The 72,089-nt window shown below is 42.1% G+C and overlaps 3 protein-coding genes and 1 long non-coding RNA gene across 16 annotated transcripts in view; 3 read left to right on the top strand and 1 right to left on the bottom strand.

The window, feature by feature from the left end:
• Window positions 1-2,739, top strand: part of LOC125721067 (uncharacterized) — a 9,270-nt gene extending 6,531 nt beyond the window's left edge. For 7 of the 8 annotated variants that reach the window (XR_007385677.1, XR_007385675.1, XR_007385678.1 and 4 more), the window contains one exon: window positions 166-1,226. This is a non-coding gene — a long non-coding RNA (uncharacterized LOC125721067). Of the gene's footprint in view, window positions 1-165; window positions 1,460-1,590 lie in introns of those variants that run through there. The other variant, XR_007385674.1, reaches the window with a different exon arrangement.
• A 12,250-nt stretch (window positions 2,740-14,989) lies between these two features.
• crnkl1 (crooked neck pre-mRNA splicing factor 1) lies at window positions 14,990-22,169 on the bottom strand. Its single transcript, XM_048997000.1, has 14 exons — window positions 22,000-22,169; window positions 21,569-21,721; window positions 21,266-21,357; window positions 21,018-21,176; window positions 20,619-20,785; window positions 20,277-20,455; window positions 19,698-19,868; window positions 19,404-19,595; window positions 19,174-19,233; window positions 18,750-18,830; window positions 18,392-18,631; window positions 18,201-18,302; window positions 16,046-16,294; window positions 14,990-15,761 (listed from the first exon to the last, which is right to left on the bottom strand). The coding sequence occupies exons 1-14, from the start codon at window positions 22,045-22,047 to the stop codon at window positions 15,354-15,356; spliced, it is 2,301 nt and encodes a 766-aa protein (XP_048852957.1). The 5' UTR covers window positions 22,048-22,169; the 3' UTR covers window positions 14,990-15,353.
• Window positions 22,170-22,184: 15 nt separating this feature from the next.
• cfap61 (cilia and flagella associated protein 61) lies at window positions 22,185-53,428 on the top strand. 6 transcript variants are annotated; one of them, XM_048996995.1, is made up of 25 exons: window positions 22,185-22,273; window positions 22,587-22,738; window positions 24,553-24,703; window positions 24,882-24,919; window positions 28,193-28,260; window positions 28,419-28,539; window positions 29,620-29,752; window positions 30,059-30,253; window positions 30,701-30,798; window positions 31,475-31,514; window positions 31,914-32,053; window positions 32,424-32,550; window positions 33,027-33,104; window positions 33,385-33,591; window positions 34,135-34,269; window positions 38,077-38,204; window positions 40,599-40,691; window positions 41,834-42,002; window positions 43,781-43,958; window positions 47,156-47,448; window positions 47,930-48,257; window positions 48,905-48,996; window positions 49,299-49,504; window positions 52,544-52,640; window positions 52,878-53,428. In XM_048996995.1, exons 2-25 carry the CDS (start codon window positions 22,596-22,598, stop codon window positions 53,079-53,081), a joined length of 3,462 nt encoding a protein of 1,153 aa, XP_048852952.1. In that variant the 5' UTR covers window positions 22,185-22,273; window positions 22,587-22,595; the 3' UTR covers window positions 53,082-53,428. The 6 variants fall into 6 exon arrangements, with proteins under 6 accessions (XP_048852952.1, XP_048852951.1, XP_048852950.1 ...); XM_048996994.1 differs by having other exon boundaries at window positions 24,843-24,919; XM_048996993.1 differs by having other exon boundaries at window positions 24,816-24,919; window positions 41,840-42,002.
• Window positions 53,429-56,126: 2,698 nt separating this feature from the next.
• Window positions 56,127-58,640, top strand: LOC125721058 (insulinoma-associated protein 1a-like). The gene has a single exon (XM_048997001.1). The coding sequence runs from the start codon at window positions 56,330-56,332 to the stop codon at window positions 57,701-57,703; it is 1,374 nt and encodes a 457-aa protein (XP_048852958.1). The 5' UTR covers window positions 56,127-56,329; the 3' UTR covers window positions 57,704-58,640.
• The last annotated feature ends 13,449 nt before the right edge of the window (window positions 58,641-72,089 follow it).

Raw genomic sequence — 72,089 nt, 5'->3', positions numbered from 1 at the left:
ACTCATCACAGTCCAGTGAACAGCTTCGACAGGTGAAATAGGTAGCATATGTTGATGACGGTACCCTAGGTATTTGTATTTCTAAAATATACAGGTTATACAGTGACACATGTCTCTGCACATTTTCAATATGGATATTGATATTCTCCATTTGTCTTTTTTTAGGACGTGGATTTTCTTCAAAAGAAGTGAATTTCAGACTGGAAAGTGATGCTTTAATCATATAAATCAAAGAAGAAGGCTTAACATCTTAGCTGCTGTTTATACACTCGGTACTTTGTCATTTTTTATTGTGTACTCTTAATAAATTGGACCCTGTATTCATTTTCTAAAATCCCTTTTAAATGTTTTATGGTATTTTCACATTAACTATTACACTTAAGATCATTTGTCTCTATTACGGGCTGACCCATGCCTAACCCTGAATAATTGCTTTTGAGCTCGAGATGGCACAAAAGTTGCACTTTCAGCTCTTTACTCTCCATAGAAACATTGATAACCAATGAAAATACTTGTTTTCATGCTTTCCATACATATTTTGCCTATTACAATGTTATTTAGGACTTTAGGAATAATGTCATTGTATACATTTTATTTTTTATGCACAGCTGGGAAAAATGAAATTCTGAAATGCACAGCAGAATTAAACATGACATGCAGGATAAAATATTATATATATACACGCATACACACACATACATATACATATACATATATACTACATGGACAGAAGTAGGCGGACACATATATACACAAAACGCACATACACATACATACAGTGACCTCTGCTGAATTCTTAAGTTGACCCATTAATAAGGAAATGAGAAGTCTGTAATTTCACTGGTATGTTTATTGAACCAGCAAAAGATAGATTATTAACAAAACAAGCAAGAAAAAGTCATTATGTAACAGTTACAAACTATAAAAATAATTATTTCCCTCATTGTATATACTACATGGAGAGAAGAAGGCGGACACATGTACAGTATATATACAAACGCACATAAACATGCAAAAATACTAGATGGACAGAAGGCGGCGGACACATATTTTGTCCTGCCCTCTCGTCGACCACGCCCCCTCGTTAACCTCATGTGGAGTCTCCGTATTCACCACCTATTTCTAGTTGCTGTTGTTAGTTCAGTGTATTTCAGTCCGCGTTCAAGTACGTTTTCCTAGTCCTGTCATTAACATATGTTCCCCTTCAAATAAAACCCTTTTTATTACCACGGCTTCCTTCGCCTGCTTCCCTGTACTGATCCGTGACAGAATGACAGGACTACAGGAGAAGATGCCTCCCTTCCATGAGGCGGAACACCTTGACCTTTTGGACGAGGTAGAATACTGGCTCAAGGAGTCCAAAATGAAGGGAGACCCCACGGCGCAAGCCGTCGCTCGCCGGTCAAGGGAAATCTTGACCCACTTCTCCCCTGCCGAAGACCCGCGCCTCACAGCAGAGGTATGGTGGCATTTAGCCCGGCTGAAGAGCTGGGTAGCTGAGGACATGATCCAGCAGGTAGGGGGCGATTACAGTCTTTGTCCTTTTATTCCACATGAATTGCCGGACCTCGTTACGCTTGTTCGGGGGAGAGAGAAGCGGGGAAAGCGACGAGGGAAAGAGTTGCACGTTTCCCTAGGGGCCGTCTCCATCTCCGCCATTTCCCCAAAAGGAACCAAACCTGACGTCGCCTGCGCTTGGGCCTGGAGCCAGTCTGCCTGCTGCTGCTTCGCCTGCGCCCACTGCTAAGGCGCGAAGCCCAGCTCTGTTACCCCCACTTGGCAGATCCCAACCAGGAATTGGCCTCTTCATATCCAGGAGGGGGAGAGGTCACTTACACAGGGGTTGGTTCCTGCCTGCCCTGCCCCCTGGCTCATCCTCGGTCCCTGTGGCTGGGACTCGTGCGGCGCCTGCGGGTCCTTCGGTTCCTGCTCAGCGGTCGCCTGCGGTTCCCTGGACTCCTGCTTGGCGGTCGCCTGTGGGTGCTTCTCCGATGACTCTTCGGCCCCGCCTCCGTTAACTCATCGGTCGTCTGCGGGTTCCCCCGCTCCGACTCATCGGTCACCTATGCCTGGGCCGGCTGTGGCTGCTGTTCCCTCTTCCCCTCTCCCAGTGCCCCCTTCGCCTTCCTCCTCGCCTCCTCTGGTGCCCCCATTGTCTTCCTCTTCACCTCCTTTGCCTGTCCCTCCATCTGCCTCCTTGCCCCCTTCGTCGTCCCCTCCTGCTCCTGCCTCGCTGTTGCCGAAGGTCCCTTCGGCTCCAACCTCGCAGTCGCCGGCTGCCTCTGCAGCTTCTGCCTCTTGCCTACTGGGGTTCCCTCGGGCTCCCCATTTTCCCCCGTCCTCTACCATCCTGCCTCCTGTTTTCGTACCTCTGTGTCTGCTCCTCGTCGCTCCGCTCCTTTGTTCGCTCCTGGTCCTTTTTTTCCTCCTGTTGGTGTTCCCCCAGTGTCTCTGTTCTTGGTGCCCCTGTGCCTGTCTGCGTTCCCGTTGGTTTGTCAGTGGTTTTCCTGCTTCTTGTCCCTGTGTCTGCTCTGTGTGTCTGTCCTGTTCCCGGTTCCTCATTGATATTTTGCTTTTGTTTCTCTAGGTCCTGTTAGTCCCTTCACTCCCATTGGGTAATGTCATGCTCCATTCGTCCTGCCCTCTCGTCGATCATGCCCCCTCGTTAACCTCGTGCAGAGTCCCCGTGTTCACCAGCTGTTTCTGGTTGCTGTTGTTAGTTCAGTGTATTTCAGACCGCGTTCACATGCATTTTCCTAGTTCTGTCATTAACGTTACGTATGTTCCTCTGCAAATAAAACCCTTTTTTTATCCACGGCTTCCTTCGCCTGCTTCCCTGTGCTGATCTGTGACACAAACGCACATACACATACATATGTACTACATGGGCAGAAGTAGATGGAGACATATACACACATACATGTACTGTATACTAAATGGACAGAAGTAGGTGGACACAGACACACACACCCATATATATACTACTGTATACGGACAAAGTTCCTTTTTTGATGGAGTACTTTGGTTTTTGGTTTAATATTGGAGTAAAATAGTGGAGTAAAAGCATAAAGTTGACCCAAAGTTGCATAAAACGGAAATTCATTTTTATACATTTAGACAGCCAATTGCCATTTAAACAACCAATTGCAGACTTGCCGATCAGGGTTTCAAGCGTCTGTTGTCTGAGGAGTTATGGCTGGAAAGAAGTATATGTAATTTTAAAAATCAACATTAGAAAAATATACAGAGGGCTAAGAAAGAGGATATATCTGAACTCCAAAACATGTAGCCAATGTTTCGGGTAATTTCCACATTTCTTTGTTTTTATTTTATTGATTTTTGTACTGTATGTAAAGGCATATTTCAAATAAATGTTTAAAAAGATCATTATGATTTTTCAGTTTCATTAACTTTATGATACTTAAACCCTGTCCTACTTTCTGATACTCAAAGAGCTGTTACAGTACCAAATTGGTTGATGCAGCTCATTTTGTGGAGCAGCATATTGTGTACTGTAGCACACTGCATGTACTGACAAAATAAGGAATGTTTGATAAATTGTCACAACAATTGTCTGCAGTGTGTAAACATGGTGAAAGTCTGAAGATGGACATGTTTCTTTTGCCTGAAATTTAATGGTGTGTTGTTGCTTTTTCAAAAGCCACACTCAGATCACAAAATCAGATGACAGCTGTATGAAAGTCACCCCTTTGACAGAGGTGACCTGTACACCCCAGTTATGAAATCTTTCCAGGATTATTATTTATATTTATGATAATTCCCCTGATGTCTTTTTTGACTGCTGTGGTACTGTGTTGTTTTTGATTTGTTTGGGGTCACAACATCTGATGGCTGATATCAGAAATTGTGACCCTTCAACTGAAGTCATGAAATCTATCCAAGATTATAATATCTATTTAGGACAAATTACCTGAAGGGTTTTTGATTGCTTAGTCACTGTTTTTTCATTGATTTGTTTGGGATCACATAATTTGATGGTTGCTATCAGAAATTGTGAGCCCATGTACCTAGGCCCAGCTGTTAACCAGAGTTGTGACAGTTTTTGGTTATACATAGGAAAGGCAGATAAGCCACCTGATGTGGCCCATTTAAATAAGGTTGGTGTGTCTGGCATTATTAAAGTGTTAGAAGCTATGACTGTATGAGGAAGGTACCGGTAAGATGGCACCTCTCTGGTGGCATCGGTAAGAACACCAGGGAAGGCAGACGCAGTTCCAAACTTTACTGCATTCAATTAGGCGGTACAGTATTGCACTGGAGTTAACATACTGTAGGCTGGCCATTGGCTGTTACAGGTGCAATGACTTAGTTATAGACAGGGTGTGCATGTGGTCTAAGGAAGAAAATAATATTATATAAATAACTAAAACAATAAGAACATGGAGACATGTTCAGCTAAATAACACAAATACAACCACTTTATACGATCTCTAATCATCAATCATATAACAGTACTGCCATCTATTGGTTAACCCCGGTACATACCGGATACATAACAGTAATACTATTACCCTCCCTTACTGTATTATCCCATCTCTCCTAAATATTTTGCAGTCTGACTAACAAAACAAATTTAATATACAAGATACACAATTACAAGAAAGAATGCAGAATACAGAGAATCTGCCTGCAATACACTCAGTAGCAGAGCTCCTCAAAAGTTACACACTAACAACAAACAATCCGGTAGACCGCATTGCAATATTACAGCACCGAATGTAATCAGTCCAGGACCAGTCACTTACAGTTCGTCAGTGGCACACAATACTGCACCCCTGAGTATGGTGAGTAACTGGCCAGGATCGTTCGACAATGGGTAGGATGATCTGGTGCGGCACAATCAGAAAACCACCTCTGAAAACTCAAAAGAGACGCTCCTGACGCTGATCCAAGCGTATGCGCGTTGGCATCCCGTTTTCGGAGACGGCCTTTCCAACAGGCACTCTCTCGCAGGTTAGAGTGGCCCATTTAAATATGGTCAAAGTAAAAAGTATGTGAACCCCTTGGAATTTTCTACGTGTATGACTAAATCCCATATAAAACATAGTTGAATCTTCATGCAAGTCACAATAATTTACAAACACTGTGTCCTATAATTAAGATACACAGATTTTCAGAGAATATTTGACCATATTGTATAAAGTAGGAAAAAATAAGTGAACACCAAGCTAATGACTTTTTTTAAAAGCTTAAAAATTTTGCATACCTGGAGTCCATTTAATGAAACGAGTTCAGGGGTGTGGCCTAGAATTACTTTGGTTGATAAAAACCACTGAAAAGGTTCAGTTTGGGCTTTTGACAAGAAGCATGTCCAGATGGGAATCATGCCTCGCACAAAAGAGCTGTCTGAAGATCAAGATGGTTAAGATCAAGAATTGTTAAGTTACATAAGGCTGGAAAGGGTTACAAAGTTATCTCAAAGATTTTACATATTCATTAGTCTACTGTTAGGCAAGTTGTCTATAAATGGAGACAATTTGGTACCGTGGCTACTCTGCCTAGAAGTGGGCGCCCTGCCAAGATGACCCCAATAGCACAACGCAAAGTCATCTTTGAGGAAAAGAAGAATCCTAAAGTGACAGCGAAAGACTTGAAGAAGTCATTAGAACTGTCTAGCATCTGTGTTCATGAATCAGCTAGAAAGGAGTCCATGGCAGAGCACCAAGAAGGAAGCCACTGCTGTCAAACATTGCTGTACGCCTGAAGTTTGCGAAGGAGCACTTGGACACTCCACAGCGATACTGGGAAAATGTTTTGTGGAGTGATGAAACTAAAATTGAACTATTTGGGAGGAACAAGCAGAACTTCATTTGGCGTAAAAAGATAAATGCATCATCCCTACAGTAAAGTATGGTGGAGGGAACATCATGATTTGGGTCTGCTTTGCTGCATCAGGGTCTGGAAAGCTCGCCATCATTGAGGGGAAAATGAATTCCCAACTTTATCAGCAAATTCTTCAGGATAATGTGAGAATGTCTGTCCTTCAACTGAGGCTGGGTGATGTAACAGGACAATGACCCCAAACATCGCAGTGGAGTGGCCCAGTCAGAGCCCCAATCTCAATCCTATTGAGATGCTGTGGAATGACTTTAAGAGAGCAATACACAGAAGGCAACCAAAGAATATGGAAGAGTTAAGGCAGTTTTGCAGGGGAAGAATGGGCTAAAACTCTCTCCACACGATGTGCAGGTCTGATCTGCAATTACAGGAAGTGCCTGGTTGCGGTCATTGCTGCCAAAGGAGGGTCAACCAGTTATTGAACCTAAGGGTTCACTTACCTTCTCCAGTACCACTGTGAATGCTGAATATGTTTGAATAATAAAAACTTGAAAGAGTAGAACCTTTTTTGTGTTATTGGCTTAAGCTCATTGTGTATATCAGTACCTGTGACTTAGATGAAGATCAGATCACTTTTTATGAATAAATTCCAAGGGGTTCACATACTTTTTACGTTGACTGTATACTCATAGCATCAAGTTGCCCATGTGAGCTTTAATCACTTTTTAGTTGTGTTAGAATTATACAAATAGGCTACTCTACAAATCAGCCTAATTTTGTTTAATCTGATATAACAAGCAGCTAAACCTATATCATGTTAAAAGCCAGCATTTCTATACACCCACTCTACATCGCATTGACATTCATTTGTTTACAACGTATGAGTTTACATTGTTTGCGTTAGGAACACATCTGTGTGAGCAAGCTCAAGCTATATAGCGGCAACAGTATCTACTGGAGTCACAGAATACAATGGTCACAGAATTGCTGTTACACATATATTAAAAAAAAAAAAAAATTACAATGCTTGTGTCGAATGTACACTTTCTTTGGAGGAAATACTGAAGGAGCAGGGGATATTTGTATATTTCACATAATTTAATTTTATAAAAGCATTTTAGCACAATAAAATTAGGTGCACATTTAGAAAACAAGTCTGAGAACCACATATTTTAACTTTGATCTAATCCATCATGTAGTTTTTGAGATATTCACAAAATACCAAAACACAAAGATGTGTTTTTGTATTTGTTTGACTTTTTAAATAAATTTTAAATTAAATCAATTTTCCTACCCATGGATTATACAGAAGTTATGAATTTGAATTATCCAAGTTACTGCAATCAATGGTCAGCTTTCATTTCAGCTATCAGACATAATTCACATCTGAGGTTATATAGTAACCAAACCAAAGGCAAAAAATTGGCCCAATTAAACATGAAGCCCTGTCAATTCCCATAAGGTTAAGTGTCTACACTTCATCAATGTTTATTCCTACTTGTAAACTGCATTTATAATTAGTAGTAATACTGCTTCCGGTTGCACCACCTGCACAATTTTAACCTTTGTCCTTGATATCAAGTTTATATATATGATTTAAAAAATAAACAATTTCATGTTATTCATACTTCATGATATTCATCATGTTTTGATGGGTTTTCTTGGGTTGCACTACCTGGCATGGAAACTGTTCAAAATGTTTTAAACATAGAATTATGCCAAGCTAAATTATTCTTCTTTTTCCTCTTGTGATTTAGTTAGTTAAATACCGATTTTAATCGTTTTTTCACTCTGCTCATTGGAGTTGTCACCACCTGACATTTTTTTTGTGAGAAAAAACTGCGAAAGGCCAATATTGTTTGAACGTTTTGAAAATATATTTCCATTAACGAGGTTTCCTACAATACCTTTTAGGCATTACTTATATTTATTAAAAGATTATAAAAAAATCAATAGATGTGGACAAGAAATATGCATATCCCGTGACCTGTGTATCTTCAGCTAACAAACAACGTCTCCATGACATTTGCAAATGCCCGGTTCCGGTCCGCCGGGTAAGGTTTTCTGCAGAACGTTATTTTTGGGTGGAGTGGTGAGTCTGAGGCTAGGGTTGCTGATTTGAATCCTGTGAATGCCCGGAGTGATTCTATTCCATTGGGCCCTTGAACAACACCCTTAACCTGCAATTTCTATGTCCTGGCTATCACAGCACTCTACATCCAGCCCTGCAAGCAGGTCCTCCAACTTACAGGGGAATTTTGAATGTGGAAGGATTGACACTCCAGTCAATGGAAAATCTCACACTGTTCCATTCAGACCAGTGTGGTGCTGAGGTGTTGCTCACTGGATGGCTGCACTTAGGTTCTCATCGCTGAGGTGGTTTGTTGTGTGGTGGGTGCAGCAACGTTCTGTAATCAGTGCATGATCCTTACCTTACCTTATTCAACCGGTAAGTGTGGAAATGACACAGGCATGTCCCAAAAGATAAGACAATGTACATACGGTATAATTGGGGGGAATTAGGTTTGAACTAAAATGGCATGCTCAAAATTATTCAAATCCTTCTCAATAGCCAATGGAAAAGCCTTTATTGGCTATTACAGCAATCTAACGCATCATATAATTACTACCAAGCTTTTTGCATGTCTCCACTGGTATTTTTGACCATTAATTTTTTGCAATGAGCTCCAAGTCTTTGGGGTTGGAAGGCCTCCTTACCATCACCTTGATCTTTAGTTTCCTCCACAGATTCTCTATTGGATTCAAGTCAGGACTCTGGCTGAGCTGCTCCAAAATGTTAATATTATTACACTTGTATCAGCTAACCATTTCTTCACCACTTTTGCTGTGTTTTGGATCATTGTCATATTGGAATGTCCAATGCTGCCCAAAGCTAAGTTTCTCTGCAGACTGCCTGATGTCTTTTAGAGAATCTTGATTTAGTCTTCTTTTTTCATGGCACCATTGACTTTGATTAGATTATCCGGCCCATTGGCTGAAAAAAACCCCCAAAGCATTATGTTCCCACCACCATGTTTGACTGTGGGGGTGGTGTTCCTGGGGTTGAATGCTTCTCCATTTTTACAGCAAATGAAATCACAACGTTGTGGCCAAACAATTCCATTTTTATTTCGTCTGACTACAAAATAGAAGACCAGAAGTCTTGTTCTTTGACCAGATGAGATTTTGCAAAGGCTAAGCATGTTTTCGTGGGCCTTTTTGGTCTGCAAGCATGGAACCCAGCAGTCTGCAGTATCTGTTGGACTGTCTGTCTTGAGATGTTAGCACTAGCGTGGCCTTGGGGGTGATGATCCTCAGATTTTTTTTCACCTATCACACCATCAGCACTGCCTGCACTTTTGACTTCCTAACACGCCCTTTGAGATTTTCCACAATGTAGAATTTCTTGTACTTGTAATAATACTTTGTACTGTATTGTGCCCACTGGGACTTGAAGACATTTGGGTATGACCTTATGGCAGATTCCTTAGTTGCGAACAGCCACAGTGCGCTGCCACAGGTCTTCACGGAGCTCTTTCGTTTTAGCCAAGATTTGCCACTGACCAACTGCAGACAGCTGTTTTTTGTACTTATGAAGTTAATTCAAAACAGCTGTTCACAATTAATCAGGGTAATTAGAACGCTACAATTTTAGAACATTAGTATTACTAATTTAAGATATGCCATTTTTCGTAAAAATGTTAATAAAACATAGATATAATTTTTTTTTTTCATTAATATCTCCAGCACATTATTGTATATTATATTTTGACACATGTCTATGTCCTTTACAGTCAGAAGAAAGCTGTTTCTTAAATAAATCACTTTAAATCTAAATCTGTCAGGGGTACGAATCATTTTGAATCATTTTGTGTTACACCTAAATCTGTAGACATCAATATGGAGTTGGTGTCCCCTTCGCAGCAATTACAGCTGTCATTGTTCTGGGAAGGCTTTCCACAATATTGCGGAGCTTGTCTATGGGAATTTTTACCCATTCATCCAAAAGGGCATTTTTGAGGTCAGGCACTAATGTTGGACATGAAGGCCTTGCTTACAAAATCTATTGTAGTTCATTCCAAAGGTGCTTTATGGAATTCCGGTCAGAGTTGTGTGCAGGCCAGTCATTTCTTCTACACCAAACTCACCCAACCATGCATTTATGGACCTTGCTTTGGGGACCGGAACAGAAAAGGGTCTTCAACAAAGTGCTGGCGAATTTTACTTTGGAGCTTGTACACTCTGCTACTTTGCATGGTCTGCCACTTCATGGCAGAGTTTTGTTGTTCCTAAACACACTTTCTAATAATACCACTTACAGCTGACTATTGAATATCTTGCAGAAAGAAATTTCACAAACTGACATATTGTAGCATCATATGACAGTACTACGCTTGAATTCAGAAGGTCTTCAGAATGACCCATTCTTTCACAAATTCTTGTAAGCCTGACTGCATGACTAGGTGCTTGATTTTATCTGGCAATGGGTCTGAATGAAATACCCGAATTCAATGATTAACAGCGGTGTCCTAATACATTTCTCAAATACTATATATGTATGTGTTTGTGTATGTGTTTGTGAGTGTAAGTGCGTGTGTGCATGCTAAACATGCACCCAATTTATGCAATAATGCTTACTGAAAGTCCCATGTACACAAGGGTTAAGGTGTTAAGTTATTTAGTATTAAATTATTGTAGTTGGGTTTGGTTTTAATCATTATGTGTCTGGCTAGGCTAGTCAAAGCCTATTTCCAGGACCTTCAGTTTTGCATAACAATCCAGGATAGTACAACTGCCTGGCAGCACCTGGACATTGGCATAATGGCGGGTTGCACCATCTCCCCACTGGCCTTTACCAAGGCGATGGAGTTAATTATTCAAGCTTCTCGATGGGTGGTTGGAGGTGAAGCCCTGAAGAGCAGGCTGCGTCTTCCCCCAATTAGCACGTTCATGAATGACATGACAACTATAACATCGACCTGTACCAGACACCTGCTGGACAAACTTTAGGGTAACATCAAGTGGACACGAATGACGATTAAACCAGACAAATCCCACATTATCTCCATTGTCAAGGGCCAGCTCACCAACGAGAGGTTCCATATTAATGAAATGCCAATACCAAAAATTCAGGAAAAGCCCATCAAAAGCCTTGGAAGATGGTACAATGCAGAGCTTAAAGACTCCGAACAAGTGGAACAGCTCGGGAAGGACACCATCAGTGGTCTAAAGCAAATATACAACACTGCTCTCCCAGGGAAGCTGAAGCTCTGATGCTTTCAGTTTGGACTGTTGCCTCGCCTCATGTGGCCAGTTTCCATCTATGAGGTCACCCTATCCAATGCCAAGCGGCTATATAGAGAGGCTGGTGAATGCCCAGGTGTGGAACTGGCTTGGACTACCCAGATGCCTCAGTAGCATAGACCTGGATGGCAATGGAGCTCTCTCTCTCCCAATTTCAAGTCTGATGGAAGAGTATAAATGCTCCAAAGCAGGGCTTCAAATGGCCGTCACAGAATCCCGGGATCCTTTGGTCAGAGGTGCTGCCCCCAACCTGGCAACAGGGAGGAAGTGGAGGCCAGGAGTAGCCGTGGCACAGGAAAAGACCACCCTGAGACATCGGGACATAGTGGGCCAAGTCCAAATTGGCACAGGGGGCCTAGGACTGGGGATAACAACACCCACATGGCAGAAGTCTACACCAGTAGAATGACGGTGCCTGGTGCGACACCAGGAGGAAGTAGGCAGGTGTGCTAGGGCCATGTCCCAAGCCAAGCAAGGCCGCTGGATGAAGTGGGATGGCGTGGAGAGGAGAAAGATAACCTGGTGCGAACTGAGGAACATGGAGTCCAATATGTTGAGCTTTACCATCTGAGCCACATATGATGTCCTGCCCTCTCCAATAAACTTACATCTTTGATTTGGAGAGGATCCGGCCTGTCCCCAGTGTGCTGGCCCAGCAACTCTAAAACACATCCTGGTGGGTTGTAAGACGAGCCTTACCCAAGGCAGATACACCTGGCGCCACAACCAAGTGCTGAGGTGCTTGGCGGCTGCATTAGAGGCCAAGAGGGTAGCCACCAATGCTACAGTATGCCCGTGGAAATCGGAACTGCCTTTTGCCTACAAACATCTTTCGTCTGGGAGGGGGAGAAGCAGCAGGCCAAAAGAGCATCTCCAGAATCAGGTCCGCTGAATACAGTCCTGGATTGGGAAATGCAGGTGGACTTAGATCAGAGGGTCACTTTCCTGCCTGAAATCGCAGCAACCAACCTGCGGCCAGACCTGGTCCAAATCCTGCCAATGTGTCTTCATTGTAGAGCTGACAGTCCCATGGGAGGAATCTATATGCAAACCTGGCAGCTGAAGCAGAGGACCGGGGTTGGAAAGTATTTGTGTGGCCAATGGAGGGGGGTTGCAGGGGCATTGTAGCTAGTTCCACCACAAGGCTACTGAAGGAGGCTGGAGTTAGAGGGCAGGCTCAGCAGAAGACCATCAAGGAGCTTGCAGATAGTGCCATAAGAAGCAGCCATTGACTGTGGTTGAAGCGGAAGGAGACAGGCTGGGCTACTCGTGGAGCCTCTGGTGCGGCACACACCCAGAGCCATTCTTAAATATTTTCAGCCTTTGTTCAGTGATTTTTTTCTTAAAAGTATTGTTTCACGCACGTTTGGCACTGGCAAATTTAAAATGTATTGTTTTAGCATAAGTATCTGAAAAAACCCAACCCTACAATGTAAAGCTGATTAAACTCAGGAAACTGACTACAGATTTTTCAAGTTAATCAAGAAATAGGTAATAAGTAGTACATAAAACACATTTACATATCTCTTGTTTTCTTTCAAATATATTAAATATTGTTGAGCTTTTTAAACTTTTGCAGTTTTATTTCACAATATTCAAAATTGCTGTTTGAACTTTACAAACAAATGAATTAATATTCACTAAAAAGAAACATTAACTAAATAACAATAATAAAAAACAATGCTTTATTGATTCCTGTAGGTACATTCTCTATACAATGTAAACTCAAACAACCAGAAAAAGGCATTTTGTCACTTCAAATCCATCCAATAGCAACAGAACAGTGAAAAGTAACTTTTGTTTGTTTGTTCTGCCGATTGGCACTGGGTCTGATTTGACATCCGAAATGATCCCACACATGTTCAATTGGGGAAAGATCAATGGACCTGGCTGGCCACGGGAGGACCTCAACATGACACCGGCAGTCCATATTGTTGTCTTGTTGAAAGACTGTACCAGGGTGCTGTTTCAGGAGAGGTCTGAGCTGTTATTAATGGCACCCTATGCATGGGATGGTGAACCCGTAGTCCGGATGATGCCATGGGGTGTTGTAGAGTCTAAAAACTTGTGTCCGGATGGCAGGCACAGATGTCATGGGGTTCTATAATGCTTGGTGAACAATTGGATGATCTTCCCTTGGTATGGTCTGTCTTGGGCGACCGGAACCTTCATGATGTGTGTGGGTGCCTCACGTGTCCATTGGTTCCAATATCAGGCAACTGTGACAACTGTATGCCCAACATGTGGGAAAATTGCACGATATGACCACCCGGCCTCATGCAAACCCACAATGCGAATCCTATCAAACCTCATCAAGTGCTGGTAATGCTGTCTAATGCGTCTACTAAGCACCCTGTGTCTGATGACTAGACCTGCCAGTTCTTTGCAAATCATTTACATACCCATCGCTGGTCTGCACATGTACCAAATTGCATCCAAATCAGACCATTACTTCTGGGCACTTCATGTTTTGTCTGTCACTGAGTGTATTTACTTAGTAGTATATATTAAATAAAACCTGAATCAATCAAACCTAATTTTTAAAGTGTGAAATCTACTTGAATTTAATTTATGTTTGGTTGCTAATAACCTATACATATACATTTAAATTAAATTCAACTTATATTTGTTGATATAAGGCCATCACCAGTCCTGGCCTTGTGGGCTTGGATGATGGGTAAGATACACAGAGCAGTGTTAGGAGAGTTGTGATGCCCTTTGCTGTGTAGCTCCTGGAACAGGCCACCCCCCTGTAGACCAGTGGTGCTGGATATTTAGCGGCATGAAATTAAAATGTAGTTCGCGAATGAGCGTTTATTTAAGCTAACTTTTTGGTTAGCTGTGCCCATTACTGGATACAGCTGACATAGCTCAGAAGGCTAGCTAACACAGATCCACATGTTTTTATTTTAATTGGATGTTGAAGTCTTCACTGTACAACACATTTTGACTTTCAGAGAACAAAGATCAAAGCACACCGTTGTTTTTCCTTTGCGGCTTCCTTGAACATAAAACGATGCCCATACCTCCAGTGGTCGACATCTCCATCTTCTCTCTCACTCCCACAAGTATCTGAAGATGGCGTTACATCCCTCTCCCTCCTCCATTCTATCAAAACAATTTGGTTAGCAGTCATTTCTACATTGATGCAGTTACTGGCTTTAGGGACACAAAACGGATTTATTTTATTATAGAGCGATCATATTTATTACTGATTAATTCACGTTTAGGTCTAATTAAAATGTAATTTTTAAAAAGAGGAATTCTTAAAGGAGTGTTTTAAAATGTACTTCACTCTAATTATACTTATTTTTGTAATCAGCTACCCAATGGTGCTTCCATTCACCTTCACAGAAATACACCATGTGCAACTAATAAGTTATGGGGTCTTGACTTAAGGCAGCAATTTTCTTTTAGGTTTATTCATTAGGATTAATTTGAGGGACAAAGGTTACAATTCAGCCACTGAACTATGGCAGGTATTAGGTTTGAGTATTTCTACTTTTCAACACCAGATGGGACTACTGCTTGCCCTTGTCTCAGAAACAACATAAACCTTAAACATTTCTGAAATATAAAATATACATCAGCGCACACAAAATAAAATAAAATTAAAAAAACAACAAATTCACACAATTAGGCAAGTGATGGCCTAATGGTTAAGGAAGCACACTTGTAATTGAAAGATTGCTGGTTCAAATCCATGACCAGCAAGGTACCGTCCTCAAGCACTGCTGCCCGGGTGATGAATTTGGGGGGGGGGGGGCTATGTCAGATATGGGTTCAATGCACAGGATGTATCTTCTTGTTGTGTGATGTGTCATCATTAATCACCAAATTCTAAACACAAGGGAAGACTACATTAGCCGCTAGCAGAGAAACCACAAAGAAAAATGATGTAATTTTATTGAATGATTCCAAAATACAAAAAAAGCTCGGTCAATCAAGATTGCCACCACACACAGATGTCCCATAATATTAACTGTTCTTATGGCACCTTTTAATAGCATTTACACTGCAGGAGTTAAACCATGTGCATGACCATTTAAAAAATAATATATATATATATATATATATATATATATAATCGAATTAAATGGGTCTAAGATAATTCTAGTGATGGCTTTACATGGCTGTTGTTGGGTAACCAGAAGACATCCTTGGAATTCATGGGATGGAGGGGCAATCAGACCAAAAACAAAAGCAGAATCGGTCACAGAGGCTGTAACCAATGAAGAGTCACACACAGACTATTTAGCCGCCGTGTCACTCTTCTGTGTGTCATCCTTTCTTTTCTCTGCTCTGTCACTCTCTTCACTGTCACTTTCGCTACTACTACTGCTGCTGCTGCTGCTGCTGCTGCTGCTGCTGCTGCTATCATCGTCATCCCTGTCATCAACCGCAGGCTCTCTGGCATCCTGCTCAGCCAGGGGGACAAGGGTGTCCCTTTTTGTCGCTGTAGTCTCCTGACCAGTCTTCCTCTCTGGCTGCTGCTGCTCCTCCTCCACCACCTCCTCTTTCTCCTCCTCCTCCTCCTCCTCCTGCTGCTGCTGCTGCTTTTTCCACATCTTGGCCATGGCCAGGAGCTTGAGGTTCGGCTGGTTGGCCGAATCCTCGGGGAAGATGTAGTCGTAATATTCTTCCCAGCCTGCATCCGTCTTTGAGAGAAGAGAAATCAAAGGGTGCTTTAAGGAACATACTGGCACCAAAGACGAGAAATAAGTCGCTCAAATCAAATGCTTATTAAAAAATACATACCAGCAACACGGTGGTTGTAGGATTAAGTTCACTATTTAATCAACTGATGTTTACTGGTGACTACCTACGATTGTGTTTTGTGGAAACTACATATTCCTCCAGTACCTTCAGTCCATCCCTATATGTAAACCTTCAACTGGATACAAGCACTGGTAAACGAAGTGCAAACGTCATGGATCCTCACCCCATCCTCTGCAGTCAGCTTCCTCCTCTTCTTCACCTTCTCCGGCAGAAGCTTGGCGACTCGCTCTCGTGTTCCAACGCTGCCGAACTCGGCCTCAAAGTCCCGCCAGGATTCCAGCAGCATGAGGCGCTCCTCCTTCTCCTCGCAGCTGCGCAGGCCCCGGTTGGCCTCCTCGTAGATCTGCCTGCATCTCTCCAGCCGATCTGGGGTCTCGATGGACAGCTCAAACTGGGCATAGCTGATCCAGACCTGTCAGGTTATTGGAGTTCATTACAATACATCTATATGACAGTGTAAACAGACTGAAATTAACCTTTCATAATTAACTAGAGATGCATTTCTGCAAGAAAATACAAATGTGATTGCACCCGGCGCGTCAGTGAGTCACTGGATATTGTGACCTGTGCAATTACATGGATGCTAACATTGGGCTTATGCAAGAAAGGTTTGACATTAACATTTGAGGTAGAATGGAGTTTCTAGGTGAACAGCTATAGGAGATAGGTGCTAAATGATGAATTACAGTAAATGGATAGAAAACAGAGGGATGAAAGTGAGTTGGAGGGTTAATAGGTAGAACATCTGGTGGAATGGAGTTTCTAGCTGAAGAAAGGGCTTAAAAAAATCACAGGAATAATAATGAAAGTAATAAAAACATTAGAATCACATAATTAAAATCAGATCAGCATTTGACCAGACTCAAGGTGGCAAATAACAAATCAGTAAGAATGAGGGTTTCCATCCCCTGGTATGCTAACTGGTACCGGTTCGTGACCAGTATTCCCCTACAGGGAGAACTGGTTCCACTGTTGAGGGAGAATTTATTCCAAAAAGGGTTCTACTTTGTGTAGAAATGGTTTGTAATCCGATGTGGACCAATGTACAGTAATTTGCAAACTACTGTACAATAGTTGGCAACAATCATTCGTTTTAACCACTTAACCATCAATTTAAAGTAACAATAGTTGTAGCATTAATAATGACATTTTACTATTAACCCCCCCTCAATATACATATAAATGAAAATTACTCATTACAGCAGAAGAACAACTTTATTATTTTTCTAACAACTAAAATTTCGAAAGTTGTGTATGAAAGAACATTTATCACTTTGGACAATAACTGCACACTTTCGAACTACATTTCCAACAAATACAAACAAATGATGGATAAATAAAAGAAATCAATAATAAATTTAAGATTTTGAATTTCTGAGTCAGTAAAAAGTGTCTGATTCGGTTTGGTTACTTCAGAATGCATGTAAGACGTTATGCATAACCAGACATTCCATATATGTGACCCATCACCAGGAAATAAGTCTTATGGATGTATTTCTACCAGTGCGACTTAAGACTCATTTTGTGGTGATGGGTCACATATTTGCTCGTGGATGCTACCGTTTCAGTTGGTTAAATGGTTAATTACATTACACTACTACGTGCAATCCAAAATTTCATAATATTGTGGATTGTGATATGACATGTGATATGACATGATATGATGTGATGTGCCTGTTTGAAGGTTCTTTACAGTGTGGAGAAGACGTTGTTATATTAACCCTTGTATTATTGTTGTTAGTGTTAATGGTTGCATTTCGCTTTTGTCGCGCGTGTTTGCCCCTGTCTTGTGTGTACCTGGCCCGATTCTCACGTGTATGTAGCGCGTGTAAATGATCCACCGTGTGTGCATTTTGCAGTTCAACATCTGACAACCTTGTGTTTCCCGTCTGTTGTGGTCCTTCTATTTACAATTGCACGCGGAGCATGCTGTGACATGCGCCCCGCCAGTGCCACACTAGTATAAAAAAAGGAATCTGGTAGTGGAATCAGTTGGTCAACCGAATTTTGTATGCGAACCAATGCATTTTTTTTCCACAAAATTTTTGGTCGCGAACCAAATTGTTCATAGACCACAGAGTTCGTGAACCGCAGGCACCACTGTATTAAATTAAGAAAATCAGACCCAGCCAGGGGTGTGTTTCCCAAATGCTTCCATTAGCAGCTTCTGTAGTTGGACTCATTCAGTTGCATGGTTAAAACTATGTAGTTAGCAGCTATGCTTTTGAGAAATGCACACCAGGTCAGGCCTTTTTTCCCCTAGTTTTTTCATAACTTGAGAGAAAACAGGGTGGTTTCTGCAGAGAGAAACCCCTCACCTTGACATGCTGAGTGCGCTGTAACAGTCTCTTGTAAAGCTCTCTTGTATTTTGAAACTCCTCCTGCTCGATTTCAAAGTCGATGTATGACTTCCAAAGCACCTGAAATGCCAAAATTCAACGACTGAGAAGGAAATATATCATTTGAAATCACAGCAAACCCATAGGTGTGACACAGCAAGGAGGCTGACCTCAGGCATGTCCAGTCGTGGCTGCCCGATGGCCAACTCAAAGATGGCACGGGCCCTCTCCGTGTCCCCCAGGATGGTCTCCAACTCGGCAAACTTTATCCACGTGGTGCAGTTCTCTGGGGAGAACTCCAGGTATTTCTCATAGAGCTTGCGACAACGGTCGAACTCTCGCAGCTGAAGCTCCAGTTCAATGTAGCCCTTAAACAGCTTGTTCTTTGGGCATTTTCCTATACTGGTGCCCTGGGGAGGAGCAAAAGAGCATCAGAACACTGCACCTTGAGATGCCACAGCTAAGCAGGATGAAAATGGGTGGCTGCCAAATTCGCCGTGAGTCATTTCATTGCCCGCTATGACTTACCAGGCCTCGCCGAGCAAATGGCAGGTTTTTCTGTCGTATTTCAAACTGCCCGTACAGTAGCCATATTTTGGCAAAGGTGAACTGAAGACGAGGGAAAATGTGTTAATGGCCAAGTAGCCACAACCGCTTTGCTGCAACGGAATTGAATGTTGCAAACACATTTAAAAAGAAGGAAAAATAGCGATATAATGTAGCACAATTTACCCTGTTAAAAAAAAAATTCCATGTGTGGGCAGGGTGGGCTACCTGAACACCTGTCCCCTTTGCCCAAACTACTTAACGTGCCTCCCGTTAAAGGCATGGAATGCCTTTATGCTTGTTTATATTAATTCATTCAGGAGCAGGGGCAGCCACAACTTATACCATCACCCCCAGGGTCCACCAATAACTATTCACAGAACTTATTCACACAACAGCAGTTTACCTTTTTATGTGGGATTAGTTCAAGACATGCTTGGTAAACCTGCCTTGTCCTCTCAGGATCCTACCATTGGGTACAAAAGAGTTTATGAAAAAAATATAGTTTTAAACAAGTATAAACATCTGAAATGACAGCAAATGGTTGCAAGACAGTGAAATTAAATTTTAAGAAAACAAAAAAAATACACACAAACTCTGACCATGAAGTACATATCAGAGGTGAACAAAACCTACCTTAACCTCCAGTTCTTCATACAAGGCATAGTTTACCCACAGGTAGATATACCTTCGCCAGTGTCTCTTCTCCTGTATTGGAGGTATGTTTGCTATAGCTCTCTCATAGACTTCCCTGACCGTGTCTGGGTCTGCGTCACTCTCCACCAGACGCAGGTAATCAAACCAGGCATCGTAATTGTGGGGATTTGCCTGCAGAAAGTCAGAGGTTTGAAAGGTGTCAGGGCGGAAGGCAAACCCCAGTTTAATGCCAGAAATGAGCACCCTGCACAATGTGCCCATTTCAGTGCTCACCTTAACCTCCTCCTCATACTGGAAGCGCCTCTTGCTGACAATCACGTCCTCAATTCCCCTCCGGTCACCAAACTTCTTCTCAAAAATAGTGTAGCTCTTGAAGAGCTCCTGGGCTTGGTTCTTGGGGACCCGGTCCAAAGCGTACTTGTAGATGACCCGGACCCTCTCAAACTAGCACAAGTAAAGAGGGGTGATCAGACAACATTATACGTAATGATTAGACAAAAAAACAAAATCATAACTTAGTCAGAGGCTAAAAATCTGCAAGGAGACATGCTTAATTATTTCCTTAAAATTGTAAGCCTGATAATATAACTCTATAATATATAGCTGGAAAACTAGCAGGGCAGTGGGGCCTGAGGACCGAGTTTGAGAACCACTGATTTAACAAGACAATGAAAATTCAGATTTGAAAATGGGGAAAACAAGTTAATGCCAAGTAATAAATTTACAGTGAAAGAAAACATATTAAGCATCTAGATTTATGCTCAATGGCACACACTGTGACACATTCCATGAACATGATAAAAAAAAAAAAAGACACTACTGAAAACAGAAAAACTGTAATCCAGCGGATACCTCTTTCTGCTTCTCTTCAAATTTAGCGAAGGCTACATAAAGATTTTCATCGATCTGTTCCTCCCCAAAAAACTCCACGGCCCTCTCGAACACCTTCCGGCTGTGCGCGATGTATCCGTGCTTCTCCTCAAAGCGGGCATACTTGACCCAGTTCTTTACTTCAGGGTGGACGATGACAAGTGCCCCGGAGTTAAGAATCATAATCGATGAAGGCAGCATTGCATGCTTCCTATAGTTCAAACAGAAGTTATGCTCATATGAAGAAAAGCTATTTCAGAACACACCCGTACATTGCCTCTTGCACTGCTGAGGCAGCACGCGGCACACCGCCCTAAAGGATATATTGCTCATAGATGGAGCGGGCCTTCTCCACTTCCTTATATCGCAGCTCAAAGTTAATATAGGAGTGCCAAGCTTGCTCTTCCGGCTCCCACTCCATCCAGCGCTCAAACACCTGCCTGCAGCCTGCGACGTTCCCCAACATCTCTTCCATGTATGTGTACTTGTACCTACCCAGGGCAAAACATCATAAGGTAAATGGAAACAATGTAATAAGCAGCTCTACATTGTAATGGGAGAGTGTAAACACAATGTAAAACTTGGAGACTTGGAAACAAAATGCAGTCATGCTCATTTTATTTTATGCAAACATCAACATATTAGCAGAGAGGACGCAAAAATTTATAAATAATTAAAATGCATGCATAAAACAGGCAGTGGGGATTTGTGACAGAGACATACCAGAACTGGCTGACACGGGGCAGGATGGTGATAGCTCGGTCCCAGATGTTGCGAGCGTGATTCACCTGCCGATTTTTCATTTCCATTTCGGCATATTTCAGCCATAGTGTGATATTCCGGTGGTCCACATCCAGGGCTCTCTCGTAGATGGAGCGTGCTCTGGTTCAAAAGTATATGCAAGTTATAAACAGCAAGTAGAGTTACGAGTAAACCAAGTCTTCAGAGCTAGCAATCAAAGAACACTGTACCTTTGGATTTCTTTCAGGCTCTCCTCCCATTGCGCGTATTTTATCCAGTTACTAATGACAGTTCGGTTTTTTCTGATGTTGTCTTCAAATCCCTGTCAAGACACAACAAATGTGACTATCTTCGGGAATAAAAAGTTACCACATCAGCAGTATATTACCACAACAACCTGGCAATAAATCAGCTATACGTATCAGACACGTAAAAAGAGAGCTAGAATACAGTCATAATTATGATTACTTAAAATATTCTAGACGTTGCTTCCTTACAAATTATATGACGACCGAATGCTTAAATACTGTTACCTTCCGTTTCTTTAACTTGTAATCGTTTAATTCTTCTTCATCTGTGATCTTTTGCTTGGGCGGCGGTGGCAAAAGCTCGAGCTCTCTTTCTTTCGCTTCTCGGAGGAGCTGTTCGGCAGTGATCTGAACCTCCGCCGGAGCTTTATTTTTCACCTGCGAAAAGCAGTCGGGACATCACATTCTTAGAAAGTTCGCGGGCAAATAGTAACATGCTTAGACATCAAGTTTAACGATGACTATTTTATTGCAGTGATCAACAATTATTTTAGAAATTTTCAGAAAGACACTCCACATTTCTTCATTTCATTTTCACATACATGACTAGCATTAGCTACATCAAAACATCTCGAATTTACGGGCTTTATTAACACGCTGTTAGCTAGATCGCTAGCCAGCTAGCTAGCAAGTTCATTTTTTAACATATCAAATACCTTTGCCACTTTTGGTATTCGCTGTTTCCCCGCCGCCGTTGACGCCATGACTGTCAGCTACTATACTGTAAATATAATATAATAAATTAAGCAATTCTCAATGTATAACACGAAAAGTCGAGCGATCCAAAATATTTAAATTGAACGACACCCACACGTCGTACGTGAACTCTGACCTTCGTGCGTGTGACGTCACTGCGTCCTGTTACTATGGTTTCCGCCAATGGAAACGTTATACTGAAAAGAAAACTGACTACAACGACGAAGTTTTAAGGTAAAGTAGAATATTCATAATGAAGCAAAATTAATAGGACTACATATAAATCACTATCCGTGTATCCTAGCTTATTAGCATAGTTTTATTTATTAAATAGCACTTCCATGTATTGGTTTGATAATGAGCTGTTCATGTAAGAGTGGATAGTTCTTTGTTATTAAAACAAAATGGAATTTTGAAATGTCATAAAATTGATGTACATATGACTTTTTTTAAATCATGATCGGCAGACAAAGACACACAGTGTCTTTTGGTTTAATATTTATAACTACAAGTTTATCCTCATTTGTAGTCTCATTTATTTATATAGATTTAAAAAATGAAAACAGTCACTTCTTTAAGTGGAAAAGTTGAGACTGTAACAGTGAGGAGAACAGAGTCTGCAGACGCCTTGGAGATCAGTGGCCTGATCTCTCCATCTACAGTAGCTGTGTTTGGACGAGTTAATGTGCTCAATCTGCTGTAAGTACATCGTTTAACTTTATCGTTTAAGTTTATGTTTTATGGGCTGACTTGACATGTATGATGCAGCATATGACTCGGCAGGTTAGGAACATCATTGGAAGGTTGCTAGTTCAAATCCCATGGTTGGCAGAATGATGTCACCGTTAGGCACCTTCAGCAGGGCCATTAACTCCAATTGCTCCAAGGACTAGCTAACCCAGTTGTTTGAATTGTATGTCACATAGGACAAAAACATCTCCTAAACAAATAAATGTACTGCAATGTAAATGTACACTGAACAAAAATATAAACGCAACACTTTTGTTTTTGCTCCCATTTTTCATGAGATGGACTTAAAGATCTACAATTCATTCCAGATACACAATATTACCATTTCTCTCAAACATTTCTCACAAATCAGTCTAAATGTGTGATAGTGAGCACTTCTGCTTTGCTGAGATAATCCATCCCACCTCACAGGTGTGCCACATCAAGATGCTGATCTGACATCATGGGTAGTGCACAGGTGTACCTTATACTGCCCACAATAAAAGGCCACCCTGGAATGTGCAGTTTTGTCTCACAGCAAAATGCCACAGATGCCACAAGCATTGAGGGAGCGTGCAATTGGCATGCTGACAGCAGGAATGTCAACCAGATCTGTTGCTCGTGCTTTGAATGTTCATTTCTCAACCATAAGCCGTCTCCAAAGGCGTTTCAGAGAATATGGCAGTACATCCAACCGGCCTCACAACCGCAGACCACGTGTAACCACACCAGCCCAGGACCTCCACATCCAGCAGGTTCACCTCCAAGATCGTCTGAGACCAGCCACTCAGACAGATAATGCACGGCCCCATGTTGCAAGGATCTGTACACAGTTCTTGGAAGCTGAAAATGTCCCAGTTCTTGCATGGCCAGCATACTCACCGGACATGTCACCCGTTGAGCATGTTTGGGATGTGCTTGACCGGCGTATACGACAGCGTGTACCAGTTCCCACTAATATCCAACAACTTCGCACAGCCATTGAAGAGGAGTGGACCAACATTCCACAGGCCACAATTGACAATCTGATAAACTCTATGCGAAGAAGATGTGTTGCATTGCATGAGGCAAATGGTGGTCACACCAGATACTGACCGGTTCTGAGTCCCCAGACCCCCAATAAAGCAAAAAACTGCACATTCCAGGGTGGCCTTTTATTGTGGGCAGTATAAGGTACACCTGTGCACTACCCATGATGTCAGATCAGCATCTTGATGTGGCACACCTGTGAGGTGGGATGGATTATCTCAGCAAAGCAGAAGTGCTCACTATCACACATTTAGACTGATTTGTGAGAAATGTTTGAGAGAAATGGTAATATTGTGTATCTGGAATGAATTGTAGGTCTTTAAGTCCATCTCATGAAAAATGGGAGCAGAAACAAGAGTGTTGCGTTTATATTTTTGTTCAGTATATGACCTAATCCAACACAATTCGAGCACTAAAAGTCAATACTAGAAATTGTGTATATGATGTGTATAACCATGTTTGTGCTTTTTAAATCTTTTCCTATTTGACACACTCATGTTACTAACAATATTCGGTACTACTTTGCAATAAGTCCCCTTTCCCACTTATAAATGGTAGTAACTCATTAATAAAAAGAAAACTGTGCTATAACTTGTTTAAAATAGTCTATTAATAATTTACAAAATGTACAATTTAATTAATTACCAGATTATAAACCATTCATAAACTCTTTATATGGGTAGCCTTATTGTAAAGTGGCAACCAATATTCTAACAATAACCTCTAATTGGCATGTCTTTATTCTTGACTTTTAGGGAGAAGGCTAATTTTGCAATCACTTTGAGCAACACCAGAAATGAAGTTCTTGCCCATGCGGCCTTCCTCGACCACCCTAGCGTAGACCTAGTGGACCAGGGCTGTTGGGAGCCATGGTTTCATGAGCATTTCAGGACTGACAAATGCACAGTAAGTAGGCACTAGTATTTCGCTTAAGTGATACACAAAGCATTGGCAGAGGCAGAAAAAAAAAATTCTCGCTAGATATTTTGCACAGATCAACTCATTTGACATTTACCAGAATGTTTTACGCTTTGTGTTCTGTCAGACACTGAACTCGCTGTTCATGCACCTTTTCGTGGCACAGCCAGCCTTCTCTATCGGGAGTGCTAAAGAGATTGTGAGGTGAGACAACCAATGAACAGCTGCAGGCCAAGTCTGCACTTGCTGAAGGCCTTTTCACCAGTAGTGTATAGCAGTGTTTCCCAATCCGATCCATGGAGACCCACAGACAGTCTATGTTTTTGCTCCCTCCCAGCTCCCATAAAAATTCAAACTGTATGGCAGGGAGCTCAGAGGGAGCAAAACATGGACCAGTTATTGGTCACTTAGACCAGTATAGCTAAAGGTATGATGGGGTATCCATCCATCCATCCATCCATCCATCCATCCATCCATCCATCCATCCATCCATCTCTTTCCCTTAACTGCATGTCCAGTGCAGTATTGCAAGAGCCTTGACCACTGGGGCAGAAGGGGACTATGCCCTGGATGGGATGCCAGTCCATTATAGGCACACAAAGAAAGAACAGTACAGAGGCACCAGTTCACTTAAGCCTCCTGTCTTTGGACGTTGCAAGAAAATTACAGTACAGGCGGTCCCCAGGATAAGAACGCCCAGCTTTCGGACAACTCATACTTATGAACAGGCTCTCATAAAGCCTGTTACATTAAAAAATCAGGTTAAATGCAAAGGTTCAAAATGATGAAAACACGCACTATTTTGTGAGGCTCCTGAAAACATTGAGTGGCTTCTGCAGTTTGTTGGCTCGAGGTCCAGTACAGCACCAAATTTACTTTTATATTTATGGTATAATAATCCATCCATTTTCCAAACCGCTTATCCTACTGGGTCGCGGGGGGTCCGGAGCCTATCCCGGAAGCAATGGGCACGAGGCAGGGAACAACCCAGGATGGGGGGCCAGCCCATTGCAGGGCACACTCACACACCATTCACTCACACATGCACACCTACGGGCAATTTAGTAACTCCAATTAGGCTCAGCATGTTTTTGGACTGTGGGTGGAAACCGGAGTACCCGGAGGAAACCCCATGACGACATGGGGAGAACATGCAAACTACGCACACATGTAACCCAGGCGGAGACTCGAACCCGGGTCCCAGAGGTGTGAGGCAACAGTGCTAACCACTGCACCACCATGCACCCCCTGGTATAATAATAATCATCATAATTATTATGATTATTATTAGAAGTAGTTGTAGTAGTATTGTTATTGTTATTAGCTACTGTATTTATTTATCCAGCTTACCTACAAATTCGACTTAAAGACAGACTTTGGATACAGGCTGTCCCTAGATTATGAACGAGATCCATTCCCAAAGGGGACACAAGGAGAGCAATCAAACTTGGGCTTTAAGCTAAACAGAAGATTATACATTTCAGATGGGTATTTTAAAGCTCCGGCAGTGGTCTAGCAATATTAACTGTTATAGTGAGGCTTGTCACATATGGAAGATTATAAGCACAAAAATTCAAATGGCAATTCATTTTGCAATTGTCAATTCAATATTCAACCAGAGCATGCATTTGTCATTTCAATATTTAATCTGTGCATGTAATTTGAAAATATATTTTGCAATCGGCAATTCAATGTGCAAAGTGCCTATGAAATCCTTAATTAATTTCATAATGTTTTGAATAAAAAATAGAATGACAATTCACTGAATTGCATTTCGTTTTGCCATGGGCTTTTTGCCTCTTTATTCAAATGGCAATTCATTTGGCAATTGTCAATTCAATATTCAATCAGAGCATGCATTTGTCATTTCAATATTTAATCTGTGCATGTAATTTGAAAATACATTCTGCAATCGGCATTTCAATGTGCAAAGTGCTTATGAAATCCTTAATTCATTTAAAAATATTTTGAATAACAAATAGAATAACAAATCACTGAATTGCATTTCGTATTACCATGGGCTTTTTGCCTCTTTATTCAAATGGCAATGGCGTCCCCGGGAATTGCATTGCATGTTGGGGAGAAAACTCAATTTGCAATTCCCAACTGTCAGACCGCTCATCAAGGTGGACCTTCATTAACGACGTCACTTCCTTGTTTAGGGCCTCGCTACCATTCAACGGATTTGTTCATTTAGTTAGAATGAGTAAACCCCCTTTATCTTCTTTATTATTTTTTTTTTATTTTTTTATTATTATTTTTATTATTTGTAATAATTATAACTAGTTGCACTTTTCCTTATTTGATTGTAACATGCTGATTATATCATTGCAATAACATGCTTTTACCACAGGAGGTGTGATATATTGTTATGTAGACTTTTATAAGTAACTGTTTGTTTGAGTTTGTAATTGTTTTGCTCTAAATAAAGTTCTTTAAAACGTAAAAAAAAAAAAAAGTTAGAATGAGTAATGGCGGCAGAAGAGCTTGCAGTAAATATTTCTGCCTTAGCAGATGACATGGAAATTAATCGGGTATCAGCAGTAGATGCGTTTGATAGGTTGTTTGTGTTGTCACAGAGGGTAACCAACTGCGTGACTTGATGTAACGCCTGAGCTACATTAGTTTGCACCCTTCTCGTATCAAGTCCAGTTAAGATTGTAAGTTCCTCTACCGTCTGTGACAACACAAACAACCTATCAAACGCATCTACTGCTGATGGGTTTACTCATTCTAACTAAACGAACAAATCCGTTGAATGGTAGCGAGGCCCTAAACAAGGAAGTGACGTCGTTAATGAAGGTCCACCTTGATGAGCGGTCTGACAGTTGGGAATTGCAAATTGAGTTTTCTCCCCAACATGCAATGCAATTCCCGGGGACGCCATTGCCATTTGAATAAAGAGGCAAAAAGCCCATGGTAATACGAAATGCAATTCAGTGATTTGTTATTCTATTTGTTATTCAAAATATTTTTAAATGAATTAAGGATTTCATAAGCACTTTGCACATTGAAATGCCGATTGCAGAATGTATTTTCAAATTACATGCACAGATTAAATATTGAAATGACAAATGCATGCTCTGATTGAATATTGAATTGACAATTGCCAAATGAATTGCCATTTGAATAAAGAGGCAAAAAGCCCATGGCAAAACGAAATGCAATTCAGTGAATTGTCATTCTATTTTTTATTCAAAACATTATGAAATTAATTAAGGATTTCATAGGCACTTTGCACATTGAATTGCCGATTGCAAAATATATTTTCAAATTACATGCACAGATTAAATATTGAAATGACAAATGCATGCTCTGGTTGAATATTGAATTGACAATTGCAAAATGAATTGCCATTTGAATTTTTGTGCTTATAATCTTCCATAGTCACATGCCATTCAGCAGGCATGGTATATTTCCTGTTATGAAGATATCTTGATCAAGAAAAATCTATATTTTTTACATACTTCTTTACAGGACAGTATTCAGTGCCATACCTTACCTGCACTACATTTTCCTGGTTACACCCAACATGAATATGCTTGGTAAGACAGAAAAAACTTCTTACTTTTTGCCAGAAAACTGTAATCAACCAATATTTTATGTATGTAAATTATTTTATGAAATTGTGAACATCCAAATCACTGTTGTTAGGAACAGGCCAATGCGTCAATAAATGTGTATCCATGTTGCTTGTTTTCAGAGCCAGTGCTGACTAAGATCTTTGAGCCCATTGAGGTCATCCGGAACCCTGAGCGTCAGTGTGCAGCGTTTGTGTGTCACAGGCACCCTCACGTCCCGATACTGCATGTGCGCAGAGCCAGGTCACTGTCACACTTCCTGTTTTACATTTATTTTTATCTATGGTACCAGTCAAAAGGTTGAGCACACTTGCTTGAAACCATAATTATTTATACTTCAAACTATACATTCTTGTCTATTAACAGGAGCAGAAGTCGATCTTAGGACTGATGAGTATACATTTGAAATATTGTGCGTTCTCATTTTATGCAAATTTAAATTACACTATATTAAAATAACACCATATATTTTCAATTATGTTTTTCTTCAAATTGCATGTAAAGTCCCAATAACATTCCTTGCATAGTTATGCCATTTTTATTTATTTTTTCAATGAGGAAAAAAATGTGCAAAATTTGAAATATATATGTTTTTCCAGAACACAGCTCTCACATAAACTGTATTGCTATCAAAGATCCAAAACATAACTCAAAACAACACAGAATTTGTGCAAGACAGTTCATCTGGTGAAAGACAGTTCAAACTAATGAACTGTCCTGCCCAGTCTGTATACCCTGGCCCCAAAAAAGTCAAAGCAGCTCACAGGACTCCTACAGTTCAAGGAATTGGTGTAGAAGTTCTGGATGAAAATGTTCTGTGATCGTTTGCTCAATGTTAACTGAATGTTTTGTGCTTTTTGAAGCTGTCATCAAAGCTATTTTAGGAATTTATGATTTAGATGATTTTCTGTTTAATTGATCACCCAGGTGCCAATAGCCAAGAATGCAATTTCACTTAAAAGTCCATGGCTAATGCTATTGAATCCACAAAGGTTTTAAGTAGCTATTGATAGAACAATTGTACATTTTATGTTTAATGTACCCTACCTTTTATCTATGTATTCCACGTTGGCACCTTGAATGATGTGCAGCCATACAAGCAACAGAGTTGTACTCAAGCATTTGACCGGTACTATACAAACATTTAACTTTATAGGTTCAGGCATGTACTACTATATATGCTTTTGTAGTATCCTTGTGTTTCTTTGACTGATCTTGCAATGGTAGTTAAGACATATGCTCCAGGGATGCCTTTAATCAAGCTTAAAATGACTCCAGAAAACATTAGCTACTGTACTGTAAGCATATAACCTCTTATTCTAGAGTTGAAGATCATGATGACCTCACTGCAATATTAGCAGAGCGGAGTGGGACACTCTCTGATCGCTATGGTCCCTACTTTTTGGCTGAGCTCATAGAAGCTCAGGATGATGACCATCAAGCTGCAGTTTGCGAGGTTTGTCACCCTCATTACTATGTGTGTACATAAGGTACCTTATTTGTCCCCAGATTCATCACTTTTTGGTATTTACTGGTTGGTGTTCGTGTTTATTAAACATTTTTATGCATTTAAGAGCATGAATTGTGCCTTCAGAGGATGCAGACTCACCAAGAAGTCCTGACCTTGATGCAGTTGGGCTTGTTACCTTTTGGTTTGGGAGACTCCCTAGGGTTCTAGTCTCACCGTGGGCCATCCCCAGTTTCATAAATAACATCTAGCTCTGGATTTAATGCAAAGCTGAGTGTGTTTGTATATTTGTAGAATGAAGGTACGACAGTTGGCTTCAACAGTGTGAGTGCCGACATCAACCTGAAGCTCCTTGACGAGTGTTTTGAACTTGGCCCATTTGATGGCTTTCGCCGGTGCACCCCACCAGGCCTGCTTGAGCCCACTGGTGTCTCTGCAGAGAGTCTGTTTCTGCAGGAGCCCAACCCCCGCAATCATCCTGACCAAGAGGTATGGGTACTGTGGCCCTGAGAATGATGTACCGATACTGTACAGGAAATAGAGAATCATGCCTGATCGAAAACTTGTGGGTTCGAGTCTCAAATACCCTATGGTAGTATCCCTAGCCAGGGAATCACTTTTTAAATTTATATACAGTTGAATTTTAAAACAAGGATTTTTCTAATACTAATACTATAGTACAGAGGGTTTTCAATTTATGACAGTTGCATTCTGGAAATGTGCTAATATTTCAAATAAAAAAAAAAAAGCCATGCAGTTGGCCAATGTTTGGCACCACAAGTTTAAAGAGGATATATGGTAATATTTTAAAGTTGTGTATTTTAACTGTACTTTTGGCCCAGTGTTGCAACCTAACCATACTCATTAGTGATGTCATCCTGTAAGTTATGTTCTCCTTTACTGATAAGGCTACCGCTAACTTTCTCATTGTTTCAGACGCATGCCACAAAGGCCCATGTCTCAGAAGTTTACCAGGATGCTCCAAATGCCTTCTGCATCCAGCTGTTTTTTGTTGACAGGAAATATGAAATGCGGTGAGTTGAAGGAATGAGGGAATCATATCTGCACTCTGTGTAGCCGTGTTTATTACATTTTTTTCATTAGCTATATAAAAATGTATAACTATAAGTATAATTACAGTATTTGTACAAAAAAAATGTAAACCTGAAAACTTTACATCAAAGATTCACAAATTACAGTACAGTACGCGTATCACTGGTTGTAGGCGAGCCCCCTCTAGTGGTATCCGGAGGTATCTACTTTTATGACGTCGGTCATAATGGTGTTAGCAGAGAACCTAATATTGCGGTGTAAAAAGTTGAGCCACATAATCGCTGTATAAAAAAATGAAAGATCAAGCGGTTTTTCATTTTGCTTCGGTTGAATGATCGCGGGAAGCCTGATGGGAAGCTTTGGCGATGTGAGACGTGTTCGTTTCCCTGTCAGTTGGCGTCCTCCCCGGGTGAATCCGCGGCTCAGTCAGACAGCTGTTAGGAATCGCGGAGCGGAGCTGTCATGCCGCCTGCCGCTGCTGCAATTCGGCCGGTGACGGATGAGCGTGTCGCGTGTGCTGACAGCTGGCTGGGGGGGCGAACTGGCGTACGGCGGGGACCCCCGCTGCCATGGGCTACCCGTTGGCTGAGGGTCGTGCTGTCGGCCGGGTGCCCTGTCAGTCATCTGTTCCCCTCTCTCCCTCGTTCCTGTTCACAGCTCTGTGGACTTCCTGCCCCACGTCTTCGGCTGCTTCCCGGTGAGTATGCGAAGAACCGGCACGGGGATTTTATTCGTGACAAGCCGGACGAGTAGCGGCAGCGCATCAAGTGGTTGAAACTACACGTATTTTCTCAGGCAAACAAACAAGCAAATAAAAATAAAATGTTATTATGCAGAAGGACCGCTTTTATTTGTTATTTTGCCTTAGAAAATACGACGGCGTTGCCAAGACATAAACGAACTAAGTAGCTGCATAGCGCCAAATGTCCACCGGGGCCCCCCCATCTGCTCAGCGTATAAATATAAGGAAAATAACAAATGACAACTATAGGTTGATCAATTCTTGCTCAGGATCCCGAAAAGCGTTGTTTACACAATCATGAAAAGAATCTTCCATTTGAATGCGGTGACTGCTCCCGTGGGCTCTCGACTGCAGGACCGTGACTTCTGCATCATCACCGTGCCCAAGACAGCTCCCGAGCCCCCGCTGCTGCAGGCCTTCCTCCGCGTGGCCCCACGCAACAACAGCGTCCTGCCTCACGAGCTCTACGTGTGTCACCGCTCTGGGCTACTCAGGTGCGTTAGCATCCCGGCTGTTAGTGGAGTTTGCACTTTGTCACCTAATCAGAAAATACGAACATAACCATTACAGTAGTGATCAAACAGAGAGTTCTCGCTTCAAGCGGATTAAAAATATAATACACAAATTAAAAATAAGGCCAAGCATCCTCTTTTCATTTAAATCACATTGTGTGAGTCGAATCCATACGATATTATCGGAGTGTTTCTTGAACGCAACTGTCACGTAAATTGATTCAGAAGTCATAGATCGGAACCATCCATAAGTATTTGTGCAAGATATTGAAAGTGAAAAGCCTGCAAGCATATGAAATACATGTCATTGGAAGTTGCTGGCAATACACCCTGCCTGTTATCTCTGTCTCAGAACCTTCCAGGTCAGGGTAGCCCTGTCATCAGACAGACCTGCCATTGAGACCCTGGTGGAAACTCTTACTCTCCGTGAGTCCATCTTGGGGGACCTGGACATGTTCTACCAGGCCCGGCGAGACCCAGTGAGTTTTCGGAGTTGTATTTTAAATGTACAAAGTGCAAATTTATTCATTATGTGTATACATTTATTTAATGTAAGTCTGCTGTAATGTTAAGAACATTCCAGTTAGAATGGCAGCTCTTGTTTATTAACAAAACGAATGGCCTGAATAATTAAGAATCATTTTTGAAACGGTCTGCCTTTCTGAATAAGAATTAAATGTCCAATTAGGTTGATATTGCCAGCCGCTTTGCGGAGCGGCCCCTGCTTTGGCAGTCTAATTAATTTGCGGCTTTAATTAAAGCCAGTGAAACGGGTGGCAGAATTGCCAGTGTCACTGGCCGCCAGATGAAATCAGCTCGCACTCTGGTACGGAAATTGGATTTTCACCAAAAAGTGAAGCAATTAGTGAGCGAGAGGCCTGGTGGGGAGGTGGGCGGCAAGACCATGGGAGGTGCTTTCCTTGCTGGTGCTAATAGATGGGCCTCTGTCTGATAGGACGGAACACCTCTGCAGGCATTCCTGGCTCACATCCAGGGACAAGTCGTCGGGATAGTAATTATCAAGAACGAGGAGGTTGGACTAAATTATTTTCCCCATTCTCACATTTTCCCCTCTTTTTTCTAGCCGTCTGATAGCTAAACAGTTTACTTTAACACATTTACTTAGCATTCTGAATGCTGTCTGTATATCTGTCTTTGTAACTAAATACTATTCACAGTGGCTTTGGACGTTTTCTTTTAGTTTAAATGTTGTGAATGTTAGCCTTCCTAAAAGAAAAGAATATACAAGAATATTGTTATTTGCAGTCGCCACGCCGCTTTAACCTCCTCCTCATTCTCACTTCCTGTCCCAGGACGTTGAATATATCCAATCCCACTACAACGTTGAAAACTTCATATACTTCAGCTATCACCACCGTGAGGAGCATGGACGGCTCTGCCATTTTGTCCTCAACCCAATCTTCCAATGCTATGCCAGGCACTTCCTCAAGGAGGTGCTGCGACTGGGCCAGAAGTCCTGCCTCTACTATCTCATCTGTACCTGCAGCCAAAGTCCTGAGGTGAGAAGCCCCCATCCTGGCGGGGTTTTGTCATGAGGTGAGGACATCCTTCTCATACAAGGGTCTGTGACAGGTTTTGTGGCGACTATGTCAGCTGCAACTTGTCCCGCTTCTTGCTTATGGCATCTATGAATGACCCTCCAGTAGTTTCAGAGTCACTAGGAGTAAAGGATAAGCAGCGGTGGGCAGGGCCAAGGCCCAGGTACGGAGACGAACGCTGCTGGAATCACGCTGACGTGTGAATAGTAATCCAGGACTCTATTAGGGAGTTTAATTTTGCTGGACTCATGCTGAGTTGTGATCAGCCTTGGTCCTGGGATCCGTTAGTTAGAGGTGAATTTGACTGGAAGTGCACCTCTTTTTTACTAACTGGTGAGTACCTCTCATTGTGTGGTGAAAAAATCTGTATGTAGTGAAAATCTCCTAAACCCAGCCGCCTCATCCCTTCCCTTAGCAGGACAGCATGTAACGATAGGCAGCTCTTCCTTGCTTGTGTTTAACGAGCCGTTACCATGACCCTACAATTTCACCTTCTCTTGGCAGGATGCAGCATTCCCTGGATCCTCTACAGCTGTGGTGCTCAGCTGCATGGTTCCGGTTCGGCCACGCCGGCAGATCTTCTACCCCTTGGAGGAACTCGGCACCAACGTGCCTTCCAAGCAGATTACCACGGAGCGGGTGGGTCGACCTCGCCAGCTTAGAGCCGAACGGGCGCCGTAAGAAACAGTGGCATTTAACCTTTAGTACAGTGGTTGACCACAGACTCTACGGAGTCTGTTGATTATGGCATGTATGTGTTTTAAAGCAAGGAGTGAAACACTGAGGAGTTTTCTGTAGGGTGGGACCTTGTGCCTGCACTCTGAGGCCGGTACCTATGAGGTTATCTCCAAAAAGAAAGATGACAGCAAAAAGAGTGTTTCTAAATGAACTGAACTGGTTTAAAGTCGGGTACAAAAGAAATATGAGTAGCTTTTACTCAAGGTGGAGACATTTTTTTTTTTGCAGAGCATCAGTGCCGAGAACATACTGATACCCCAAACACAGTACAATTGCAGGATAGAATCCAATTACCATTCTGTATGTACAGTTCTCATTTAGGCTCCAGTGTGAGTCACATACTGACATATCTCTCAGCTACATTATCTGTTTAACTTTCACTACAAAATAAATTAATTTATTACTTTAAATAAATTTATGATTTTTCAAAAGATACACTCAGGTTATCAACGCAAGATGCCACCACACATGTACTAATTTACGGGAAAATCTTGTGACTAAACTATACATTATCCACCACGAGGGGGCGCTGTTTAGTAAAGCACAAGCTTAATGTGTTTCTGGCTCAGGTATTGTAAGGTGCCCGAATGCAGACGATACGTAATGGCTAGAGAAAGTCATATCGAAAGGGTGCTAGATTTAAATAAGAGATTTTTTAACAGAAATCAGACAAGACCAGAAATAAATAACAAGATTATGCATACAGTAATACTAACAAATCGTTAGTCATGTTGAAGAAGATTTAATTCATGGAAGGTAATTCATTTTAATAGGGCTAAAGTAATGAAGCATTTGGAGGTAATTTAATCTGCAGTTATTAATAATGAAAATGACAGTTTTAAAGTTTATAATCCATCTTTTGTGGGGCACACCATCACATGACAGGGAAATTCCTCCATAACAGCACAGAAAGCCACTGCTCACTAAAGGAGCACATAATCAAAATATTGTAGACATCTCGTGAGCATCAGCCCAGGCCGCTCAAAGTCCTCTGTCAGGCAGCATACCTCCCCTTGATGATTCTCGCGCAGCAGGCCTGGCCCCTGCTGTTTCCATTCCCCCTGCCAGCATGTCCTCTGTCATGTGCCTTGGTGTTGCATCCACGAAAACCTCGTACAGCAGGCAGAGTGTAGCATTTGTTTTGAATGGGTGCAGAGAATATGGACAAAACCGCAAAGGCCGTAGAACCCTAGGGCCGTGTTTTCCAACACGGTCCTTGAGGACACCCAGACAGTCCACATTTTTGCTCCCTCCCAGGTTCCAATAGGGAGATAGGAGGGAGCAAAAACATGGACTGTTTGGGGGTCCCCAAGGACCGGAATGAGAAACACTGACCTAGGAAACATCCTGAGCATGTCTGAAGAACACTAGATTACTGTGGTCTTAGACTATCATAAAGGAAGCATCCATCCATCATCCATCTTCTAGCAGTATCCAGTAGAGGATGGCAGGCAGTTTGGAGCCTGTCCTAGGCAGTATAGGGCAGGAGGCAGGGGGCCACCCTCCACAGGAGGCCAGTGAAGAAGAAGAAACATTATCCAATCCATCCATCTTCTAACAGCTTATCCCAGTCAGGGGTGCAGGGAGAAGAAACATTAATTACTTTGAAATTTAGTTGACAGCCCTTTTAAGGTTCAGTCAACAGACCGAATGTGTAAATGCACCACCGGCATGTTCATGTTTAAGTTTGAATGAGTGTGCTGAAGAGGTGGTTGGCTAATTATTTTATTAAGTGATACATTAATACAATATAATGAATTATACACCTGTCATCTCGGTAACATAAAAGCAATATCTGCTGATTTATATATGCCAAAATATCCTGACTGCACTGATTATATTTATAACCCCCTCACAGCGTAGCATCACAGTTGTGATCTATAGGTATCATAAGTATAATCAGTGGCTAATTTAATAGCTGCATCTGGCTAGTACTAGGTAGGACCCCCTTTATCTCTAGAACCAATTTAATAATAGACAACTTGTGCTTTCAGAGATGCCTTTCTGCATACCATTGATGTAGTGAGCTGTTGTTTTTCTACTCATAGCCTTCCTGAGATTTTTAAACAGTCCATTCCTCTCTGATCTCTCTCAGGAATTTTCAACAACTGAATTGCTGTCGACTGGATGTTTGTTGTTTACTCTCTGTAAGCTCTAGATCGTGTAATATGTGGAAACCTCAGGAAGATGGTTGTTCCTGAGATGCTGGAAGCACCAGAAATCACACCACTCAATTAAATCTCGCATCTTAGCCATTCTGATGCCTTGCAGCACAGTAGTCGAACCTCCAGAACCTGCCTACGTGCTGCACACATTCATCCTCAGCCAGCCTCCATTCGGACGACCAGGCTGTTAGTGCTAATGAGCAGGTGTACCTAATAAACTTGCCCTGAGTGCACGCGCTCCACGCCTCAGATTAGCAGATGCACCCGATTTTCACTGCTGTTCCACTCCAGAAGTCGTCATTCTGCCCACACAGCAACCCAGGGGCTGCAAGGTTGTGAAGCAGATAAGAGCCGTCAGGCCTTGTCCTGGCCTCCAGCTGTAAACCCCGGTGCCTATTGTCTGCCCATTAATTAAGTTTAGGCCACCTGTCCGCTGTCTGTCTTTGCTGTATCACATTACCAGCCGCATTAGTTTTACGTCTCACTGGCCTTTGGGTTCATTTAAAGGATCCGAAAGCGCCTGGGCTCATAGATAGCAACACCTGCATAGGTACTACCGCACAAGGACGCTGTAATACTGAGCCCCGGGGAGTCTCTACCGCTCTGTTCTTTACCAGCTTTATTTTCTTTTGTAAATGCGTTTCCTGTTAAACTCTGAATATGACAGAGTCGGTAAACCTGGAGGATGGACTCATGTTATCAGAAGTAGTTTGAAATAACCTCTTGTTCCTACTTGCTGCTCTTTTTTTGTTCTGCTGATGTTGCTCTTATTGAGGTTAAGGCATTATAGGTATTTCAGTGTGAAGGAAAGCGGCGACGTTTTCAGCTTTAAGCTTGTCTGTGATTAAAATCTGAAGTGTTTCCCTCTCAGTTTATCTCAGCCTTCCTAAAGACAAATCCCAGGTCTACATGCATACGGAGCTGATTAGACCTTGCCCCAGGGGGCCACGATCTCTCCCCAGTATGGTGCGTTGTCGGCCCAGTCTGCCTGATTACTAACGCTCAAGGACCAGTCAGAGCAGCAAACTCTCTAATTGCTGGTGCAGCCGGATGGCCCCTGGATTCACCGTAGGGGTTTCAAAGAAGTGAGATTCCCTCACAGACTCACTTCATCCATTTTCATGGTGTCCCTCACGTTAGGAACCTTTGGCATTTGGAAATGTCACCATATGACATGAGGGACGGACGGCGGCCTCAGATGTTTCGGCTCTTAGCTGATGAGCTCGATGGCTGAAACACTTTCTGCGCTCAAGTGTGAGTCGTCTCTGGGTGCAAAGTGCACCCTGGGAGTGCCACTCTGTATTACGAACAGTGAAAAATGAACCTGTGGCAGAACACAAATGGCAACAAAAGTGTGCGAATGTTTCCAGTCCATTCAGTACCTGTCGTGGCATTTTTAGAACCTTTCTAGAGCCTTTATGTGAGATCAAAGGTGATTTCACTTGAAAAAAAGTGATGAATAAGTCTTATTTCTGTGTTGTGGTGCCATTTATATCCTCACTCTGGTACCACGTTAATCCACATTTCTGTCTTTTCTTATCAGATGCCATATGCGTTGTACCACTTTAACAGAAAACTGACGATGGAGCCAAAAATAACCATCAACTCCAGGATTGTGGTCGTCGGAGCGTCAGATACTGGGATATCCTTTCTGGAGGCACTGTGCTTCTGGTATGTGTTTTATAAGCCTAGAGTCCAGAATGGCAATGTATTATGACATTGGCATTTTCCTGCGGTCTTGCTTAAAATGTGTTCGGTAGGGAAACATACTGTGATGGGCTGGCCCCCCATCCTGGGTTGTTCCCTGCCTCGTGCCAATTGATTCCAGGATAGTCTCCGGACCCCCCGCGACCCTAGGATAAGCGGTTTGGAAAATGGATGGATGGATAGGGAAACGTAACTTTGTGGCCCAAGTGTCCCCTGAAGGTGCAACAACCACTTGGACCAGTGGTCAGGACCTTGGACCATGGAACACATCTTAACAAGCGGGGGGCATAAGGGGAAGGGGGGGAGCAGGTCTGTTTGGTTTTGAAAAACTCAGATATAACCTTTTGCTGATTCCTAGGTAAGCTTTCCTACCGGAGTGTTTTTCAAAAGGCTGTGACTGGCACCATATGTATTTTCTTGTCAACTCATCAATTGCCACAGTTACCGCAAAATTATGACGCATGCTTAACATGTCCTACTCATTGCCATCGATTTGCCCAAAATGAAAATGGACGCAGTATACTTTGAGAAGGGTCTTGGGACGCGTATATGACCTGGGAAGAAGGAGCGATCGAGACATTGCAGCACACCTTCCTGTGTTGCTTGTGTTGCTCAAACAACAAAAACCCTCATCCCGTCCAAACACCTCGAGACAGTAGCTGGCCGCTGGCTGGCCCCTGCGTGAGGAGGTGAGAATGAGGGTTAGGCGTTGGCAGGTGTGGCATTCAGCGGGCTGCCTCCGGCCCTTTAATTACCGCCACTCCGCGAGCCCCAGTCACGCATCCTCGCCGGAGCTGTGTTTGCCGAGGACTAATGATTTGACTAATGAGGCAGTTAGTATCCAGTCAGCTGATCGATGTGCCAGAGTTTAGACGGCGGGGGAGGAGCCCCCCCAGCGACCCCTGCATCAATGCTGCTCCCAGGCCAAATGTCCTGTGGCCTCCTGTCGGTCTGGTGTCAACGGGACCCTCCATCAGTCTCCTCAGTCCCCTGCGGGTCACATTCAAAAGGGAGCAAATCTGGCAGACAGTGACAAATGGGGCCGGCAGTGCCCCCATGCCTTATGGTTGGTTCCTGGTCACAATGGCTTGCTGTCATTGGCTGATAAGGGGAGTAATCCACTAGCTGGTGATTGGGTCAAGGCCAGACCCCCAGACACCATAGGAACTAAGTGCTGCAGTATAGTCTATTTATAAATACTGACTGACTATTAACACTGACACTTAATCGCAAAAAACAGAGGAGCTGTAGTGTCATTATTTTATGACTGTTGAAAAAGAATGAAAAAAGAGTGCAGTGTTACATTTTAATTTTTTTTTTCAAAAGAATTGTAATAAACTTTGTCAGCAATTTTTAACTTAATGTTTAAGTGTTTGTTTTGGGCATAATCATCTTGCTGCTCACCTGCACCTTTATGCACCTTTATCTCAAACTGAAAACTGTGGATAAGCCTGTCACCAATGGCAACTTGGAGTAACAAGCTTTTAATGGCCAGAATCAATCATTTAAGGCGAGCAGACTTACGCGTTGTTCCAAGCGTGAAATGCACAGGCCTTTGTTGGGCATGAGCAATCATCCTTTCATTCCAGCCGGGCAGATAATGTCATGTAAGCAAACACAAAGGAGGTCGTCTACATCACAAGGGCTTTTCTTTTGCTCTCCTGGGGACTCGGGCACAATGGGGGCTGGGCGTCAGATAAGGAGGAATAAAAATATGCAACAAAAAGGTGCAATAAACGGAGTCTGGAAGCAAGTAGATTTAAACCTGCACCTTCAGAGTGGGTATTCGTTCACAGGAGGTCCCTCTTCTGTAATCCCCATTGCACGCTGTCATCTGTTGCCCATCTCAACCGCTGAGTTCCTGGCAACAGCTAATCTCCTCAGGGATCACACCCCAAGATGCGATCTCACCTCCTCACCTGGCTCACCTACACATAGTACCGCAGTGTAGAAACATGGGAAGCTGTAATAGCGAGCACTGTAATAGTGAGCACTGTAATATTGAGCATTGTAATATTGAGCACTGTAATAGGGAGCACTGTGTTGTTCAAATGCGAAATAATTGTTTATTCTTGAGAAGAATAAACAATAAACAGTATAGATTTCATCCATACTGTTTTAATATATTTTTAGTAAACTATTATATTTTAAATTAGTATTTTGTGATAATTGTTCAGATATAAAATAGTAAAATAAGTAAAATTGCAAATATTCCTCTTAGTGGCATATGTGATGATGATGATAATAATAACCTCAGTCTGTTAATAACAAGGTGTGATGTGCAGTATGTTTGTGGGTGTATTTTAAAATGTGACTATACTGCAGACTTAGTACTACTTATTTTCCTTCCCATTCCAGCTCACATCTCCAGTTTAACAACCTGACGCTGATTTCCAAGCACGGCTACCCCGGCTGCTACGCTGATGACAATATGGAGTTTCTTGCCACGAGGTGTGATTCTCCTCAGCATTTATGGATTTATTGAACATGAAAAATCTGTATATTTTTTGTTCTAGTTTTTTTCTGAAGTTAGTCTGAACCTGAACCCCTGTTATTTATCAGTATTTGAGCAATATCACCATTATTAAGAATGAGTTATATACTGTATATATATGAGATCTGTCAGAAGAGATTCAGATTAGCATTTAAACAGTGTGGCAGACTGCAAAGCCCCTTTGCAGGAATTACGCTGTGCGGCAAATCGTCAGAGACCTTCAGCCTCTGTGCTGTTAATGGGGTGATTAGGGCCCCAGTTTGAGCATGGCTCTTGCGTCTGCCTTTATGCTCACAATCATAAGCTCACCTCACAGATATAACTTTCCTGATTTTTTTTTCCTGTATGATGTTGTAGTGTTATATGTAATGGGTGCTTTTACCTGAAGACTTTTAGCACTGAATTGTTTTTGCGGATTGCTTTAAGGACTGGGTGTGCACTTAGCCTTGTGCCCTGTGCTGCCTGCGATATGCTCCAGGCCGTCTTGCCACTCTGATAAGTATAAGCAAAGATGGATGAATAGTTGGATGAATACTTAAAATGTAATTTGGCTAAAGTATTAGAATTACATCATCCATCCATCCATCGATTCATCTTTAAACTGATTATTCAGGCTGTCAGTGGGCCTGGAGCCTAAATTAGCCTACATCATTTTATGCATCATTATTAATTGGCTATAACGACTAATGACAACAAATATACTCCACATCCATCTGTATTCCAGCTGGTTGCCTATTTCAGGGTCATGGGGGGCATAGGGCTGTCCATCTAAGGGCACACATTCATACACATTGGGCAATTTAAAAACACTAGTCCCCCTACCTGTGTGTTTTTGGACACCAGGAAGAAAGCCACAAAATGTAAGGCGAATGCGGAAGCAAATTCCAAACACACTGGGTAGGTTGGGGATTCGGACATCCCATATGCATTTCCCAACTGCGTACATTGAACAGGGTTGTGGGAGGAACCTGAAGTCTCACCCAGGTAGCACAAGACACAGGAACACCCTGGATGGGATACCAGTCCATTGCAGGGCACACACACTTAGCCATTTAGTGATGCCAGTTGGCCTAAATGGTAATAGTGTGCCTGTACTCAGTTACAGCTACAGCAGCAGGGACCACGCCCAGATCTCGCTGCGATCCTGGGTGAATGTGGTGGAGGGCAAGATGGTTGGTCTGGACAGGGTTTCCAAGCACGTCAGAGTGTCTGCCGGTCAGTCGGTGCCCTACGACCAGCTGGTCCTCTGCACGGGGCAGCAATACCAGGTGAGTTGTCTCCCCTCATGAACAGCACCTGGCATACTCCAGGGGTAGGGCAACAGCTAAGACCCTCAGTTGGCCTGTAATGGTTTCGATATTTTCTGAGCTTATATTTGCAGAATGTATTCAATAATAATTGATACTTTATTGATCCCCATGGGGAAATTGTCTTTACACCTTCCCCAACTTGCTTTCTGTAGGTGAGAGCAAGCTGGCTGCGAAGGGCAGCCACCTGTTGTGGTGCTCAAGTAGCTGGGGGTTAAGGGTCTTGCTCAAGGACCCGCAGACGTGGCGAGGCCAGGCTCAAACTAGTAACTTTCTGATCACAAGCACAGAGGCTTAGTCCACTGAGCCACACTGTGTAAAACTGCCCCCTTAGCAGTGAACCTGTGGATCCACATAAGAATAAATGTGTTGTGTATGTATGTGTCATGTATTTTATTTTCCCGAGTAAAAACATAAAGGTGAATCTTCATGGCTTTGGTTTCTGCTCTTACTGCCAACCCGTCACATTGCCACCTGGATTTTATAACTGATGATAGCCAGTTTCTTCCCAAGTTCCTCTAATGTAATGTTAACATGTTTGCGTGGGTGAAAAGCGGGTAATTACATCAAACAGAAGGCAACAATGTCACTGATTTGATTAGCCCATTGTTTTTTCGCCAGTTTCCCCAGAAAGGCCTTAATTAGTATTTATTTACTTATTGATTATACTAAGGAAATCATTTGGAGAAATTATAGCTTGGTTATTAAATTGTGATCATTGGACATTAGACTTCCTGATGAAGGGTCAGTCTCAACACTTGTGCTTTGCTCCTGGGTGAAGAAAGGCTCTTGAAATTAAAGGAACAAGTTAAGATTGATTGGAGTGACCTGAACGCTCTTGAAACATTCAAAACACAATCCAATCTTGTGGGCTACATGGTGTGCTATAGTTAACATTGCTATAAACCTTAAAGAAATCATTCCTCATTAAAATTTCAATAACTGTAGACATTTAACCAGTTTTAACCATTTGTATTGTTTGCATTATTGTACAGACATAGATTGACACCCATTACCCTTCTAACAGATCCATAGGGACCTTATCTTATAATCAAGCCAGTTTAATTACAGGATCATTGATAAATGGTTCATGTATAGGTTAATAAATTAATATCATGGCATATACAGGTTATAATAAGGTGCATGCATTTACAAAATGGTGTAAAACTGTTTGGCAGTCAAGGAAAATGTTTAAAGTTATTTATCTGGGAAGTAAGAGTGTATCTCAGAACAACATTAACATTATGCAATATGCAAATGATCAGTAACTAAAAATTAAGAAGAATTTCTTCATTCCTACACAAAGTTACTGATATCTTGCTGGATGACAAGATGAACACCGCTTTAGTTCCCAAACCTCTCCTCAGGGGCACCTCAGTGCCACCTGAACCTTCCAGTTACATGTTAGATATAGATTTAAATAACACGATTGAGATATGGATAAGCCAAACGTGGTTTGAGAGTGGTCAACAAACACGTGGGTGTATTGGATGATTACTGGGATGACATTTGGAGGGGTCTTGAAATGGCTAAGCTAACACACTTCGACAGACATAAAATCATAGTTTTCTATCAACATGAGGATCGTTTATACATAATTTTCTTCAACTGCACAAGACATTTGCACAGTACTGTAGATGCCTATAAGCTTGTGTAAAATGTTCAGTAAGTAAATAATCTAAACTCTAAACTAAGAGTGTTTTCATGTGTAGATCCTGTCTGTCCTGGTTCCCACTTAGGTTCCCTGTCCCACCGGTGCGGCAGACATCAGCCAGCCAGGTCCTAGCAGCCAGCTCAGCAGTCAGCCCAGGCAGAGGTACACGGGACCCATACCCTCCAACCTTTTTACCCCCAACGACCCTACAGACAGCCAGAGGGCATATCGCTGGCTGCTGGCCAACTTCGTGGAACAGGAAGGTATGGGGAGCTGCACCTGAGCCAGGGCTCATGGCAAATCCGATCTCAGTCAAGCCCCGGCCGATCCGAGGGAGGCTTTCCTCTGCCGCAGCCGGGCCCATCTGCTCATCCTGTGCGCAGGATCCTATTAGTTTTGTAGGACAAGGCGCCTGACTAATGAAAGCAATAATGTAATTAATAAGGCTCTGTGTTATTAGCTGATTAAACGATGAGATGAATTACTCCGTAATTATTGAACGCCTATTTATCAGTGTGTCTTAGGCTGTTAACCGTAGAGATACATGCAGCTCGTCCCTGCAGAATGAGCCCAGCCAGCAGCACCTGTGGTCATGCGGGGGGCATGAGTGCCTCCCTGTCTGTGTGCCGCTCTGTGATTTGTTACCATCCCTTCAGATGGCTGTGACGGGAGGTGTGCTTACTTATTGCACAGGACTGATTGCTACTTTTAGAAAGACTAATATAAACCGGGTAATTCAGTGAAACACATACTGTATGAAGAGGAAAATACTGGTAGAATGGAAACACAACAAGTAGAAATGTAAAAGTGTTTATATGGCTACAGAGACATGTCCTAGTCCTGCAGATTATGAATAAGGGCTGTTATAGTTTTAAGTGTAATATTGAATGTCTCTTGTGGCAAGACCTTTGTGATTATCACTCCTGTGCCTGTTGTTTTTTTCTTTTTACACTCCCCCCCCCCCCCCGCCCTTGAGTGATGTGGAGTCAGATTCTGGATCTTGTGGTAAATGGGGTGCCTGTCCGTAGGTGGCTGAGCTTTTCCATAGTTAGCGGACCTGGATGTTAGCATTTGGGAATCAGAGTAAGCAGCCTGATGAAGGTAGCAGTAATCTGCAGTGTAGCAGCAGTATGTGGTTCAGGACCAAGGACAGCACTTCCCCAGGGCTCTGGCAGCCAGTGGGCAGATCACACAACATGGACACGGGCTTTGAACAAGTTACAGGAGGCCCGTTTATCTCTTTTGTTTTTTTATTGTAATTATACCATTTTTCCAGTATTATTCGTGTTCAAATGAGAAGCATACTGGTACTCTGAGTGCTGTGCAGAGTGGAGGAAGAACCTCTGCGTTCTTCCCAGTTGATTCTGGGGTTTTCCAGGGGTGTGTTCTTGCTCCTGCTCTGTTTAATGCTTGCAAAGACTGGGGTGTTGGTCAGGGTCGTGGGGTCCAGCAGTTGTTGGTGAAGAAAGATTTACTGATCTTGACTTTGCCACTGATGCTGTAATCTTTATAGAGTCAATGGAGGCTCTGACTGGGGCTCTTGAGAGACTGAATGAGGAGTCTGAGTGTCTGGTGGCTGTCCTGGATAAAAACCAAGACCCAGTAGTGTGTCTGTCTGCGGAGAGGATGTCAAACTTATCAATAGATTCACTTACCTAGGCAGCAACAATCATGTCTCTGGTGACTTTTCCTATTAAGTCAGGATTGGGAAGGCATGGGGGTCATGAGGTCGCTGGAAAGGGGTGTGTGGCACTCCTGATACCTTTTCAGGAGGAGTCCTAGTGCTCCCTGTCTTGCTGTATGGCTGTGAGGCGTGGATGCTATCCAGTGTACTGAAACAAAGACTTGATTTCTTCGGTACTGTTTCTCTTGCTTGGGTACCACTGGTTGATTTTGAATTGATTTTGTGTCAAACGAGCGGTTGTTAGAGGAGTTCTGAATGAAGCACAATATCCGCATTGTGAGGGAGCATCAGTTACATCACTATGGCCATGTTGTGCGATTCCCTGAGGGTGATCCGGCTTGCAAGATCCTCATTGCTTAGGACCCAAGCAGCTGGACTAAGCCAAGGGGACACCCACGTAACACCTGGCTGCGGCAGTTGGATGGCCATTTCCGGAGGGTGGGATTGGACAGTGTATCTGCCTGGGGGGTCACCAGCTGGGATCCTGAGGTGTTTCGTGAGGTGGTGGGTGCGGCAACGCACTATATCAGCGCATGCTCCCCAACCTAACCTGACCTGTTAAACACTCCGGTTTTTAGGAGAATTTTTTTTTAATTGCACTGTGCAAGGAAACACCGTTTAACCAATCACAGGAAGCTTATGTGACATCACTCGCTCAGGACCTGCCATGAGTCAGGGCTGATACTCCCACACCTTGTCATGCAGAACATGGTAACAGAAAGACAAACTGATACAGGTTGGAGGGGCATGATATCACTATGGGAAAAGGAGACAAGTTTATTTTATTTATAACTTTAAGATAATGGGCCTGTTACTGATAAACCACAACGGCCCATCTGTCTGAGGATTTATAGGGTTTAAAGGGGCTTTGCAGAACGTACTATGCTCACTGACAATTAGGGAAAGAAACAATTGGTTCATTTCGTTTGTCACTGAAGACATTTTATGCATCTTTGGACCCCATCGAGGAAATGATTGAAGGCAGGAGCCAGGGTCCCAATAAGCGAATGAGACATGACCAGCCACTGCTCACACGGCGGAGTGGTCAGGAGATAGGCTGGTGTCCAATTAGAGGCCATCGCTTCTGAAAATGCCATTAGAGCGGGAGAGAACAAAGGACCAGGAGCACAGCCGCAGCTGGGCTGGAGAGCGCTCTCCTGATATAATGAACGGCCGAAGAAAGGCAGCGGAGGGGCGCACACTCGCTGTTATCTGCCGCATGGCAGTCTTTGTCGCCAGCCTTTATTCTGTGCTCATGAATACGGGGGGAGCCACAAAGGCCTTTATAAACAAGCGCACAAAGGCGGGAAACGGGCCACTCATAATGCCGGGCGCGTCCTTCATTCCAGGTTCCGGGGTCCTCGGACATCAGGCATGGCTCTGCGTTTAATTTTCACCCACTTTCAGAGGGAAAACAAGGACGAGCTGGATGAAAATTATTTGTAAACTTGCATATGTAACAAAGTAATGTCCATTAAATAAAAAAATAAACACGTGGAAACATTACAGAACCTTGCTGGATTTCTTAGGGCAGAAGGGATTATGAGGGGAATGCAGGCATTAAATTAGGATACTTTAATGATCAGAGCTCTAATTAGGGAAGGTGTGCAACAGAGTAATCATGTTTCTTTAGTGCCGAGAGATCTTTCCGAGGCTCACGGCATCAGAGAGGACTCACCGTGTTGTGGCCGGAACATGTTGCTAATTGCATCAGAGTCTTCTCTCCAGCTGTGTCTTTTGCACAAACTCTGCTCTGCACCTGTCGCTCCCTTGCAGATGACGCAGTGGTTTATGGTAACACCATAGACACCTACACCTGTGTGGAGGCGCTGCTCCGCCTAGGGGTCAGCGGCTCTCGGATCCACCTGGTCCAGCTGCCTGCTGATTTCCCTGTGTCCTGTTTTAACGACCCCGGGGTTGAGGAGGCTGTGACAGGGGCGGTGACAAAGAAGGGGATCACCATCCACAGAAACTGTCAGCTGGCACAGATTAATGACGGACAGGACCATCAGCCAATCACATTGCTGTCTTTCACAACTGACAGTGATCCCCTCAGGCTGAAATGTGCAGTAAGTTCCTGACACTTTTATCGTCCTAGGAAAATGTATGTTAGGACAGTTTGCATGGTACGTTTTGCACATACATCCCCAGACAGGGCACTGTGCAGCACTTAGTGTGTCTCTAAACTCTCAAGGAAAAGTACACTCCAGGATGGGCTATTTTGAGGTTAGCTGTACATAAACTTTTTTATTGTTTATTTTGTATGTAACATATTTTTCTGGCATTTTAATGAAAACACTCATGACTGTTTCCCTACAGTTTCATGTTCAATGTCTCTGGCTAACGCAGTACAAAATTTAGTATTTTAAGTGCTCATAGTTGGTAATTTTTTTATGATGAACTAGATTCCTAACTTGGACAGTCACTCAGAAAACCTGAAATAAACACGAATTTGTTATGGAGCACAGAGAAAATAAATACATACCCTGTTGCTTTGTAGTAACTCTGGACTTGAATGATTGTAATAGTTTTCTGTTTCTGTCTTGGTAGGTTTTTATGAACTTCTCGTGGAAAGCGGTGGATTATGACACATTCAGGGCCATTAATGATGCAGGTTTAGTGTATGACAGTGGGCTGGTGATCGATACCTCCTTCCACACTAATGACCCGTCTATCTGGGCAGCTGGACCCCTCACCAAGTTTGCCCGGCGCTACCATGCCGGAATGTGGACACATGCCAATTTTAGCTCCAAAGAGGTGGGCGCCCAACTGGCCGCTGCACTGCTGCCTTTCTTTGACCCCACCCTGGAGCCTCTTGCCAGCCCCACCGAGGACCAGGACCGCCTCGTGCCCATCTACACTAAAGCAAAGATACAAGGTCCGCCCCCAATCTCCAACACTCCGCTGTTACTTTGCCTAAGCTTGCATGGCTCCTCCCTGCTCAAAGTTGCCCAGTTTCCTGCATGTCAAAGGTCACGTTAGTGGTGAAAGGTGCAAAACCACTCAGCTGGACCCAGCAGCAACATAAAAAAATCATTGAATCCATGACCCTGACATTTTAATAGTCTATCAGACCAGTAACTGAAACTCTGACATCATCAGTTAAATCTGACTGATCCATTTCACTGTTGGGCATTGTTCTGCAAACTAATGAAATAAGAAACAGGTTAGCAAACTCGCCATTGAGCAAAAACAATACAAACACTGCCCAAACGCTGGATTCCAATAAAAAATGCTTTGGGCTGATCTATCACAACAATTAGATGACCTTTCAATACAAATAGTGTGGTGTACAGTTGCTAATTGTTAAAATCATGCAAAAATTCCATTCCAATTTCATTTCAACAGACATCCTTAATACATTCACAAGTACATAGGAATCCTTTTTAATTTCTAAGCTTTTACGTTAGTGCTTTGATGTTACAATTTGGAACAAGCACCGCTTTTAAAAATCTTAGGCATTTAGTGAACTGCAGTAATCTTATAGATTAGGATGCGATTGACTAAACGTTCCTGTGTAAACAGGTGGGAGGTTGCCAGAAGGATACAGTTATCTGCATGCCTCAAAACCGACCATCTGTACTCCATTAGCGACACAGATGCTGTCAGACAAACATGTAGGTGCCGTTTCTGCAATAATATTGTCTGGAGCTGGTTGGGCTGCATTAAATGGGTTTTGTGTGTGAGGTTCGCTGTTTTATTATTACACCAGTACTTTTGAAGTATAGTATTTGTCTAAGTGCAGTGATATATTTGGTTCATATAACTAACTTAATTCGCTTTTAGCTAATATTAGCTGTTACTAATGGAATACAACAAAAAAAAATATATGGCCATTTTGTCAATTTTCTGTACTACTGTAAGTAAACACTAGTCAGTGCTCAGTGTGGCTTTGCTGTTAACTCAGACTTTTCTTTAGGGTCGGGAGATGATAACTGGGACAGCAGGAGCTGGTAGTTACTTCCGTCTGTTCGTGAACCAGTACGGTGTGGTAGAATCGATCACTTGCCTCTCTCTGAAACCAATCCCAGTCTTTAACTACCTCTACCTGTATGGGAAGCACGAGCTGCTACTGAATCGACTCTGTGATCGCTTCGATGAGGGTCTGATCCAGGATTTCTACAGGTACAGTAATGATGATTATGAATTCACCATACTGTATTTTACAGGGGATTGAAATTTTTGTATTATAATTTCATATTCATTTATATGTTTGGTGGCTTGGTGCGTAATGATGTTGCCTTAGTTCTTTAAGCTTTGGAGGGTTAAAATCCTCTGTGAAGTTTGCATGTTCTTCCTGTGGCAGGCTTACAGTGCTCAGCATAAATGAGTACACCCCACTACATTTGTCAGAAAACCTTTAGTTTCCTTTCAGAATCAACATTTTCTATGAGATACTATATTACAAAATACTCTCACAAATGTGGGCCATTGATTGCAAACAAGATTTGTTGATTTGCACACACAAAAAAGTGATTTTCCTAACAAATTCACTCAAGCCCATGTTGCAAAAATGAGTACACCCCAATTATAGTCTTAGGAGAAAAGCCACACTTAAGACTACAAAATTCTAATTAACAGGCATTCAACCACAGGTGAGTCTAATGATTCATTTAAGAGGTGTCCAGCAGACAGGTGACTATAAAAGAGCATTACGTAACAAAGAAAAGCCCTTCCCATTTCATGCTGTCAGCAATGGCTCCACATGGAAGAGAAATGTCACAAAATCTGAGAAAGGCAATCATTTCTTTACACAAAAAAGGTGAGGGCTACAAGAAGATCAGCAAAGCTTTACCTATCAGTCAAAATACTGTAGCAAAAGTGATCCAAAAATTTAAGAAAGATGGAAGTGCAACGATCTTACAGCGACGTCCAGGCTGTCCACGGAAGTTAACATCTCGAGAGGAGCGTCTGCTGATGAGAAGGGTTGAAGAAAATCGCCATGCAAGTTCACTGCAGTTAGCTAAAGTAGTAGAAAGCCAAACTGGAGTGACCGTTTCCCGTGACACCATACGGCGCACACTGCAGAGGAATGGCATGCATGGGTATCGTCCACGAAGGAAGCCTCTCCTAAAGCCCATGCACAAAAAAGCACGCCTAGAATTTGCTTGGGCCCATGCGGAAAAAGATGAAGACTACTGGGACTCTATACTCTGGAGTGATGAGACAAAAATCCCTGTTTTTGGAACTACTTGTTTCAAAACTGTATGGCGTCGTAAAGGTGAGGATTTCAAAGAAAAATGCATGGTGCCTACAGTGAAGCATGGTGGTGGCAGTGTCCTTATGTGGGGCTGCATGAGTGCTGCTGGTGTTGGGGAGCTGCATTTCATTGATGGTATCATGAACTCAACAATGTACTGCTCTATACTGAAGGAGAAGATGCTGCCATCTCTCCATGCACTTGGTCGTCGTGCACTTTTCCAACACGACAATGATCCAAAACACACATCTAAAGCTACTGTTGCATTTCTGAAGAAGAACAGGGTGAAGGTGATTGAATGGCCAAGTATGTCTCCTGATCTGAACCCAATCGAACACCTGTGGGGAATTCTGAAGCGACAAGTTGAGCATCACTCTCCATCCAGCATCCAGGCTCTGAAACAGGTTATTCTTGAAGGATGGAAAAAGATAGATGTTGCAATATGTCGCCAACTTGTTCATTCCATGCCTAGAAGACTTGGTGCTGTCCTTAAAAATCACGGCGGTCATGCAAAATACTAGATGTAGTACTTTTTGTTGCGGGGTGTATTCATTTTTGCTTCAACCAATTTGAGTAAAACTGAAGATTTTGTGATCTAAGTTATATTATTAACCTTAATTTCATGTTATGCAGTTAAACAAGTGTTCAATAAAACTCAGCCTTGTGAAAATTTTGGAAGTTATTCTTTTGTTCATTGAGCTACTGATTACATTCGTACTTTTCAAAGGGGGTGTACTCATTTATGCTGAGCACTGTATCTCCACTGGCTACTTTAGCTTACATGTGTAGTTCAATAAACATGCAGTTAGACTAATGGGTGTCTGTAAATTGACTACAGTTTATGAATGTGTGTATGCGCCCTGCCTTGTGCCCTATGCTGCCTGGGATAGCCTCCTGGCCATGTGACCATAAGCTGGTTAAACAAGCACTTGAAGAATGAATACTAAAATACTAAAATGTGATTTTAGATATGATTTTGGTAGCACAATCATTTTAAGTATTTCACATGATCTCAATCTCTTGAAAAATATTTTAAAGTGGATGTGTGAAGATAAATTTCTACCAGCTGTGCCAGTTGATAAATATGATTAAATAATCTAGTAAAATATGCTCAACTGAACACTATCACATCAACATATGGTATTCTTGGTACAGGTCCAGAGAATTGCTACATTAAATTGATACCTCTGATTCCAGTCTTTCTCTTAAAAGGCCTGAAAAATCTTGACCTATTACCTATATTTAGTATGGTTACAATATAAAGGCTTTTGTATCTAAGCTGTTGTTTGTGTTGGTCAAGTATAGGTCATATTTATCAATGAACTGTGTACTGCTGTCACTTCCCATCTTTTAAACCAGAACTATATCAGATTCAGGTATTTCCAATAACCAATGCCATGGCTGAAACTGTGAAGGACAGCCATTGGTAAGAAGGACAGGCAGTGTAGGAAATAATGCACACAGACAAAGCGTTTAGTATCAAGCACAAGCATACAAGCACTTTCAGCATCCTCGTATGTTTCCCTTTGTCTTCTTTTCTAATATTTAACCATTAAACGTCTGACCCTGCCATGTGGAGACAGTTTGAGTCACCCCATCAAACAACTGTCAGCCTTTCCCAAATCAGTGTTAATGGGATATTTAAATTTGGATTCCTCATTGCGCCGTGCCATGGTGCTGAATGTGGATGTGATTATTGAATGTTTAGGATATCAGTTAAAGTGATAGATTGAACATGCAATTGTGATGGGTCGTTAAATGGACAAATGGCTTAACGTGCTCGAGGCCTTATGCCAGCTGAATTAATGGTTTATGCATTGATGGTGTGTGGCTGGGAGGGAAAAGCACAGAAGTAACATAAAAGTAGCCTTATGGCTTCTGTTATTCTTTATGAAAGCATCTGAAGAAGCTACTGGAGTTTTTCAGTAATGTTTGGGCTTGTTTTTTTTTATTGTGTTTTGTAGCTATTTTGAAGAACCATGGTGCCTAGCAATTTTCCATGACCGCTTTGCAGATTTTGAAGAGGAAGTTCGGCAGATAATGGAATCCACAAAGGTCCAGGTCTGTTTCCTGTCTGTTTCCCAGGCAAAACATTTAAGAGACTAGTCACTTTTTTATGAGTCACAAGGTCAATGGAGTATTATTAAAGGGCTGAACTGAGGCCATCTAAGAGAAGGTATCCATTGTAGTTTAGTCATTTTTGTGAGATGTATCTGATTCTATCATCTTAAGAAAACTGATTTCAAAAGTGTAGTCAAAGGGTCTAACCTGTCTTTGTCTTTATCTGTTTCTATATAGGGAGAAGAGGATCTGCGTTCCATTCCAGACTTAGTCCAAAGAATAGCTGATGAAAAGCTGCGGTTTTTAGGGGACCCCACAATGTATCTCAAGAACGTGTTTGAGAAAAGTGATGGCTTTTCCATGCTGAGGAGAAGCTTGTTGAATTATCTAAAGTACAACAGATACCATTTGACCATGTATGCTCATGCAGGGTTCCTGTAGCAGGTTAAATCAAAGCTGCATCTTCATTTTCACTGTCCTTTATCTATTAAATGTGTTTTTATTTCTTATATTTTTTCATGCAGATATACCCTGTATGTCATATGCAATTAATTAATGTTGATCAGCTCTTATCTGTAATCTGAAAGTAAGTTTGTTTTGTAATAAAACTTATGATTTTAAAATAGTATTAGTGTTTAAATAGCATTACTGCTGCTGCAGGTAGTGTAACAGTTATAGTAAAATTGAACTAATCATCTAAAATCTGTATTAGATTCAAAGGCAGAGGACAGCTGTTCAAGCTTGCGTGAATAAAATCTTCATTTAATAAACATTGCTGTCTAAATCTGGCAGCCATGTGGCATATATTTGTTCATATGTTTACCATTGATTGATTTTTGTGATTAAGACACCTGGATGGTATTGTACATATTTATTGTTAACTTCATTGTGAAAGTTGTTTAACCCAGTTGGCCTGCATTCAGTTCCATACATACAGGATGCAAAACAGTTCAGAACTGGAGATGGATGGATGGATGGATGTAAGCTAAGGAACAAATATTTTAAAAAAATGTTGAACAGTTTAATGCAGTTCGTATATCCTGGAAAACAACCAAGTGAAATTCTGTACCTATCAGAATACTGAATGCTGAATACAGACTACCTATGAAGCTACTGCTGAGCAAAGGCTACTTTTCACAATAATTCACTCGGCTTGTCTTTAGGCTTCGATTGTGTAATAAACATAAAAACGGCCCTGTATGTTAGGTTCTTTTCCCAGCGCAGTATCGTTTTAAGTACAGGGAGTTATTCGATCCGCTGCTCAGCGTGGCTCCCCGCAATGCCGATAGGGTCTGTATGAAAGTGGGTAGCGTATACACTGCCTAGGAGGCAGCTGTATGCTAATGAGCGCAAATCTTCAGTTCATCTCCTGGGCGGTAACACACTCCACTGAACAAATAGGCGGACACGCGTCCCAAACAGACACTTTTCAATCCAGGCGCAAAGTAGCCTGTGCAAACGAAAGAGAAAGAACGATTAACAGTCGCAAAATCTGTTCTAGATCTTATTATCGATAAGAAATATGATATGCAAAAATGAATCCAACTTTCGTGACACGAAATATTTGTACGTATGCTGACAGACGCTCTCTAATCGTCTTTTTATGTGTCGTTTCCTTTACAAACACAAGTGCCAAACAACTAGGTTCTATCTCTCAGTCTTAAATTGATTAATTCTAGAAGTGCACACAAACAGGTTTGAGTCTGGCTTCTTAATTTACTTTAGTGTCATCGTTATTTTGTGCGGACCAGAAACCAATATAAACCTTACTCTGAGCAAGATTGCCTTATAGAAAAAATATTACAGCGAATTCGGTAAATTGACAGAGATCAACAGTGCCTACATCAATTCATTCCGCTCTGACAACCATTCATTATAACAGTTTTGGCTTCTAGTGAAAGATATTCAAACCGTTTTTATCTTCGTCGATTCTGAATTTAAAGTATAATAGCCTTAAATATGGAAATATAGCGTTAAATTGACATGTTAACAATTTTAATGACCACTTTTGTTTGAATGGTATTGAAGGAACCAAGCTAGACATCTTTAGACATCTTAAAATGACTGTTTTAATAGTTTTTTTTTTTTTTTTTTTTTAATCTAGTAGGCCTAACTTCTCAGGATTGTAGCAAAATAAATTTTAATTTTGAACTGCCCGGCGAACAGTTAAAACCGAATAATAATAATAATAATAATTATTATTATTATTATTTAACCCTGAAAGTTATGACACATCCCACAATGAAATTTAACGGCTGTGCTGACGGAGTTTACAAACATCTATTGTATTTTTTAGGTTGTATTTAGATGCCATAATGCACCAGACGGATTTTTCTGTAGACTAATTTTCCAACCGTGAAATACCAAACAGGTTAAGTTCCCTTCTTCTAAGTGTAGAATAACTTCAAACGACAGGTACTATCACTAGTTCATTCTGTGGAGAGAAAGCGCGATTTAAAGCATGGAAGTTTTAATGGGGGCATAATCGTGGTCTTTTGCATATGGTCTGCTTTGTTCGGAGCATTGATTACACCCAGCACGTGTCTATCTTTTGGACAGATTGCCGTAGAGTCTTATTTCACCGTGGCCAATTTCCTTTTCAGAAACCAAGGGGATTCATCTTGGCCACATGGCTATTGTGATGTAAAACCAGGAGCCGTTCTTGTTATTCATGTATGCGTAAGATGACTGATTTATTACCCAAGAGTTAAAATGACGAATGCTGCACGTCGAAATCTTCGCCTCATTTTCGGATTTAATTTCTACATGCTTATGGCCTCACATATAATTTACAGATCAGTGTGATTCATAAACCAGACAGTGTGACTGTAAATGACAATTTATAAAAAACAACTAAGCATTTAACATGTTTAGTAGGCTACATTGCAGTCGTAATGCATCATCTAACAACTAGGCCTACATTTGTGCCAGAAATCGATTATTTGTGACATTTATTTCAGAAAGATTTTGAAAAAATAAGCCAGGATTGTGTGTGCATACACAAAAATCGAGGCCTATAAGAATGTACTTGTTTATATAAACTGAGAATAGAATGGTTTTAGTCTTATAATTAAAAAAAAAACTTTTATTTACAAAAATATAGTGTGTGATATATAATACTAGGAAATGTTCAAGTGTTTTGCGCACAAATATACATTATTCGTGCACATTATTATTATTGTTATTGTTGTTGTTGGTGGTGGTGGTGTTTAAAATAACGTTTCTTTGGTGTCTGATAATACTGATACACTGGCAATCAGGAAAGACTCACGACGCATGGCACGTGTTCATTTCAATAGAAACCCATCAGACCGTTAAAAGAAGAGGATCTCGACGTGTGCCTCCATCGGGGAAAGCACGAAACGCATTGCAATACAATAAACTACAGGTACATCTGCTTAGTTATCTAAAGACCCTCCTCCGGTTCCCCCCGGAACCAAGGTTTTCTACCCTCCCACTCGCAAATCCATAGGGATCTTAGTGCGGTCTGATTGGTTGGGGATGTGACAACAAGGAGAGAGAACAATGGCATCATTTTGCCTTAAAAAAGAGTGCAGCTATGCTTAGGAGACGAACGCATTTTAGGAGAGGAACATAGTGGAGGATACAAGTCGGAGTGAAAGTTCAAGTTCCTCTGTCACCCCTGCATCTGGAGCTGACTTTTAAAGTGCCTTTTTTGAATAGCGAAGATGCCAAAAGGTTTTCTGGTAAAAAGAAATAAGAAAACGACGCCGGTGTCTTACAGGATCCGGTCTGATGAAGAGAGTCAAGACGCAAGACAAGTCTCACAGTCTCCGACAGATGCACATCCATCTGTATCCCTCGCACCCAGTTCCGGACGGTTTGTATCAGCATCGCTAATTAATGGAGCAAATACGCCAGTCTCAAGGCAGGATGCAAAACCTATTCAGTTTGGCAACCCAGAGGTTGTATACCAAACGCTTTACAGCCCTACCCGACCCGTCAGTAAGGAACATGAGAAAACATACTGTGAGGGACGCTTCAGACTTGGCTCTCCAGTCTCCGCTGAATCCTTTCCGACACCCGCAGTAGTCAGCACGTTAGATCACCTTCTGTTCGCTCCAATGGACTTGAAAATCGGCAGCAGTAACAGCAACCGCAACGACACCACTAACATCACCACCGGAAACCCCATCAAAAGATTGTCATCTGACACTGAACGCAAGAGCAAGCCTGTATCCAAGAAACCCAAAGCGATCAGGAAGCTGCACTTTGAAGATGAGGTCACCACTTCACCAGTACTTGGACTGAGAATCAAAGAAGGACCGATCGACCAAAAACCTAGGACGCAGTCAAACGTTGGAAACCAGCCTTTAGGAGAATTTATCTGTCAGCTCTGCAGGGAAGCATATGCCGATCCATTCTCCTTAGCCCAGCACAAGTGCTCCAGGATAGTCAGGGTGGAGTATAGATGCCCCGAGTGTGACAAGGTGTTCAGCTGTCCCGCAAACCTGGCTTCCCACAGACGCTGGCACAAACCGAAACCCGTAAACGCAACCAAATCCGAGATGTCTAGGGTCGCCTCTGATGACAAAGCCGGCCCAGAAGAAGTCAAGGACATGGCAGCTGAGATAGGAAGTCACAGGGACACGCCCAGTCCCGGTTTGTCGGAATCGGGGTCAGAAGATGGTCTGTATGATTGTCACCACTGCCGGAAAAAGTTTAAGCGTCAAGCGTATCTGAAGAAGCACCTTATGGGTCACCAGCTGAATAAAATTAACGAGGACAACGCTGTGCAAGTTGCGGAGGATGGGGAGAAGCCGAAAGAGGGTGCATCTTCGGAGGATAGCCAAAGCCAAGCACCACTGAACCTGAGTTCTCAGGAGTGCTACCCGTGCCCAGTGTGTGGAGAGACTTTGACCAGCAGGATCGGTCAGGAAAAACACCTCCGTCTGCTGCATCCGTCCCAGATTTTCCCTTGCAAATATTGCCCGTCTACTTTCTATAGCTCACCGGGGCTTACGCGGCACATCAACAAATGCCACCCTTCGGAAAACAGGCAAGTGATCATTCTTCAAATGCCCGTGCGCCCTGCTTGCTAGAAAATGAGAAAAGAAGAAGAAAAAAGATGAAAAGTAGTGCCTTTAACTTACAAAAAAATGTCACGGGTTTTTTTTTGGCCAGTAAGAACCCTTCTAAACACATCAGAGTTCCCCTGGCGATCGTATACTTTTTTCATTACAGCCACTCAGTGACTTTTTTTCTGGTACATTGGATGGTTTATTTTCAGACTTCCGCGTAGCGTGTGAAAAAGTAAACGTTTAGGACCTCTATATTATTATATACTAGCTTCTAGACCTAAGAAAGGGGTATTTTAGGTGCCGCATACCTGTTGTTATAAAACGGTTTTTATTTCACAGGTTGTAAATCACTTTATTAGCTTTATTAGAGCTTGTGGGTCAGTTGACATTCAGTTGTAGATTTGTCTGGAGGCAAATCTCATTGCAATGATTTTTAAGCATTCCCTTATAGTGTAGCCATAAATGCCTTTGATTATAGTCGGTTTACATATTAGAAACTTTGCTTCATAATTGCCTTAAAAAGTTGAACTCTAAGTAATGCTTGCAACTGATTATATATCGTTTATTTTAGTAAGTTTAATTTTTATTATTTAAAAGTATTTCAATATATGTATTTTCACAATGGATGATATTTATTTATGAATTGATTTATTTATCCAGGTTGTGTTTGTAAGTTATTCTGTGTTTAATTTCGTGAGTAATTATAATTATTTGATTTGCAAATGTTGTTTTTGTCATATTTATCATTTTATTTATTTATTTTGTGTATATTTGTTGTGGATGATGTCTAAATGTCTACTGGAAACCTTATACATACACTATTATACGTACATCTCTTAGACGCAATCATTTTCTATATACAAGTTATTTTCGTAAACTTCAGCTTTTATAGTGCTTCTTCAATGGCATTGTTTTAAACGTGTTTACCATATATTCAAATAAAGAAATCTGAACTGAATTGACTTTCTTTTGTATGGGATTAATTCTGAGGTTGTCATCAGAGAATGGACGAATTGCATATTTTAAATGGTACCGTTTTTCTTTTTTCAACTGAATATTATTTAAAATTATTAGTAGGCCTACTTGTAAAAAAGAGTTGTCAGTGCATATTCAGGATGTAGGCCCTACTGTCTGATATATCCCAAGAAGGCCGATAATGAACCTTGGTGAGAAATTATCGCAAATGTCTGTAATAAAATAATGAATTGCTGTGGATGCACGAATTAATAAGGAATCGGGATAAGTGCAATAGTTGTAAATTACACGCAATTAATTCAAAAGGAATAAGATATTCATCAATAATGTAAAAAATAAGTAAAATAAAATGAGAAGCGCATATATATATATATATATATATATATATATATATATATATATAGAGAGAGAGAGAGAGAGAGATAATCCCATGATTACGACAGGTAGGAAGGTGTATATTCTTGAAGCGCTTGTGCCGTTAAATGACAACCTTTTTGTCACATGACAATTTTTATTGTCTGACCTCTATAATTAGTACAATAATAATGAAAATGACTTGTGAAAACATCACAATACGTTACTCGATAAGCAACATGCATAGTTCGCTCTTGCGAAAGGTACTTTGAACTTGATTGGTTTTATTTGTCTTGAGAGCAGTAATACAGAGGATTATAGCGTTACATTTGTGACAGATCAAACCTTTCCAGTAGAAATATGGTGCATCGTGTATATGGCAATTATGAACAATGGAATTTATTACCGGTTTTTATACATAGCCATATAGTACTATTTATATTTTAGAAGGCAAAAATATTTTCTGTTTTCATTCAGTATGTTTAGGAACGCAGAAATTCGACATATGCATTACAATATTAGGGGAACCAGTTGAGTTACTCCTACCGAGCTTTTTATGATTATTATAATTATTTATGATTATCTTAGGCCAGGATTGATTTTCTCTGGCACCAAATATTCCTTATATGTAAATGGCATGTAAGTTAATGTCCATTTCATTCAGTAAAGCATCTTCCCTCTGAAAAAAGATGATCTCACTCACACCCAAGGGGAGTGACTGAGCACTCAGAAATCTGTGGTGCATTCTGCGCAGCTTAAGGATGGCCTTCTCAACAAAGGGTCTTCCTGTGGTATATGGAGTGTACTTCACTGGCGCTGTTTAGCAGGGGGAACAGATGGGATAGGTTGGAGGTCAGATTACCCACTGCCATCACATCATCCAGCTAAACATCCAGCAAGATGCATCACACACTGCCTGCCAGGAAGATCTGTGGAATTTAAATGAACCCATCATGAGCAGTGAAGCAGAAACCCTCCAAACAACAAGGTTTCTTTGTGAAACTATTGACAATTCATATCAAACATCTGTATACTAGATGAATAAAAAGACATTCGTGGGCATTTAAAAATGCATTTCTAATGCATGATTCCAATCCAGATCTGTATAGATTCATACATGAGCGTAATCTGTTTTACTGGACTGTTCTCAGTGTTACTCAAAATAGTCAGTCTTATTCTTATCAGTGCCTTACAGACTGAATACAGGTAGAACAAAGCACTGGAGAGAGCGCAGTTGGAGCACTGGCAACACCTGGTGAACACCTGGGCCTCCATAGTAACCAGACCCCTTGGGGGAGGGGGAGAGGACAACAGGGAGGCAGACTGCCCAGCGACCGCCTCCCGGATGCTGTGCCTTCGCCACGCACACTCACACGCATGCACCAACTCAATTGTACTAGTGCAGAATATGTCAGAATAGAATCAAGGCGTTGTTTAACTTTGGAATTCCTGGTCCAGGGGATGCACTGCACATTTACATCTTTTGCGCCAGTTGCCTGTTTAGTTGTGTTGACCAGGTTTGTTGAAGGCTGACTGCGGACATTATATCCACGGCCTGCAAGGCTCGCTCTGGTCAGGATGTAAAGCAGAATCACATTGCAGAGCGGCGATAGGAATCAGGAAGCTTTCCCAGGACAGGAATTCCCTTTTTAGGGTTACAAGTATGAGGTTAACATGAAGCAATGGCAGCAATGGGGAAGCACAAAAAACCCCCAGAAAATAATAATAGTAATTCCTGGACATTCCTGGACTGGACTGACAAATACATCCACAAAAGTACTACTAGATAACCAAAATACCCTAATCCTGTGTCTCATACGAATAATTTCTATGCTGATTATTCCGGTTTCCATTCAGCTCCTGAATCTATTTGAACACAGCTACAGATGAACACAATGAAAGGTTCTATGTCTATTAGTTTTGTGAGAATGAGTCTCCCGGTGTTGTGCTGGTTTTTCTGCAGTCCAAGAATATGCAGTCAAGTGAATTGTCATCTCAAACTTCCCGTAGTGTCAGAATGTGTGGGTTGCACTCTGAGATGGATTGTTATTCCTTATTGTGACCTGGTTCTGGATAAGTGGAAAAAAGATGGATGGATGGATGAATGGTTGGATGGATGGATGGAAGGATGGGTGAAATAGGGGAGTTTTTCCTGACAGTCATGACTAACACTGGTGTGATTGGGTTGAAGCTACAAAAGCAGATCAAGGCACTTTGTTTTACACAAGCCCTGCCCATCTCAGAATGTTTCATTGGCCACCCCTCTTTTTTGCCCACCTCCAATCAGTGCTCTGGATGATTGACAGGTGAAAAGCAGCTATGAAGCAGGAGACACAGAGATGAAATGATACACATCTCCATGATACACATCTCCATGAAGTTATCAATGTTATCAATCTCTGTAGGAAGCAGTCTGGGTACCATCCCCAGAGACTCACGCCACCCTAGCTGCTAAATGCTGCGGGGCCTCAAGAACTTCAGTGCTCACTGCAAGACAAAAATTGGGGGAATGATATTTAATGCCCACATTTTCTATGTCTGTGCTTATATGATGTCTAATAATATGTATTATGTACCTCTGTATCTTACATTAAATGCATGACTGCCCCTACATGTTGTGACTGTGACTGAGCATTCATGTGTCTCTTGGCCCATGGGCAGGTGTTTTTAATGGATATGCACATGGTCTTGTTCCTTTAAGGTTTATGCACTCTGACTAAGTTACTTAATCGGAATTGCTCCTATAAAATATAGACACTCCTCACTTAAAGACCTACCAGTTGAATGACTGCCTTGACTTAAGACCAGCTCTCTGGCCAGTTGGCATTGTATGCTGCATGAGAACTCTTGTTGTGGACATGGCAGCATGGCATCTCAGCATCAAGCATCTCATCTCGTATCAACCTTTCTCAGTTTCGTTCCCGCAGTCGCTCAGTATTTACTACTCTAGCTTTTGCAATCTCCAAGCCTATACATTTAATTTATAATTCGTATTTTATTGTGCACCCCATAGTACAAGATGTTGGCTAAAAGAAATGTATATTATAGTTGATTTCCTATATTTTGTTTATTACAATATTTATAAATACTATAAATGGTGAAAAGAAAAAAAAGATAATTTGCACAAACCCATTACGAATAAAATATGCTTCAAATATCGGGAAGGGGCAGCTGTTACTCCCTGTGGGGTGTGGGGCCCCAACCAAGCAATGAGCCATGATATCACCAACTCCCACCTATAAAACCAGACACGATCACACGTGCAAAGTATTGTTGCCTTCATTTCCCTTAGTGAGCGGTATCTTCTCCCTGAATCTCCATCTTCCTTGCCTGTCCTGCCTGATCCCGTCCTGCTTACCTGCCTGTTCTGCCCTGTACTCCTGCCCCACGTCTCCTGTGTCTGTAGGATTGACTTCTCTGCCTTGCCCTGTCACCCCGACTGCGTTTCTGGCTTGCTGATTCTATGTCTGGTTGCCTGATCCCTCTGATAAACTCCCCAGTCTCCAGCATATGGGTCTCCTGCCCTTCCTGTGTACAGCTGCTCCTTGCTTATTGATCTATTCACTTAATGACCAAGTTGTAGGAACGCAACTCGTTCGTTAAGTGAGGAGTGTCTGCATACATACAAGGGAAAGCAACCATTGGATTCAAGCTACCTGTTATGGCTGCGTGATTAATACTCATCCAGCTTCTATTATTGTGGGGATTATGCAGCAGAAGACACGTTGAGGATTGTGAAGAAACGAATGAGAGCTGCTGCACCTGTTACATGGCTACGGGCCTTAAGCCCCCTCACACTCACCCGTCTCCTTCAGGTTCTCGAGCCTTAGCTATTCCATTTGTCCTCCCCCGGGAACCCCGCCTTAACCCGCCACCCCCCAAAAAAACTAACTGCTTATCCAATCAGTCTGGCAGAGAGGCACGTGCTGCCGCTTATGGATGTGGTTTCAAAGTGTGCCAAAATGCTGCCAGCTAGAAGACCCAGTAGGAGCACACAGAGTTAAAGCCGGCTCTTCCTGCTCTCTGCAGACGTGCTTGAATGTGCTTTCCATTATTCAGCTGTTCCTCTCAGGTTTTGCCCCCCCCCCTTTCCTAGACAAGAAAGCTGGGGAAAGGGGGTCAGAAATGCTCACAGGAGGGGATATTAAAGGGACAGCATGCTGTTAAATGCAGCCAGTCATTGCACCAATGCTCTAAGGTCTGAGTCCCTACTAAAAGCCTGATAGGTGAAGTCCTGACTTCTGCGTACATGTTGACTGCATATTGTCTAGTTTTGCACTGTTCTGTATTTTGTTTTGCACTGTGTTATACTGTCTAACACTTGTCTTGTTTAGTCCTTTGTAACTGAGTGTGGCAAAACAAACAAGCAATGCATCTGCTGCACAGGACCAATAAACAATCTTTACTCTTGACTTTCCTAATGGGTATGAATGAGAGCTTGGCCTGAGAGAAGAACATAGGGCATTGTCAATGGATCAGTCACTACTTGTAACAAACACAGAAGGCCGCTGTATGTTATGCTTTTGTTCCACTCTGGTTTAAATAACCGCAGAACATCACTATGTTACCTACAAGTACTTCACTGTATCTGTAACATCTTTCCTGCCACCGATAAGTGCAATCAAACACCATTAGACACACGTTACCTCCATCCCCCGTGGGGTCAAATAGTCCCTCCATTATCCTAAACCCACAGATTGATCCGTAAGTGAAGCTCACACATGGAGAAACATCCAAAATGATAGTCCACTGCCATATTGTCTACTGGTTGCAGGATTGATTTGCACCCCTCCTGCAAACCCTCCTCGGCTGGGTAACCGATGGCTTTGAAAGGCAGGATTTTTGGTGGCATATACTAGAGATTCTCACTGCCTGCCAAATTAGAAAGAAAGACAAAGGGTGTGTGTGCATGCATGTGATTTTTGTGAAAACAAATATAAAACACTCCAATAAAGACATAAACTGAAAAAAGCACATCATAATATTATTTTTTTAAGAAAGGAAAAGTTCCTAAAATTTTGGCTGTGAATGTTTATCTTTCTTTACATTTTCTTGGGGAGGAGTTAGGACTGGTAAATTACAAGGGAACCCCAGAATAGACAGGGATGTAACTGTGGGGTGCTGAGAGTGACGCCATCTAGTGGCTCCTTACCACACAGCCGCGTCACTCCACGGCTGAACATGAAGCCCCCTGCTGTAATGCTTGCAAATCTATTCACGGACTCTGGGTCCAAGATAAAAACCGGAGACTCATAATGAATGTGCAATGAGAGAACGGAGGTCACATACGTAGACCCTCGTTTTGATATTGCCGTGTGCCACGCTGTGAAATAAACTCTCCTTTAGAGAACAATAAAAAATCAGTTTTTTCCTGGACATGGCAGACCAAGATAATCACAAAAGCGAGAGTGTATTCAGTCCTGAGCTTTTCCAGCACCTAAGTCCTTCAGTCTAGAAAATATTTCACATACAGACACCCAAACACATCAACAGACAATAAACAAATGCCAGTGTGCCTGGTAATTACAAGCTTATTTTTCTCTTTCTCTGTCTCCCCTTCCCCCACCTGTTTAATATTCTAGTTCAGGAGAGGTCATCACAGGGCAGTCCAGTATTTTTCAGGCCCCACCCGGGAAACAGAGGCGCGATTATGCAAATGAGCTGGGCTCCCCTCTGCTTCTGACAGGCTGCTTATCAGTGCTGCCTTCTGCAAGCTGCTGTCACAGGAACGGGGCTTCCTTACGCGTGCACAAATGCGGAAACACCCGCCGTACACAGTCATACGTGTGGGCGCTCCGCCCACCCCGCTCAAAGGCACGCCATCCCTGGGACACGCAGGCGGAGGCTAATAGCATTAAACGTTGAAGGAGCTTCGATTTAGTTAGTGGTGAATGGGCCAAGATTAGATCATGTGGCGTGCATTTTTTTATGGCTGGAGGTCATACACCTACTTAACAAGTCAGCTTGTTTTGGGGGGGGGGGTGAAACAGATGACGGATGAAGTAGAAATGGTGCTATCAAGTGGAAGGGGGTGTAGTCTGGCCTTGGCTACCGGAAGGGTGATGGGCAGGACAGTTACAGTAATCACATCATAGAAACACATCATAGAGGACATCAGAGACACCCACAGACCTGTCAAATACATCCAGCCATCCATCCATCCATTTTCCAAACCGCTTATCCTATTGGGTCGCGGGGGGTCCGGAGCCTATCCCGGAAGCAATGGGCACGAGGCAGGGAACAACCCAGGATGGGGGGCCAGCCCATCGCAGGGCACACTCACACACCAGTCACTCACACATGCACACCTATGGGCAATTCAGCGACGCCAATTAGCCTCAGCATGTTTTTGGACTGTGGGGGGAAACCAGAGTACCCGGAGGAAACCCCACGACAACATGGGGAGAACATGCAGACTCCGCACACATGTGACCCAGGTGGAGACTCGAACCCGGGTCCCAGAGGTGTGAGGCAGCAGTGCTAACCACAGCACCACCATGCCGCCCTCTGTCAAATACATTATCATTATTATTTGTAGTAGTAGTACTGGTAGCACTGGCAGCAGTATTGTAGTACTGTTGTTGTTAAGTTCAAGTAATTAAAGGTTTAGTTGGAAAGAAAACCTTAGTTAAAAGGTCCAAGAGGCTTGTCCAGCTTTTCCTAAGACCTCAAAGACTGTTTTCCCCAGGTAATATAAGCATTTTCATGTTACATACCAGCCACGACAGAAAAATGCCCATGTTACCTGAAAGGAGTGATGACCACTTTGTTGGATGCCTCTTCTTTGTCTGTTACTCTTCGGGGCCTCAGCCCTGGATGACTAGGCCCAAGTCGCGGACTGGGTGGTCATTCTGTGGTGAGCCGCAGATGCATCAACCATCTCATTCAGGGCCTTTTTTATGCCTGTCCCATGCACCAATTAGTATGGGGTGTCAAGCTGTTGCCAAGGTCTCCCGGCTCCACGCCTGGCAACTACAGGCTGTCAGTCACCCAGCAACCGCATGACAAGAAGGGCCAGTGACACGGTGGTGGCACGTGCAGCCACAGCGGGGGCCCATGGCAGCAGATAATCACTGAGGGGTGATGACTGGGCCCAGGGACTCACAAATAGCCCAGCCCAGTGTTTGGGTGAGTCAGGAGAGGAAGAATGGACCCACATTTCTTAACATATGTTACAGGTATGTTGGTGTCTCAACCAATTAATATCTATAATATTAATATATAATGTTGTAAATACAATGTATATGTATATATAATGTCTATATCTATAATGCCTGTATGTGATGCATAATCTTCACATATATAATATTAATATTTTCATATGACATTAACTCCTGCCAACATGGAATTTAAGGATTATCTATATCCATCGAATAATTGTGTTAGTTGGTGACTTTAAATTGCACACAGAATATGAATGTGTGTCTGAGTGTGTACATGTGTGAGTATATATGTGCCCTGTGATGGGCTGGCATCCCAATCAGGGTGTTTCCCGCCCTTCTGCCCGGTGCTGCCTGGGACAGGCTCCAGGGCCTCCTGCCGGAGAAGCAGCTGGAAGATGGATGGATGAATCATCGTCATCTAGCTAAAAGGACAGTAAGTGAATTATTAACTGTTTTTCATTACTTGAAATGATGAAAATTACACACAACGCAACATCATTCTCTAAAAAACTTTACAATTTGGAGAAGCTGGCTGTGAGATATTAGAATACACAATTGTAAAAATAAATTATTTGCAAACTTTATGCTGCAGAAAACCAATGTTTTCCTTTGTTACCAAGTATATTTTTAATCTTATTTAGATAACACAAAATAAAAAACGTTTCTAAATAAAAAATTTAAATACATTTAGTGTTACATCAAAATTCTGGCTTGATAGCGCAAGAGTAATGATTAAAATATTTCAGTGCAGACCTTGATAGGTCCAAAAGCAAGCACAGGAAAGGGATGGAAGTCGAAGGGTTAAACGACCAGCAATCCAAAGAAGGACTTCCCTCTCTGTCTTTCACTTGATAAGCTTCAGTATATGCCCTGTATGACCTCCATAAAACACAGCAAGGGCAGAGAACACAAATGAGCACTTGATTAGCATCATCTACCACAACACATGCGATTCGTTAGTGGTCCATTCATTGAAGTTATTAGAACAACAGAATTATTAAAAATACTTACGTCTATATTGGATACAGTAGCTGTATTATTTTTTACTCTACTTTAGCTACTATTAGCAGAATCTGGACACTGAGACAACATTCAAGGCTTTGCTCCCATGGCAACACTGGTCACACAACAACAAGTCTCTTCCAGGGCACTACAGGGGTCTGTGTGCACAGATTACACCGAGAAAAGCAGACAGCTAGAAAGGAGAACAACTGAGCAAAGCCAGTGTGGTGCAGCTGAAATCAGAATTCCACAGTAATAAAACTACAAACTTAAAGCTTGGCTGCTCTTCCTCCATGGGCAGCAAGAAATATATATATATATATATTTTTTTTTTTTTTTTTGCTGTGTGCATCTTGTAACCCTGTGCCACCTAACGGAAGCTGGAAGCGTTGCGGTCTTGCTGGCTCGACAGGCCCATATGGCCACGCCGCCGTCTATTATCTGTAATGCAGATGACTCCCCCGTGGCACAAACCGACGGCGTGTCCAGCTGGAGGGTCCAATCGTTCCTTTGACAGGATGAGCCCCCTCCTGGCTCCCATTCTGCCGTCTACTAGGCCGCCAAAGCCATTTACAGGGCCCAGCGGCGGGGACAAACTTCTAATAACCTAATAACATCTAATAAACGCTCCAGAGAAACTTCTCAGCTTTGTGCCTATTAAATTTTCAACGGTTTTCCAATACCAAATTCAGCGTTTGCTCAGTTCACAGTATAAAGTCAAATCATTTCATCTACTGGCATATATTATACATTGAATGATATATTTCTTTAAGCCATATATTTTGATATACAAAGCAAGGTCACTAGTTTAACTCATTTCTCAGGTAAGAAGTGCCTCTATTATGTTATCAACTATATTAGTGCAGGTAGGCCAGGCATGTCTTTACATGTGGTACATCCATCCTCCTGCCACTCCAAGACTGAATTAGCAGGAACTGATTATTTCCCAGATGGCAGGGGTTAGAAGGCTGTACATAAGATTCAAGAACCTGCTTGGATTAGAGAAGGACAAGATCAGGTCAGCAGTGAAGGCCACGTTCAAGGTGAATCAGGATTTATGCGCAGACTGAATTCAGATAGCCAAGGGTGGTCCTGTTAGCCATCTGCTCATGACTTCAGAAGGTTTACTCTGAGCAGACACATTTTATTTGGTTTTGATTTTGACTGAGTCATCATAAGCCATTGAATTTTGGATTGCAATGCTTACAGATTATATAGGTGATATTCTAACATACAGGCTCCATGCATTATACTTTACAACAGCATATACACTATCCTGTGTACAAAGATACAATTCATTCAGATACCTGTTAGAAATTAATTTCTCAAGCGCAAGAAGGCCACCTGTCCACTCTGGAGGCAGTATGTTTTAATGCTTATTGAAGTATACTTCATGAAGTAATAATTTTTCTGTTTTTGGTCTTAAGATCACATATTCAAACAGATTATAATCCTGTTCATCTTTGATTTCTTCTTATCTTCTTTTCTTATGCTTTTGCTGGGATCTACGAAGGTGATCACCACCTTCTGAACCTCTGTTCTCTATGTTATTCTCCTCTTGGATACAACCTCTTAGCTCTTCCATTAAACATCAATCAGCTTCTCGCAGGTGGGTTTCCTGAAAGCTTCGCAGTGCTAAATAGGTTTCCTGAAAGCTTCATAATGCTAAATAGTTTGTTATCTAGCACTTAAGATCAATTGTTAATTAGTGAGCGTTTCTTGAAACCCTGCGTAACTCAAGTAGTTCGCAATCTCGCTCTGTGCTCTGACCTACTCATTTTCTGCATTGTTCCTTATATGAAATTTTCCCTGCCATTCTGTAACAGAGACACGAAGGTCAACAGAGAATGATCTCAAAAGAACACTGATGCTCTTTTTTGGACAACTTCATAATGATGATGATGTATATGATTATGATTATATAAAACTAGAGTGTAGGCTTTCAATTACCACAAAATGGGCTTGTATTTTAAGAACACTAGGAAAAGGCTAGGAACATAAGCATAGAGAGAACACTATAAGGTGCAAGCGGGGTAAATTTAAGCAGGGACACAAACATAAACCATAAAAGACGCTAAAGAAAAACCAATACTAATTGCACAGCAGGTGAGGTTGGCCTCCGTTCTGCCTCAAACTCATGACGGGAGGGGTATAGCCTCTGAGGCACATGCTCAACCCACGGATCTACACAACAGACCAGGGAAAGCAGGGAAACACTCTAGTGGCTGAAAGGCTACAAGACTGGTGGGGGGGGGGAAGCAGGATGACCAGTGACGCCTGCTGGCCAAAAGGGGACAAGGCATATAGGGCCAGGTAAGACCGGCACCTCCCCTGACAGAATGGCCCAGAAATTCAAATTGTAAAATTAATTGAAGACTGGATGCTGAATCACAATTCAAATGTGAATATAAGTAGAATAAAAATGGAATTGAGTTCACATAAAGTAATGTACATAGTGTATGTGCAGCTGTAACAAAATAGCTTAATATTGCTTTACATACACATATGGCATATATTGAATCCCCTGCGATCATGAAAAATTAGAAGGCAACCCTCACCCCCAGTTAGCCACGCTCCTCCATTTGTTGCAAAGTCTGCACCTGTCTGCAAAGTCTGTGCACGTCACTGTTATTCAGAATGAAAAACATGCTACATTTATTGCCTATAGAAAAAAATATTTTTACGTCATTTTGCGTACCTGGGTGGCAGAACACAAGGACAACCCATGGACACTTACAAGAAGAGCTACTGCAGAATCCTCAAAAATGCTAACACAAATAACCCAAAAGACAGTAAAAAAAAACCAAAATATTTGCCCACATAAAAGGACTTAGAGGGCCAACAAAATCCAAATGTAGTTAAAAGAGGCACACACTACTATTTTGCCCTTAGTTTCACTGTGCAGCTTCTGACAGCTCTATGTATCTATACCACTTGTGGATTCCGGCATGCTATCAGTGATGCACATGACCTCAGCAAGGTTGCTGAGCCCTGATCAGCGCATGTGCTGATCACATGTCTATTGCACCATGCACACAACCACATACAATGTCCGGCAGGAGGGGATGCCTTACAGTACATGATACAAATTGGTTTTCATGCCATTGCAGGTATTGTAGGTGCAGTGGATGGAAAGCTCAACTGTATTCATACTCATATTCATAGCTTCTTGAATCCCATCTGCACCTGTTGAAAAGGATTATCAGCAATAGGTTTAAATAACCAGGTGTTATGCAACCATCAAGGACTTTTTACAGACATTGTGGCCAAGTGGCCTGGGAGTACAGATGATATCTAGTCTAGCTTTGGAGTGTGAAAGTTTGCAAAGGATAGGTAATTTGCTGGAGGCTGGTCATTGAGTGACAGCAGGTATCCTCCTAGCGAATACCTGCTGACTCCAGTGTTGAATACCCAAACCCTGGCAGTGTAGATATATAACACCTCACACCAAAGAACACATGCTATTGTAGAGAATGAGCTGGACATGTGGAAGATGTGATTCTGGTACCTGCATAAGTTCTGGGGGGGGGGGGGGGGGGGGGTGGGGTTGGCTAAGATCTTCCCTTGAACACTACTGGGCTGTTATTGTTGTGTGTGGTATGCTGCAACAGTCATTATTTTATTAAAATTTATTTTAGGCAACCTCCTCAATAAGTTATTTTAACTCTTCTTTAGACAAGTGTTACTGCCGTTTCCTATTGCTGCCTGCCACATTTTTCTTTTTTCGAGGAAACATCACATTTTCAACCAGTTAAATATCCATCCATCCATTTTCCAAATTGCTTATCCTACTGGGTCACGGGGGGTCCGGAGCCTATCCCAGAAGCAATGGGCATGAGGCTGGGAACAACCCAAGAGGGGGGGCCAGCCCATCGCAGGGCACACTCACACACCATCCACTCTCACATGCATTCCTAAAGGCAATTTAGCAAGTCCAATTAGCCTCAGCATGTTTTTGGACTGTGGGGGGAAACTGGAGTACCTGGAGGAAACCCCACGATGACATGGGGAGAACATGCAAACTCCACACGCATGTGACCTAGGCGGAGATTTGAACCTGGGTTCCAGAGGTGTGAGGCAACAGTGCTAACCACTGCACCACCATGCTGCCCCCCAGTTATATTTTTGCTAATTAATTCTGGAATGACCATAAGGTGGAGTTTGATGGTGACAAAAAAATATATCTTGTTTACCCTCAAGTACCAGATGTACACGCATGTACCTCGTGCACACTAAACCTGTTATTTTCCCTGCCTATAGGGTACCAACAAACCTCTTATGCTAAGGTGCAAAGTGCCATGATAAAATGCAATTATAACCTATCAATTTACTGTGCCTTGACAGTAAACAACTGCATTCGAACAACTAACCAATACAGACAGCTGCTAAATCCATGCATAATACCATCTGTTTGCGAGCCAGGTAAAACACTTAAAATCCAATTGACTTAAAATTGTCTCTTTTTCTGACTGGCGTAGGCTACATTCACACTTTTATATTTTCGTTTAAAAATGCAGACATTAATCTCCATTTTCGTCTTTCGTCCATGCTACCCCAGTTTTCTGCCCCCCAAAATTTTGTAATTGTTATCTCTGTTGCATAAACAAATGCCATCAAATGGACACCAATGTTGCTATTTTTGGATAAGTAAATATAATTCACATTTATCTTCACAATGTTGAAATAAAAATAGAATAAAATTTTACAGCACAAACGTGGGCAAACAACTTTATGTGACTTGCACAAGGTCTGCAGCTGTTACGATGGTATTTTATGCTAATCCTCATTATACTGTATTAATTGTGAATTAACGTTACCCATGCAAAGCAGTCAGATGCATTAAATGACTTTTTGCTTATAAAGCAGAGGTAGCCCTGCAACTGTTCTCCCGTGTGCAAGTATGTGAAAAGAAA

Source organism: Brienomyrus brachyistius, unplaced genomic scaffold (assembly GCF_023856365.1).
Source record: "Brienomyrus brachyistius isolate T26 unplaced genomic scaffold, BBRACH_0.4 scaffold27, whole genome shotgun sequence".
Classification (NCBI taxonomy): Eukaryota; Metazoa; Chordata; class Actinopteri; order Osteoglossiformes; family Mormyridae; genus Brienomyrus; species Brienomyrus brachyistius.
Note: the sequence above shows the minus strand (reverse complement) of the source record. Positions and strands in the feature narration are given on the sequence as shown.

Bases quoted from the DNA above. Each gene is read 5' to 3' on its own strand.
- crnkl1 (XM_048997000.1), bottom strand. From the start codon at position 22,047: ATGGCGTCAACGGCGGCGGGGAAACAGCGAATACCAAAAGTGGCAAAG. The intron at 18,831-19,173 runs GTAAACTGCTGT...CCTCGTCTTCAG, and splicing joins AACTAATCCCACATAAAAAG to TTCACCTTTGCCAAAATATG. The intron at 16,295-18,200 runs GTGAGGGGTTTC...ATAACCTGACAG, and splicing joins AGCGCACTCAGCATGTCAAG to GTCTGGATCAGCTATGCCCA.
- cfap61 (XM_048996992.1), top strand. From the start codon at position 22,596: ATGAAAACAGTCACTTCTTTAAGTGGAAAAGTTGAGACTGTAACAGTG. The intron at 32,551-33,026 runs GTGAGTTTTCGG...TCTGTCTGATAG, and splicing joins ACCAGGCCCGGCGAGACCCA to GACGGAACACCTCTGCAGGC. The intron at 48,258-48,904 runs GTCCGCCCCCAA...CTGTGTAAACAG, and splicing joins CACTAAAGCAAAGATACAAG to GTGGGAGGTTGCCAGAAGGA.
- LOC125721058 (XM_048997001.1), top strand. From the start codon at position 56,330: ATGCCAAAAGGTTTTCTGGTAAAAAGAAATAAGAAAACGACGCCGGTG.